Genomic DNA, 72089 nt, shown 5'->3' on the forward strand with positions numbered 1-72089 from the left:
TTAAAGCCAAACAAACCTATCAATCCAATCATGTTATATCAACCTACGGAACATTAGAACTTAGCCATTCACTTGTCTCAAACATGGCTTGTCGTAATGCCAAATTTACACAAACATTTGCACAACTTATCAAATCATCCGAAATCAATATCATTCATTAGGCCAAAATTATAATCACTTAAAACAACATAAGTACAACTCCAACCCTATATACATGCCACATAACTAAGTATAAGGAAATGAAAAGACCACCAAATTAGACGCTAGATAGTGTGAGCTCCAGGTTGATCCAACCGATGCATTCTATAAAATAACCTATACAGGGACAAAAAAGCAAACAAGATAAGCATTACAAATGCTTAGTAAGCTAATATGAAATGAACTCAACATGCCTTAATCTTAATCTAACTGAAACTATTAAACCAATTCGGTAACTAATATGGCATCCTTGTCTTCCTTGAACTTTTGTATACATTTCGACAAAAACAACCAATAAGTTAGTTTACTTATATGTTAAGAACTACTAATGTAATTCACATATATCTATGCAACAATTTGTTATAGCAAAACATATTGTATCCAATTTATACTCAATTTATTAACACATATACTTAAGTTCTTATTCATATCAAATTCAATCATGATCATTTGGCAACATAATAATTTAATCCATTCTTATCCTTGACATTCTCATAATCATGTAACATGTCCATATATATTCCCATGAACAATCTTTTTCAACAACCATATAACATTTCACAAATGAGTCCTTCACGATCAATTCATTAGGTCATAATGATTTAATTACAAGTTATAAACATACAATATAACATAAACAAATATTAATTCAAATAAAATCACACAAATTTACCTGACAATTAATATACTCAAGAATTGAACATAAATATCATACGCAACTCATATACAACATTTAATACATATTTGAACCTTTATACCAATTCACTTTCACAACTTGTTTATTGCCTGAAGAACAATAGTAAATTTACTTCAAACACACGGAATAAGATTGTTCACACAAGCTGTGAGAATGGGCCTACTCACACGAGCTGTGGGTTGGGATGGTAACTTTACATGATGTTGTTCACACGAGCTATGAAGAATCCGCAACAAATGCAAGACCTTAGCCATCGATAAAACATCCAAAACCAGCACTCAAAATTTTATAAACCCTATTGACATGTCATATGTATCTTAGTTATTCACTAAGTTCACACGGACATTATTCCTTGTATTCAATCCATTTTCAATCTTTGTAGTTGTATACTCGCATTTCGTATTTCCAATAAAAATTCACATACACTTACAGTGATTTATCATCATATGCACATCATTAAATCATATCACAACTTTGATATGTCATTTCTACTCATCTATTCACTACTATCGTTTAAATTTCTTATTTTACAAATTAATCGATAGATGTCGTACTAATAACAATTACACTTGTATATATTTAAAATTCTTAAGTATAAACACACAATTCAAACATAAGAATAGAATACATAAGTTCTATATGAACTTACCGAAAACAAACAACCAACGAGAAGTTGAAGACTAATATGTAATTTCTACTATTTCTCGATTATCATCCGATTGATCCACATCCCAATCTATAATAATTCATTTTAATTTATCAATTTTAAACATCTTTTAACAGCTTATTACAACAATATATCAATTCTATCTCATTTTACAAAAGTTCCTAAAGTTTCACATTTTATTCAATTTAGTCCTTAAAATCGAAATAGTTATATCTTTAAATTTTAAGCTTCATTTTCAATCTAATTTCAATTTCATTCCTGCACCACCAACTAATTTTAAAAATTATAGAAATTTCATGTCAATTTCAAAATATTTTTATTTTAGTCCCTAAGTTCAAAACTAACAAAATTTACTTTACAATTTAGTCCATAATCAAATCTAAGCTTATAACCAAGCTATTTAATAGCAAAAATATCAAAAATAATCAATGGAAACATTTTAAAACTTTAATAGTTTTCTGATTTAGTACCTGGGCTAGCTAAATTAAACTACAACAATCTCAAAAGTATAAAACTTACGAAAAACGAACTCAAATTGGCTTACCATGCAAGAGGGCCAAACATGGAAGCTTCAACAATGCTTCTCTTGTTTCTTTTTCTTATTTTCAGTTGAATTTTGTGAAAAAAAAAGGATGATGGCTTTTTTCCTTTCTTTTTATCACTTATATTATTTTATTATTTAATTTATATTAATTTAATTAAGGCAAACTTTAAAATTAATAAAATGCTTCATCCACAAACCATCCAATAATCTTTAAAATGGATAATTTTTCATTTAAAGCCTTGAATAATTACTATTTAAGCCCTTATAACTAATAAAAATCTATAGCGATTAACTTTTATCACTTTTACGATTTAGTCATTATACATTAATTAGTTATCAAAACACTAAAATTTTCAGACCAAAATTCAATTCACCTATATAATAACTTTATAAATATTCAATAATAATTATGACCTCAGTTTACAGAAATGATGTTTCGATACCTCATTTTCCAAAACCACTTGTACTTTAACTAACTGTTCAATTAGCAAAGTCTATCAGATCAAAATTCACTATATCACTACTCGTACATATTAAATAATAATATTTACGGGCTCGTTCATCGAAATTGTGGTCTTGAAATCATTATTTCTAATACCACGAAAAAATAGATTGTTACAGGATAGTTTGAATTGATTCGTAATTTTAACATTTTTAATTGTCAATGGTTGAATTGTGATAGTTGTTTGCTTGGTCTTAAAGCATGGGTTTTGTTTCCCTTTTTGCATGCTATTTTCTTTCAGGTAAGTTCGAAAACTACTTCGTTAGTCCATTGAAGTATCTAGACACTAGAAAAATTTTGATTCTATAATTTGATTCTAACAAGAAAATATTTAGATTCGCTTAAATATTTGAGATAAAATTGTGTGCAAAATTGAGTGCTTCATGCTGTTAATTTTGTGCTAAATTGGTTGAGACACCTTATTTGAATTTTTTTTTTTTGTAAATAAACTTTTGTCTTATCTTGTGTTCGACAAATTTTTGAAATTTTGAAAAAAAAAAAAGAAGAAAAAATTGGAAAATAATCTGTCCAATAAATACTCTGCTAACTAATTAGATTATGAATAAAGTCTTAAAATTATGACCGATTAAATAATTTGAGTCAAATTCTTTGGTTGTGATCTGTCTTCACGTCAAAAGGTCGAGTGACGTTCTAAGCTATTTACTTACTCTATTGATCTTAAAAATTATGAGTAGAGCTAGTAGTCATCTAAAGATGTGACGAATTGAGTAGCAGTAATGGGGTGCTTGTGTCACGGTGCTAGAAATTTAGTCTCACAATTCGTACGACCTTAGGCGATTCCTTGGTTTCAAATGTGCCTAAGTCAGCCTAACTTCCACAAAGTGAGGATCCTCATAGAATTCCTCCAAGACATCAATTTATATAGCAGAAGCAACACAAGCCAAAAAATACTCAAAAGAACAGAATAGCCATAGAAAAATAATGCACGAGAGGTGTTTGAGTAAATGCTTTCAATTTATTATTCTCTACTAAAGAATGGAATACAATGGACGATTTACAACTAAGGGGAGGCTCTCTATTTATAATTGAGCTCCCCCAAATCCAATAGTCTAGCTGCATTTAATCGACGGACTAGATGAAGCATATCCCTACAATTAAGAAATTCACAAGATTTACACAATCAAATCTAATCTAATATTATCAGATATTATTCTCCTCAATCTTCTAATACTAGTTTCCCTATTTACCAAGATAGACTTGTTGGCAAAAAGCCCTCGCTTTCACTAGCCCCAATTCTGACTTGCCTCAATCCAAACCCTTTTGATCTACACAAGCAGGCTTCGGCATGCCCATAGCCCCTTAGCTTTCTCGCTTCAGAAATTCGAAAGGGTCCTTGTATTCTTGTCAAGCCAATGGTAAGTCAAAATGTAAAACACTATCACAGTGTTTGAGATTCACCTCGTTCGTTGCATTTACTCGACTCGACTATCCAGTTGGCATCACCACTTTCCCAAAGTTTGATGCACAACCCACCTTTCCCATAAGCGATAACTCCTCCAATGACTCAATACAAATTAGCCTCATTGATCCTAGCTTCAAAGTTTGCATCACTACATTTTCCTCTAAGTTTGATGCACAAGTCACCTCTTCCTTGGGTGGAAGTCTTTCCAATGACTCAGCAAGCTCCGTCGCTTTCCCTGAGTTGAGCCTCACTGGTCCTAGCTTCAATGTTTGCATCACTACTCTTTCCCATAAGTCTGATGCACAACTCACCTCTTCCTTGGGTGAAATCCCCTCCGACGACTCAAGAAGCTTCGTTGCTACCTTTCTCTTGACCATGGATATGGACAATTCCGCAACTAATGTAGACCACGACACAAGAAGCATTTCACTCGCTTCTTCTTATTCCTCTTTGCCCTCTTGGCTTCGACTCTTCCCTCGATCGAATCAAGTCTCATGGGTGCCTTATCTGACCCATCGTCCCTTTCAATAATAGACTTCTTCGAACAATTCTGTAACCTATACGATCCACCACACAAAAAAACACTCAACTGGCTTCTTTTTACTCTATTTGGCCATGTTGGCTTTGACACCCCCTGTGGTCGAACCAAGTCTCTCGGCCTTACCTTCTGGCTTTTCATTTTTAGAAAGCATGGATCTCTTTAAACATTTTTTTAACATATGCGAACAGACACAAAGGAAGCATTTTATCTTGTCCCTCTTTTCCTTCGGGTTGTTAGGTTTCCTCTTCCCAACTCATGGTTTCTCATGACCACCATTGTTATTGCTATTGTCATTATCTTCTTCGGACTTGAAAGACTCAAGCTTATCTTTCCCTAGACCCAACTTGACTACGGACTCTGCTATTGTCATCATGGCTTTCGACAGCTCTTGGACACCTCCACTTTCCAATTCTTGTCTGACCCACAGCATTAACCCATTCTTGAAGGCAAGAAACGCCTCGTTCTCATTCACATCTGAAATTTGGAGTATGAGTTCCCTGAACTTTCAAATATACTCCCCAACTGTGCCTCGTTACGTAAGTCATCGCAACTTTTGTTAAGCTTACTCATCGGTATTTCGGATAAAATTATCATTTCAACTCATGTCGGAACTTTTCCCAGGTCTCAATCTCACATGTCTTTTTTTTGTGGACCTACTCCACCACAATAAAAGCAAAAAATTAGTAAAAAAAATGGTAGCAGTATTTACCTTAATAGCATCATCCATGATGCCTTTGGTATGAAAGTATTGCTCCATTCTCCACAAGAAATTGTCCACATTACATGGGGACCATGTCCCCGCAAACTCTTTTGGTTGGAACATCTACATTACGATTGAATGTTGTACTCAACACTCCTCTATCCACGACTACTCGACACAAAGCAAGCTCTCCCTCGAGTTCCTCTATTCTTGTGTTCAAAGCCCTCATCATGGCCATTGTTTCCTCTTTTAAAACCATCACAATGCCCTCAAAAGCATCATTCCTCTCTGTCAGCTTATTTCTAATGGAATTCAGCGCCCTTTCACATTTTCCGCATTGGTCTCGTGAGACTCTAACATAAACTCTCTGAGTTTATCCTCCATTGAATCAAATCCATCGGTGCATCAACAACTACCTTTAGCGTCTCACTCATGTCCCTCATAGGCTCTTCGAGATTGATCACTCGTTCCTCTATAGCCAACAGCATATCCTTCAATAGGATTGGTTTTTTGGCCCATCCGTGGGTCTTCCTTGACTTATTCTGATTGAAAAATTTTTTCGCCATCTTGAACTGTGCCTTCGCAACCTAAGCTCTAATACCAACTATCACGGGGTTAGAACTTTAGTCTCGCAATCCATGCAGTCTTAGGCAATTCTTTCATTTCAAATGCGCCTAAGTCAGCCTAACTCCCATAAAGTGAGGATCCTCACAGAATTCCTCTAATGTACCAATTTATATAATGAAAGCAACACAAGCCAAAAGAATGCTCAAAAGAATAGAATAGCCACAGAAAAATAATGCACAAGATGTGTTTGAGTAAATACTCTCAATTTATTATTCTCTACTAAATAATGGAAGACAATGGACGATTTACAACTAAAGGGGAGGCTCTCTATTTATAGTTGAGCTCCCCCAAATCTAATGGTGTAGCTACATTTACATCGATAGATGAGATAAAGCCTATCCCTACAATTAAGGGATTTACAAGATTTACACGATCAAATCAAATCTAATATTATCAGATATTATTCTCCTCAATCTTCTAGAATTAGTTTCCCTATTTACCAATGTAGCTTAATTTTTCATATTTGCTTCATTAGGCCACCCATGCTTCAAATAAACAGGCTTCTCCATCAATTTTTTAAATCGGGTCAGTTCTTTGCACTTTGGCCCATGACACTTGGGTTGTCATACTTCTTAATGTAAAAAGATTTAGTGACACTCTAGACAAACTATTTAATTTTTCAAAAAAAAAAAACCGAACACTAGAAATGAGACAATTTTTTGTTTATGGTTGCGAATTTTTGTTAAGTTTGGTGTCTTGGTAATTTAAAATGAATTGATATTATGGAGTCTAATTATGATAATACTTGATGATTTTAGCTTAATTGAATTGTGAATCAACGTGTTAGCTTGAGGGAGACAGTTGTAGGATGGAAATTTTACTAATGTCTATTTGCCTTATTGGATTGAAGATTATAGTGATTGAATTGACTTGAACGATTATGGTATGCTTGAATTGACAAATGCATGAAATGCTTGAGGGTAAGCATTGGCTAAGTGGGGGATTTTATAATGCGCTTAATCAACATATTTTTAATATTTATTTTAATTAATTTTATACATAAATTTTATCTAATTTGACACTTAATCCATCATTTTTTATATAGCTATAATCATTTTCTAAGTGGGGGGATGAGTTTCTATTTTTTAGAATTCAATTTAATGGTTTTATATTCTAATAATTATTAAGGTAAATTGGAAATAACTTGCAGTATTTTTCTGTTCATTTTGGCTGCTTTTTTTTTTTTTTTTTTTGTGCGTAGATGAATGCAGCATATTATGAAATTTGCAATACTAAACCGGATGCTTAGCTTAGATAGTCAATGCATCCACTCTTAACGAGGTTTATATCAAGTAAATTTAAGGTTCGGATTTCAGCATCAGCAAACTTTTCGGCTACGGATTCCTTTGTAACAATATATATATATATATATATATATATATATATATATATTGGGAATATCATTTTTCCCCCTATTTTTTGGGGTAATTTGGATGAAACAATTTCATAAATGGCAACATTTTGAAATACATATGCATATTGTTAGATGCTTTCTTTTTCTATCTTTTTCCCTTTGTTTCTTTTTTCTTTTTCTCTGTTCCATATAGTAATAAAAAATGAAGGATTGTTCTGAATATTGGAATGAATAGAAGTAGGGAAAAGGACACCTTTTTTTAACAAGGAAAAATGTTTGTGACACAAGGCAATAGTCATCCCTCATTTGTTTATATTGTTCGTCTCTAGATCGAAATCGAGGCCTCTTCAAGGTAAGACTTGTGTAATTTAGGAGTTGTTGATATTAATCTGATTTCATCATTTATCCAGGAAAATAAAAAAAGATTCCAGGTTTGTAGATCATGGGTGTCATATGCTTTGTTATAGTGTTGAATCTTTCCGCGGTAGATTAGTGGATAATTTACTCGAAGTTACATAAAATCCTATCATGAAATTCAGGCAAATTTTCCTTTTCTGAATCCCGAAGTAAGCGGTAGGCAATCTGATCTTTCACTCGGAACACCCCCTAGATCGATAGGATTTGGTAGCCGTAGTGGAAAGGGTTTACTTTCCGGTAAAAGTGGTTCATCATCAGGATGCTTGTTGCATGGCTTATGCTTCAAGAAAACAGGTATTAGTGTAATATGTGATGGCGAGAGAAGCTTGCTCCTCATGCCAGACAGCAAGACAAATCCCGAATGTCCTAACATGGCTCGTTTGCCTTCCCCTATTTTTTGGAAAAGATGTTCGTCTCTGCCCGCTAAACCTGACTCAAATTTGTTTCCATCCGTGGACGTGCCTTCTTCTGAAAAATTGTCCGAGGAACAGAATAAATCAGATGTATGTATCATTTGGTTCCAACTATTTTATGAACTTTGAACAATGGGGAAATCCCGTAATTTCCTTTTTAGCAAAACATAATTATGTGTTTTCACTTTATAAGGCCATTGGGTACTTGTAATTTATATGCAGAAAGGAGGAAAAGATGCTGTGGTGTCACGGTCCCTGTCGGTGCCCGGACGAAGTGTTGTTATAGTACGATCGGCTTCTTTCGATACCCATAAAAAGAATGTCCCTGCAGATAATGGTGATGGTACATATCACACACTTGTCTTACTTGCTATGTTACTCCAACTCTTCATTTTTTCTTGAAATGCCCTTTTCCAATATATATCTGGACATGTATATGGGAATACAACTCTCCAAGGACCCTCTAAGTATGTGGAAAATTTTAGAAAAGGAGCATGTACCAATATCTGATATTCATAGTCGATCCTCGGTAACATGGCTGCCATAGGTCATCTTTTAGCAAATGGAGATGGTAATTAAATTATTGGAAACTTTGAGCTACTAGTCTAGCACATTTGATCATGCAAACTGTTCCGGACTTACAACACAGGATTTTCGATGTTTGACTTGATTTATTGTTGGTTCCGAGGTTGATTTCCGTGTTCCTATGGCGATGCAGATAAAAGTAAAGTGGTTCCTCTAGAAAGCAATGATGAGGAGATTCCAGAAGAGGAAGCTTTGTGCCGAATCTGTATGGATGTATGTGAAGAAGGAAATACACTCAAAATGGAATGCAGCTGCAAAGGCGCCCTTCAACTCGTGCACGAGTCATGCGCTGTTAAGTGGTTTAGTACTAAAGGAAACAAAAACTGCGAGGTATGCATGCAGGAAGTGCGGAATTTACCTGTAACTTTACTGCGGTTGCCTCCTAATTCTCTAAGGGGTAATAGACGTGCTCGAAGGGGCAGTAGACAGAATGTTAATTCACAGAACTCACCATCCGAATCCGCGAGGTAACATATCAGCTATTAATCAGGTTATTTAGCACCAAATTCTTGTTTCTCAAGTAATGAATCTTTGTTTTATTTCTCAAGTATTGTTCTCTTTCGTTTTAGTATTCTTTGCTTAGTGGTACTGATACTAAGCCTAGTGCTGAGCGAGTAAAATATACAACACTAATAACTATTTCGCATTCCTAATTGTTTCTCAAGAATTAGCCTTTTTTCTAATTAGAGAACTTACCTGAAATATGCAGTGCCTGGCAGGATTTCGTGTTGCTCGTGTTAATTAGCTCAGTATGCTATTTCTTCTTCCTCGAGCAGCTACTGGTATGTTACCCAAGCCTATCAAAGTTCCATTAACCGCTCGATCTAGTTCGTGATGGTCTAAATAAAACAGTAGTTTGACTTGTCCCGAAATAAAATGAAGAAACAATAGCATTTTATGTTCCACCATCATCCTCATCGGGTTGACAATGTCGATATTATGCCTTGCCATTTTCGCAGATTCTTAACTTGAAGGCTCAAGCAATTGTGATTGCAGCACCATTTGCGCTTACCCTAGCCCTTTTAGCATCTATCTTGGCTGTCATCTTAGGTATGTCCGAGTCTCATAAATTACGCTTCTGTCTTGAGTTGTGATTGTTTTTAAGGTCTGCTCGTTTCGGATTGCAGCAATCAAGCAGTATATATGGACATATGCAGCTTTTGAGTTTACACTCGTTGCAATAATTTTCTATGTATTATATTCCCTGGTGAGCAATAATTGAAGCCATCTTAGTTTCTTTTTGCAATCAGTTCTCATTAATGGCATCAATAGAAATTCACTGAAGGCTTTGTACTGAAGTATATACCAGTGAATGCATCTAGACGTTTTTTTTTTTTGTTTGTGTATGTGTTTGCAGCTCCATCTGAAGCCTATTGTTGCAATACTGCTTTCCGGAACGTTTAGTTTTGGGATAGCTATGGCAGTCAATGCATTGTATATCTACTATTTCGATATGCGAGTTCGGATTACAGAAAATCCTAACCCAGTATGATTGGATCTGGTAAGATGAGGTATTCCTGCATTTTATGCTTATTTAATGAAGCCTTGGTGTATATATATATTTGAAGCTGAAACCCCTATCTTATCTTCATAGGATGATGCTATTTGCCAAGGAAGAAAGGCAATTAGAGGCTAAATACTGGACAATCCTTTCCATTTTTTTTATACAACATTATGCTGAAGTTTTGGAAGAGGAAGAAGTTGCATCGGAATCGAATTAAAGGTTGTAGATATTAGGATTCAAATTCTAATCTGAATTAAACCTTGAGCTCGTGTTCAGTTCAAAAGCAATCCATATTATTATTTTTTTCTCATTTTGATAACATTACAAAGTTCTGATGTACACTTTGGCGAGTCTTTTATCAAGTATATAGATCAACAACTTTCATGAAGAAAAGTTCAACATATCACAAATACACATGATGCCAAACTTAAATGGAAAATAACACACACCAACACACATGATCGTCATAGCAAAAGGGTACTAGTAAAAGAGAGCGATATGTATGATTATAGTACAAACCACTCATAATACTGTTTCATGATTATACTACAATATACAGCTACACTAATCCTATGATATATACTGATCACTGGGTTCTAAAATCCTAAATCTAACAAAGATTATGTCCCTAAGGGAAAAAAAACATAACATTAAAAAAGGGGAAGAAAATTCTTAGGAAGTTGAAAATAAAAAATAAAGCCAAAAACTTCATTTATGCTTTGTCACAGGTAGGAACTTATTATCCTTTCTTAGCCATATGGTGGAGCGTGTTTTTCTAACATGATCTGCAAAGAGACGATGCCTGCCAGTAGATATAAATGTAACTGTGTTAGGAGCAACAACGAAAAGCACTCATCAGCTCAACCATTTCAAACCATTCACCGCAGACACAATTCCGATATTCATGGACAAGAAAATAACACAAAGGGTTACTGGTAGAAGAGTGGTATAGTGCCAACCTCTCATAATCCAGCTTTTGAGTAACTATTCCATTCAGTAGTAGCTCAGAACTGTAAACTGCTGCCCCTGAAAGCATATAAAAACGGCAAAAAGTTCTGATGAAAACCAAATTCCGTAAAACATGAAGAGTTTAACATAAGAACAAATTTATAACCTTTTTCAAGAAAAGGAACACAAATTGCATAATCTTCTTCACATGATAGAATCAACAAATCATCCAGGACTTTGTCATCCTTCATAGCAGACCTACCAATTCTCTCTAAGGCCTGGAAACCGTGTCGTTCAAAATCAGGATAGAAAGGGGTCAGTATTTTAGTAGGACCAGAAGCATCAAAAAGTATTAAGTAAAAGCACCACGGGTTTGGAATTAATCAATCGTTTTCACATGCCACCCTGAAGGAACGGTCCATGAAACAGCTGCATACCTGACCATGGAGCACTGCAACCAAATGCACAATTGTTTCTTTATTTGGCTTTGTATTTGGGGTGATTAAAACTCTTCGGCCCTGCATAACTTTCACTATAGTAAAGATCTTGATAGAATATGCGACCAATGTAACAGGTAAACCTAAAAAACTTTTACCTGTAATAAAGGTCGCCTGCATGCACGTGCTAAAGAAGCTGGCATGCAAAACCCAAACTCTTTCTCCTTTTTGATGTCCCTCAATATATAAGCTTCTTCATCAATGTGAATGTTAACCTGTCCAACGCTTTCAAGCCATAAATGTGTGACAACTGGTTTGCCCGAAGCAATTGCTTCCAACATATTCCTAGTACGCACAAATTTATCTGTTACAAAGTGTGTTGCAGCTAAAATAGATGATGCCTCAGAGATGCCTAGGCGGGCCAAGATCTGGTGACAAAATCAAGGCATAAGATTTAGTTAGGCGAGCTCATATATCATTAAAGAGATATCGATATCAGAAATAACTAGTACCTTTTTCTGCTGTTTAATTATATCTTCATCGAGGTGGTTGCTGAACAAGACTCTAATATCAGCCAAATCCCTTCTCTTCCTCATATCTTTTGAAGGAGAAATAGGTTCCGGGTCGATTGGGTTTAAACTTCGGAGTTCTTTGATAAGCAAAGATTTTGACAAGTTCTTCTTGCAGGATTGTTTAAAATATTCCTCACCCATACAAACAGGTGATGCTGCATTTATAGGTGTTGGACAGTTAACTGGCGTAGTGCATAGAGAACCGAGAGATCTTGATTTCTCTTCTGGTGACTTATTGGTAGCAACATTCACAGCTAAGTTTTCTGCAATTGGTGAAGAAACTGCAACATGGTTTCCTCCAGAGTGCTGGATTTCCTTTGCTGCTTCAGGTCCAGTTATGCTTGTAGATATCATCCTCCTATTCATCTTGGTAGAATTGCAATTAACCGCATTGTCCTTTGAACCTTGTTTATCTGAACTTTGACGAGACAATTTTCCTTCTGAATTCTGGTCTGGAAAATGCAGAACAGGACAAGTATTCCTGGATGATCGTGTTATCCTCACAGTGGTAGAACGAATGCAAGTGCTCCTATTGTTTCTTCTGGACTTTTTTACCACGGGAATTGATGGTTCATTATCTAGCTGAACAGACTTTCCAGACGGTGCTTCCAAGTTATCAGATTCACCAACATGAACAGACATTTTGCGGGAAGATCTATGTTTGGGATAGCTCGATCCATGATTGCCATTATTCCCAGCAATCAACCCCAAATGCAATTGGTCATCATTACATGATTCAACATTTCCATGCTCCCCAGATTGGTTAGAATGCAATTTAGAAAATTGCTCTTCGGCATTTGACGCTAAAGATAACTCAACATCTGTAACATCTATACTCCTGGTTCTATTCTCTTGAAGTAAACCAACCTCTTTTTCAAGTTTTTTACCTTTTCTACAATCACTGGCTGAAGCCTCAGCTATTTGTGCATTCATGACCAAGGATTGCCTCGTCCGATGAGCAATGGGTGTAACAGTACAAACCTCCTCAAGATGCCGTTTCTTAATTGAGCTGCTCATAGTTGACCTTCCAGTGCCATGAAGTTGACTCCTCGTCAAAGCTCCACCTGCCTTTCTTTTCTTGATACTCTTTGAGGGCATCTTGGTCATATTAATGCCACCATTGTTTTGGTTCTTATCATTATTTGATTTCGCTTTCTTTGTTTTCGGTAGAAGTAGATCAGTATCACACTCCTTCCGGACATTTTTTGAACTTATATTCGGCAAAACCGAAGACTCTCGAGTTCTCTTGGATTGCCTAGTAACTGGAGCAGCACCATAACAATAAACACCCTTTCTCAATATGCATTCTCTAGAAGAAATTCTCTTCCTGCATTTTCCTCTACACAAAACTTTTGAGGAACCCTTTGATATGCCTGGGAAACCTTGATTACCATTCACGTCAGTAGCCATGTCCCCATAAAATAATGCTTCCATAGCTTCAGCAGCCATCTGAGTGTCGAAACCTACATTTAGTTCAGCAGCAGCAGCTTCCAATTGTCCTCTAGAGGAATCTGAGTTACACTGTTCATCAAACTCATTCAAAAGATTCTTCCTAAAATCCAGTTGACCTTCTCCCACTGGCTTGCCATTATCTTTTGACTTGCACAACAATGATTTTGAATCAGAATCAACTATCTCTTTATCGTGGGCATTTGGTTGGTCTACATTGCAAGATTCATTGAGTTTACCTCCTTTAGGCTTATGGGCATGGTTAGAATTTTTCCGTGCGTGGCTTCCATCACCATAGAATTCTTCCTTCCTTCTACAATAAATATCACCCCCTCCTTCATCCTCCAAAGCATCATCCCAATCAAAAATCTGTGTTTCAACAGCCGTCCTTTCAACTGTTTTCTTGGCCAAACTTTGTGGCCCTATTATCGCACATGAAATAAGTGATTTTCTCCCAGTACTCTTTCCTAGGTCAACTTGATCATCAAGCTCTGTCATCTTATCATTTACAAACCTTTCCACAAAATTAAGTGCATTAGATTGTGATAACTCCCCAGGTTCTTCAGAGTCAATATAGCTTAAACCTGCTAACTGACCATCACTTGCAGGAAACTGAAGCACGTCATCTCTTGCATCCACATTTTCACTTCTGCAAGAAGACCTTTCGGCAAAAAGTTTTCTCACAGTTGAACAACCAACCCTGCAATTGGTTCCATGCCTTAAACCAATTGAGTTCTCTTCACGATTAACCAGATGTTGTGCCTGATTCATCTTCTCCACAACATTAGGATTTGAACCATCACTTTTAATTGTGCACTGGTCTGAAAACTGACAATCAGTCTGGATGAAACAAGACTTGCCATTCATTCCCCGTAATGCTGCTTTACGAGCTGCAAGACCAGAGGCACGCAAGGCTGCTGCACGAACTGAAGTAAACCTTACAGATCCTACAGAAAATAACTAATGTTAACAGAGAGATGGAAAGACCAATTGGCCAAAAATAATCTTCCACCATCTTTTAATGTTTGAAGATGGGATGCCCATGCTTCCAAATTCCAATTACTTAAAAAATTAAATATTTTAAGAGAATGCTTTCAAAAGATGAACCGCCAGGGTTACAAATGTTCAACCCTCCATGCCCCCCAACCATGGGATGCGGAATATTCTAATGAGGGATGCACTAGGGGTCATGTATGAGAGGACTTATAAATGTAATTTATGTTGATGTAAGATTTTTCCTTTCCTGTTTACCCAAAAAAAGGAGAAACTGCCATAAGTCAAAAAGTAGTAGCTCATCATCAAAGTTATTCTAGATAAAAAAGGAATAATGTCAAAATGCTGATGAGATATACTACCTATCGCATTAATTTCCTCAATGTACTATATAAATTTTCCCTGCAACAAATGTGTTAGGTTCATGAAGATAGCTTAGTCTCAGATAGATTTTACGACAATAAATGCAGCATAAGCATAAGGAGAAACACAAAGGTTATTCAAAAGCTAATCAGACTGCTTCATCTAATTGTCAGCAATAAGTATCACCACAGTAGCCTGGACAACGACCTAATTGGTTCAAACAAAGCCAATGTTCTATCGAGAAATGCTTAGAAAACCTTGACAATGTTCATGCATTTTTAATCATGCAGATGCTATAGAAGACATACTGGATTTTGATTCCGGCACAGCTCTGACATCCGGTGTTGTTGTAGAACCATGGATCCCTGAAGTACACACAATATCTTAACTTCAATTCAGACATCAGTGACAACTTCCTAGCTAGCAAAACATATATGTATTTCTAGCCAAGACTTCAATATTTTCTAAAAGGTTAAGAAAAAAAATACCTGAATTCATTTGTTCATTGGTAGAAGCATTATGTTGCTCCAAAGATTCCTTCTTCTGGAACAAGAATTGGCCGCAGTCTCCTGTTACTATCTCATCATTTGAGACCTCATCACCTTGGTCTAATATCTCAGTCCCTTCCATTCCTTCACTGTCACTATCCGCAGCAATTGCATCATTGAATTCATCCAACAATTGAGTCTCCATATTCTCAAAGCAATCTAAATCATCCAAAACCTGTGTTTCACCATCGAAGTTCAACACTTGAGTTTCCCCCCCAAGATTGAGAGCCTGGGTCTCCAATCCATCCTCGACCTGAACATTATAATCGTCAAAAGGAACTGTACTTTGTAGATAGTCTAATTCATCACTATCCTCGTTATCAGCTTTATCACCTATTTTTTTTTCAAACACATGTTTAAATATAAATAATCAGTATTTCACATAATTTAAATAATTTAAAAGAACAAATAGCTAACACTATATTAGAAAGAGTCGAGAAAAGATATAAACATCAAAGATGGAAGGAAACATACCCAAAAATGAATATTGGGAATCAAATTCGAAGGGCTGAGTATCGGAATATGAAAAATCCGAGCTTGGGTTCATTTCAGAGGGTTTAATATCGCCATTGTCGCTTCCAAGAGGGCCCATTTTTTATTTCACTTCCAAACTCATCAGCGATTACAAATCTAGGTTAAATACCTAAAAAGCGAAGACTTTTTACAGATAAATAAAGAAAAAGGAGACAGTGTAAAAAAGAAAATTGGGGGCTAACTGCTAAGGCTAACAAGTAAGTATTGGTAGAGTGGAAATAAGAACAAACAAAGGAGAGGGAGGAAGCAGAGAGAGAGAGAGAGAGGATTAGGGTTTCAAAAGATGAGGGAATGAGAGAGAAAGAAAGAGGGGCAGAATTTTTGGAGGGAAAATTGAGGAAAGAACTGGAGGGAAAATACACTGAGATTGAGACTGTTGGAAAAAGTAATATTTTTACGTTTAGGGTTGATTGTTGGAGAGTGAAGGACAAATTAATGTTGCTTGTCTTGTCTTATCTTGTCATTAATACACTATTATAAAACCTCTTAGTGAAAGGTTATTAGTTAAAGCATTTGGTCTAGTGGTATGATTGTCTTTTTGTTAAGAACTTTTAAAATAATGAATAATACATTAATTGTCCAATTAGCGAAAAGTAAAAAAACACAAAAGGACCCAAGAAAAACAAGAAAGGGACATTTTGAGAATCAATACATATTTAATAAAAGAGAGACGTGTCAATTTTTAAAATTATTTATGAAATATTTTTTACAAATAAGAGATTGATAATGGTGGGGCAACTTAAACCTTTAATATCCAAAGAATGTAATAATTTGCAAAAGGTGTGCAATTTGTTCAATGCCCTTCTATATAAATTAAGTACAAATATATATACACTTAATGAAATGCATCCTGCCTTTCAAAAATATTACTCATACATATAACATAAAAAATCGAATCATTTGGCAAGTTATTTTGATATAATAAATATTATGTTTTGAATAAAATCATTTTAAATATAACTTGACAAGAATTCCATTTCAAATTATATCTAAAAGAAAATTTGTTAACTCATACTTAGAAACTATTTTTGAAGTCAAGTTAGTCAAACATACTTTCAAACATTTTTCAAACACGTTAAAACTGCTCTAGGTCAAAAAGTATTGATACTAAGTATCGATAGATTTAAATGAGTATCAATAACTTCACAAATTTATCGATACATTTTTCGGTATCAATACGAAAATGGCATTCTACTTTTCAAAATGTTTACCAAGTATCAATCCGGTATTGATACCTCTTGTTAGGTATCGATAATGGTATACTTTTATCGATATATTTCTCAATATCAATATTAAATTGACATTCTAACTTCCAAAGGATTTCTCAAGTATTGATACGGTATCGATACCTCATATTAGGTATCGATAGAATTTTCTACGTATCGATATTGATGGTTCCAACGGTCACTAAATTAGGCATTAAATGCTATTGGTATCGATACTTGTTTTTGTAGGTGACATTAATGCACTAGTATTTTCATCTCCAACGGCTCTATTCAATATCCCAACAACCACAACAGTTGGAAATCAATTGAAGGGTATAAATATCAACTTCTAAAAGTTCTACAACAATGAGAGAGATTGTTGAAGCTTTAAACATCAATCAAACAACCTTTGTGCTTAATTTTTTTCATATTTTCCTTACATACACTCGCGAGGTTCATTGTTTTTCTATTAGTTTAAGTGTTTTTCTTTGTAATTGTACTTAATTGGTAAACACTTTGATTTTGTAAGGGTTATTTCTTAGTTTGCTTGTTTGCTTCTTTTTTAGAGGGTTTGAGTCTTAAAATTTTTGTAGAAATCTTAAGGGAGTTGTAAGGTTACATCTTTTCCTTAAAGGTTGATCAAATTAGTAAATTTGGGAAAATCCTTAATTGTAGAAAGCTAAGATAGTGAAGTAGTCAATTGGGGTCGAATCACTCTAAATCATTATATTAAATTTTTCTATCATTTCTCTCAAGCTTCCACAAAATTTTTAAAAGTTAATACACCCACTCTTGGCACTTTTGAATTGATTTATTGAACTAATATTTATCAATGTCAAACAAAAGATATCGATATCGAAACGATAAATGTGTGAAAAAAAATTGAAGGGTGATAGAAGGGACTCGCAGATGGTCCCCAATTACATGTTCATTAAAAGAAAAGTGGTGGTGCGTAAAAGAAGAGAACCATTATGGGTTCCCAAGTATTTTCCTAATGGATGTATCACCCATTTTCTATGTGTATATATTATATTTGAAGAAAAGGTAAATTATAGAATTAGTCACTTTTGTTTGCTTCAGATTATATTTTAATCACTTATGTTTGAAATGTTACATTTTAGTTACTTAAGTTATCATTTTATTACGAAGTAGCCACTCTGTCGTTAAGCTTCATTACCTCCCTAACGGCAATCTTACATGGCAATCCAAATGGGTTTTAAATGCTGATTTTGAGTAAGTGTTTACATAATTTTCTTCTGTCCGAAGAAATGATTCATCAAAATAATGAGTAACCATTAATATCAACACATTTGAGATCGCCAAAGGTTCAGGAGTTCCTCTATTCAATCCTTTTCCTTCTTCTTGTTGCTGGATATCTCATTCGTACACACCTTCTCTTTGTTTCCCGAGCCTATAGTGAGTTACAGATAGAGTTCGAAAAGGTCAAATCTTTGATGATTCCATCATACATGATTGAGTTGCGAAAACTTCTGGATAGGTATCCTACATCTGAACTGAATTCTTTCTGGTTAAAAATCTCTTTCTAGTTGCTCTAGAACAATTGGGAGATTCTCTAGAAGATATACGGGGTTCTACTTTTGGCGGCAACATGCTATAGGGTAGTGGTCCCGCTTATGGGGTCAAATCAATGCGTTCTAAGAAGAAATATTTGAATATCAATCTCATCGATATCATCAATCTCATAAGTATCATACCAAATCCCATCAATCAAATCATTTTTTCGAGAAATACGAGACATCTAAGTCATTAAAGTAAAGAGATCTATTAATTGATAAGAAAAATAAAAAATGTGAGCGATGATTGGATTGATGAGAAAATAGAATCCTGGGTCATGAACAGTGATTCGATTGATGATAAAGAAAGAGAATTCTTAGTTCAGTCTCCACATTAACGACAGAAAAAATGATTGATCAAATTCTATTGAGTCTGACTCATTGTGATCATTTATCAAAGAATAACTCTGGTTATCAAATGATTGAACAACAGGGACCAATTTATTTACGATACGTAGTCAACATTTATAAAAAGTATCTAATGGGTTATAAGTTCAATAAATCCTATTTAGCAGAAAGGCGAATATTCATTGCTTTTTCAGACAATCATTTATTCACAAACTTCATGTAGGGCTAATAGTTTTCATTTCCCGTCTCATGGAAAACCTTTTTCGCTCCGCTTAACCCTATCTCCCTCTATGGGTATTTTAGTGATAGGTTCTATAGGAACCGGACGATCCTATTTGTTTAAATACCTAGCGACAAACTCCTATGTTTCTTTCATTACAGTATTTCTGAACAAGTTCCTAGATAACAAGCTTAAAGGTTTTCTTATTGATGATATCAATATTGATGCTAGTGACGATATTGATGCTAGTAACGCTATTGATGATAGTGGCGCTATTGATAATGACCTTGATACGGAGCTGGAGCTTTTAACTATGATGAATGCGTTAACTATGAATATGATGTCGAAAATAGACTGACTTTATATCACCCTTCAATTCGAACTAGCAAAAGCAATTAGCAACAGTTAATGACAAATGGAAAATGGAAAAGAAAACTAAAAAAAAAAATGAGACGAACAATTTTTCCTTTCCAGTTCAAGGTGTAATTAATTTAAAATTTTCAATTAATTAAATTTATTTAATTAAAAACTTATTCTCATCTCAGCTAGATATCCAAGTTGGCATTTAAAACTCATTTGGACTATCACGTAGGATTGTCGTTAGGGAGGCAACGAAACTTAATAGCAAAGTGATCACTTTGTAACAAAATGATAATGTAAGTGACTAAAACGTAACATTTCAAACATAAATGACTGAAATATAATCTGAGACAAACGAAAGTGACTATCTTTATAGTTTACCCTTAAAAAATCTTGAAGGAAGTAGAAGCACATTAATGACAAATGCCCCTACTTGTATGTTTATGTGTATAACACTCGTTTTTGCATGTTAATAACAATAATAATAAATAGAAATTGAAGTGATGAAATTTTTGGAGGTCTCTCCCATGCATATATTATATTATATAAAAAATGGAATAGAAATAACCTCTCGAGGGTGTCCCTCCCCACCTACGCATGTATATTATTTATATAAAAAACGTTTTGAAAGTTTGAGAAAGAGAACTTACAAGGTTGTCACGAGTGGTTATACCCCTTGAATGTATATATTTACACGATGTGTATGTTGTTAACAAAAAAAAGTTGTTGAAGGTAAGGGGTTAACCCCCACCTAAGCATGTACTCTCACTAGGGATGCACCTCCCTAGGAATGTATATGTTATTACACCCCACCTATGTTTATATTATATTTGTAATTTTATACCTCCACCAAGTGGTAAATTAGTTGTAACACCCCTTAACCCCATACCATCGCCATAACAGGGTTACGAGGCATTACAGAACATATTGGATAATTTACGAGGCCTAGAATACGTATTAGAAGTGAATCGGGACTTGTTCGAGTGCTCTGGAAATTTAAAAAAAAAACTCAATATAACCCCTTTTATAATTATCTAACCTTCCCTGCAATTTCAAACCACAACCAATTTGCAACCAATATAACAACCTATATATCTCCGCAATCAAACATGCCTAATTATGCCTACAACATTGATTTAACAATTTATCTACTTGATCATTCATAAATAATTTTTAATTGAACTAGTAATTTCATTTATTTCCATTTTAGTTTCATGCCACATTTACCAAATATGCCATATTATTTCATTTCATACTTATAATCCATATTAGACATCATTTTACAACCAAAGTCACAAGACTTAAGTACATAATTTATATAATACCTAAGTACATGCCACTTTTACCCAAAGAAAGGTTACATCACCAAATTGTCTCTGAAGTCGGGATTGATCTGGATGTTGAACCGGGACCTTTGATTTCTACTGACCTGCGCACGAAAACAACCGTATGCTGAGTATTTCATACTCAGTGGTATTACCATAATTCAACATATATAACTTTTATGAATTATAAATATTAATCATATAACATTAAACATGTAAAATTTATAACTTATAAGAACTAATTTACATTCAGTTTCATATTTCATATAATAATTCATCAACAATGTTATATATTAATAACATGAATTTGCTCAATTCATGAACCTTAGGTTCATGCTTTCAAATTTCACAATTCGACTAACAATTTATTTCTTATACTTTCAGTTGTACGATCAATCAAATTTATTCAATTCTCACATTTCGATTATTCACCCTATTAACAAACCTGAACCTTGGCGGATACACGGATTCCAACCAAACACATCAGTACGGCACATTGTGCCTAAAACAGTACTCAGTACCCGATCAACATATCAGAAGCAGTATACGACACATAAAGTGCCTGAAACGACACACGTTGTAACACCCTTACCCGTATCCGTCGCCGGAATAGGATACGAGGTATTACCAGATTTTACTGATTTTTTTTAAAACTCAATATAACCCCTTTATAAATATCTAATCCTCCCTGCAAATTTTAAACCGAGACCAAGCCAACACAACCAATCCATTTCAACATATTTTCAAGATAGATTTATTGTATTCATAAGATAATCTCATCACATGCCAAAACCAAAATTTGTTAGCCATACCAATGGCTAACCATACATTCATTCCACATTAACATCTACTTTACTAGCTTATACATGCCATTGATTTCCAAAATAAGTTCTTTATGTACCGAGATCTTGACGTTGATAGTGTGATGTGTCTCTGACCAAATCCGACCTCCGAGCTCTTAACTCTACAAACAGGGGAAAAAGAAACAGGGTAAGCACTTTGTGCTTAGTAAGCTCATGTAACAGGAATTATACTTACCTAATTTTTTTTTATACAATGCAATAAACATTCATACATCATTCAATACATTATTCCCCTATCATGCACAAACTCAACATTCAAATTAGTCCAATAATTTCCACGTATCAATAATTTATATCATGATTGATGAGCTCATCAATTCCATGATTTCCATTTCCTTGTTATTTTTCCATATTCATCTCGTTGAACTACTTGGAATTTCGATGGATTTTCAGAGGTACACCAAAGTGTACAAATTCCGGGTCCGTCAATTCATATTCATGTGCGCACATTTCCATTTCAGAGAGCACACTCCATGAACCTCATCCTTACAATGGGATTACCGGTCGAGCTAAATCTCTGTAATATAAACTCACGAGTATTGCCGGATTACCGGTCCAAAGCTAAATCCTCGCAACGACAATTACTCTAATGAGCTTGGATCGAATTACAGTCCAAAGCTAAATTGAGACCTAATTCGGATTACCCGTCCGGGCTAAATCCATTTTCCACATATTCTTCGGGAGGGCTATATCAGAATAGGATCACCCGTCCGGGCTAGATCCTTTTTACCGTCAATTCCTTTTCAGAGATCCATCGAATTTTCCTTTCATTCAACGGAGATTTATTTCCTCTTTTCATCAAGAATATCAATACTTCATCAATTATCATACAATAAACATCCAAATCATATTCACATCAATAACAAACATTTCAAGCATTTATGAATATAATTCAAGTTACACGAACTTACCTCGACACTTGTTCGTAACCAAAAATCTACTAATCCTGAACTTTTTCTTTTCCTCGATCTTGCTTCGTATTTGAATTTTCCGGATCTAAATAAATAAATTTAATCATTAATCTAATACTTTTCATGTTCATATGTAACATTCTCTAGAATTCCATTATTATTTATAGTGCATTCAAAGTTGTCTCACTGAGTCACAGTAACTAAATTATTTATATCTTGAGCTACGGAACTCCAAATTAAGATCCGCTAATTTTCCCTGAAACTAGACTCACATATCTTCTTATCATAAAATTTTCAGAATTTTTAGTTTAGCCAATAAGTACAGTTTATTCTTTAAAGTTTCCCCTGTTTCACTGTTCAACAGTTCCGACCTCTTCTTCACTAAAAATTAATTATCTCATAGTACAGAATTCGGATGATGTTTCCATTTGTTTCTTCTGAAAATAGACTCACTAAGGATTCTAAGCATATAAATTATAACTCATAATCATTTTTGTACAATTTTTAATGATTTTCAAAAGTCAGAACAGGGGAACCCGAATTCATCCTGACCTTGTCTCACAAAATCTATTATATCTCATGATTTACAATTCCATTGCTTACACCGTTTCTTTTATAAGAAACTAGACTCAATAAGCTTTAATTTCATATTTTATTCACCCTCTAATTCGATCTCTACAATTTTTGGTGATTTTTCAAAGTTAGAGTACTGCTGCTGTCCAAAACTGTTTTAGTGTATGATGTTAATTACCATTTTCCCCTAAACTTTCAATAAATGATAATTTCATCTCTGCTCAATTAACCTCTCAATTGAGCTGATTTTTCTCAATTAACACTATATTTCATTACTTTAAAGTACTTTATAACCTTTGGAAATCATAATTTTAGCACTAGACTTTAATTCCAAACTTTTTCACAATTAGGTCCTACAAATCAATTTCTATTGAAATTACCTAATAAAATCATCTCACAACAAATTAAAGCTTCAATTTCATCCTATTTCATCATAAACTTCCAGCACATATTCATAGAAACTTTCAAGTTCATTCACAAAATCAAAAACTAATGAATTTAGTAATAGGACCTAGTTGTAAAAGTCTTAGAAACACAAAAATTACAAGAAAAAGGCAAGAATTAACTCACTTGGGGCAAAAATTATGAAAAACCCTTAGGACGTTTTTGGCTGATGGGAATGCAAAAAAATAAAGAGGAATCTAGATAATTCCACTTTAGTCCTAACTTTTAAAGCAAATTTTGCAATATTCCAATTTTACCCTTAATTCTTCAATTCTCCTGATTTTTCTCAGCGTATGCTGCCCAAAATATCTCCTTTTGGGGTTATTTTCAATTTATGTCCCTCTTCATTTAACAATTGAGCTATTTAATCCTTCTAGTAACTTTTACACATTTTTCAATTTAGTCCTTTTCACTTAATTGACTACCCAAACATTAAAATTTTCTAACGAAATTTTAATACCATATTTCTAACACTTCATAAATATTTATAAAAATATTTTTGACTCGGTTTCTGAGATCGAAGTCTCGATACCTTATTTTACCCAATTTCTTCTATAATTTCTTTTCTAACTAACCACTAAATCGGTAAAATTTTTCTATCGATATTTTCATACGATTTTCCTATCATATCAATATTCATGCAAAAAAAAATATAAAAATAAATTTATCTTTAAATCGGATTTGTGGTTACGAAACCACTATTCCGATAGCTTTGAATCTGGGCCATTACACACGTGGTGCCTAATACGACACATATAGTGCCTGATTGGCAAAGCCGATAAATTACCGTACTCTTCCAATCCTATGGCATGCCAACTGTATCCGACTAAGCCCGATTAGTTAATAAGGTATTCAAATCACTTTCTCAATTTCAATTTCAGTTTCAATGTACAAATCAATTCGATACAATTTTCCACTTTCCAACAATATACTATCAAATATTCATATATAATCATACTTCATCTCAAATTCATTCATTTCAATATTGATACCTACCTTAAAATTTTACTTACCATATACATAAATTTAAATATAACATTTAATAAATAGTAGTTTGAATTATAGTAATACAAACCGTGAATTTCTCGTTTTAGTCCTCGATAGCCCTCTCCTTTCCTTTGTGTGTCGATGCCTCGGGTTCTTTGTTAGCTACGAAAATAATAATAAATTTTTTCATTATTAATACAACACTAATTTACAATAATTAATTGAATTCCTTTTCAATTTATACCCTAACTCCAATTTAATCCTAATTAACTCATTTACTTTTCTAACTCAATTCACACTTCATTTCTACTTAATATCTTGCCATGTTCAACTTAACTATTCAATGTTCATATTAAAATCTTAATTTTAAACTTCTTTCAATTTAATCCCTACTATGTAAAACTTATAACCTAGTTTGCAATTTTAATCCTTTAATCAATTCTAACTTGAAATTCATTCAATTAAACCCTAATTCATTATTTTGTTCAACATGAACTAACTTCAAAAACCTAAGAACTTTCAAAACTTCAACTTAATTTCAACAAAACTTTGTTCTAAAGCTTCTAAAATATCAAAATTAAGAGAAAAGGACTTAATTGACTTACCTTTTAAACTTTAAAACCTTAAACCCTAGTTTTTCGTTTTCTTTTTCTTTTCTTCTTTCCTTTCTCCCTGTTTCGAAAGCTTCTGTTCCTTTTCCCCTTTTGTTTCTTTTGTTATTTTACTTTATTTTATATATATATATATACATATATTAGTTAATAATATTAATAATAATATAATATAATAATATTTAATTCATAAATATCTTTTACTTAAATTTTAAGTAAATAAATAATTATAATACTATATTGTTACACTTGTACCATCTTATCACCATACACTTGTCTTAATTTATTTTATTTTATAATATAATAATATTAATAATAATATTTAAATAAAAGCCATAATAATAATTAATAATTATAATTATAATAATAAATTAATAACAAAATCTCAAGATTTAACACTCATTAACCGCCTTGTTCTAAGCAATTAGTCTAATTGCTTATTTAGCTATAAGTTTTTCTTTAATCTATAATTTAATTTTTACTCTTTATTCAATTTAATCCTTTTTCGCAATTACTCTTAATTAAGCTAAATTCACCTAATTAAAACTTAATTAAGCTCACTACTAGACTCATAAATATTTCTAATAATTATTTACGAACTTGGTTTACTAAGACGGAAGCCCGATATTGTACTTTTTCGATGCCCATGAATTTTGGGTCATTATATTAGTGTTTTTGTACATGTGAATCTTTATATTGCAATTTATATTGATTTTTAATTTGACTAGTTTTATGAGTTACATGATTCTCCTTTTGCGTAATTTCGAGTCAATTAGCCTACCGTTACGATTCAACATAATACTCTCCACGTAATTTCGATAATAAATACCATGGGTTGTGCGATCAAGATAATACTCTCCACGTAATTCCAAGTTGTAAGAACCAACAGTTATATTCTCTACGTAATTTTGTGCAATCAAGATAATACTCTCCACATAATTCCTAGTCGTTAATGCCAACGGTTGTGTGATATACATAATACATTCCATGTAGTTTCGAGTCATCAGTTCCAATGTTTAAGCTGTCAAAAAATTATTCTCCACGTAATCCAGGTTGTAAAAACTAACGATTGTGCGATTGACCTAATACTCTCCACATTTTCCGAGTTGTAAGAATCAATGATTGTGCGGTTGATAAATAATATTGCGTAATTTTGAACCAACCGTGCCAACAATTACATCCACTAGCACCTCCCACAGTACCACCCACACCATGATTCCTAATGGTAACCTCCCACGATACCACCCATGGCATGATTCCTAACGATAACCTTCCACGAGTACCCTCCCACGGTAACCATCCACAAGTACCTCTTGCGATACCCTCCCATAATAACAATCCAGGAGTACCACCCGCGATACCTTCCCATGGTAACCATCCACGAGTACTACCCACTGAACCATCCACGATATAACTCATAAGGTGACCTCCCACAATACATCTTCTAATAGTAACCACCCATGATACATGTCCTAATGGTACTCCTCCATGGTATGGCTTCTAAAGGCACCCTTCCACTAGGGGTTCATTTTCACTCCATTAAAGGTTCATTTTCATTCCTAATTTTGAACTAATATTATACCTTCAACATTAGCATAATTTTAAATACTTACAAATAGTTGCAATGCCTTTTATACGAGCACAATTTCAAAATTTTTAAATTATCACAATTTTTGTAACAAGAAACACAAATACAAACAAATTTTCTTAACCTCATTCACAATACAAAAATCTTATTATTGCTTTTCATTTTAGACAATGTCACTGTACAACTTTCCCTTCGACTAGGAAAGATGGGGCATTTGTTATACATGTGCATTTTGACCACAATGTAGGTCCCACCATACGTACTTATATACTCTTATTGAGATTATTATTTTTTTGTTCCGCTTTGAAACCACCAAACGTTTTTCTCTCTATTTCTCCCCTCATTTCCACCTTTGATGGCTCTCTACCCTACGAGAGTACACCATTCCAAAATACCACCACCTTCTTTTGCTTGTCTCTTCCTGTTCCCTCCTTGTTGAACAATTGATCAACAAGTTTTTATATTTAAAAAGTTGGAAATTGTTTTTTATACATTTAAAAATTAATTTATTTTATTGCTAATAGTAATGTATTTTACCAAATTTATAATGATTTCCTTGTTAGTTGTTAGCGTGATTATATAGATATGTCGATGGCAAACTTTCGTGAAAAATACTATAAGATAAACAATTTGATTAAAATCTTCAAATTGAAAAAGGACTAGTGGCATATTTTCTTTCATTAAATAATTTTTATGTTTTTTTGAACATTTTGTAAATTAATTTATTGTTAATCATTAAAATAAAATTGTTAAATTTTTTTGCAGTCATCAAAATCAATATCGAATGATAAAATTTAGCTGAGAAAATTCTATAAAACTTGAGCAAATTTAACCGTATTACAATGAAAACGTCAATCAACATGAAGCATAAGAAATTATAATTACAAATTTCAATTACCCTTTAACTGTGCAGATTCAATTTAAATTTAAAAATTTGGGTTTTCTAAGTCAAATAATTACATATTTGAACCATTTTAGATTCTTATCACTTCAAGTATTATGATTAATTTAAGTTCACATCAGTTTTAGTTTGGGTTCGGATTCAGGTTGCAGCCTCCATACTTTTTATGGTCAAATGGATTAGTCTTGAAAACAACTTATATTTTACATCGAAAATATGAATCAAAAACACGAAGAAAAGCATTTCAGTTGCAGCTAAGTAATTCAGACTTTCACCCAGAGTTGGTTCCATGAAGACAAACATTAGAATTCTAGTCTTTACTAGTTGGTACTTCTTAAATTAAGAAAAATAATGTACCGGCAATGCTGCAGGATCAAGTTCCCAGCAACCTCTTAGGCTGCCATTTCTCTCTTCGGTTAGCTCGAAAAATGGAATTTGATGCGAAAACCTTAGCTGATCCACCCAAGAGATTTCGGCTGCAACATTAGATCCTCCTTTTGCTTGAACCCTAAAAACAGAATTGAAGCCATCCACACGTTCTAACATTAAAACCTCTATGCACCCATTGATTTCCTTCATAACCAGCACTATGTCATAGTACCAGTTCTCCAAGTCCGAACATTTAATTTGAGGAGTCCAGTTCCGATATAATGCCCAGATCTCACCTTGTCTAGGTGAGATGGCAAATTCATCCTTAGTACCGGTAGACTCTGCCTTTAACTTATGAGAAAAGGAGTCAGTGGAGGTGTAGACTTGGGAACCCTTTCTACTAAATCTTCCGCAACAAGTAGGCATGCTTGTATCGTACCACTCGGTTCTTCTTTCTGATTGGCAAGGAAGAAGCCACGTCACATGTATTTTGAAAACCGGGTGGGACTCGATGTTCTTAATCTCACCATAGTACTTTGGTAAGCCATCATCATCACCATACAGTGCCCAGACCTGACCAACAAGAAACTTTTCCTTGGTTTTGTCGGCATCAAAATTGTAGAATTCAGATTCTGGGATTTCAAAGATTTTTGAGGCCGAAGCTGAAAGAGCAGGTTCATCAGATCCCACAGTAGGCTTCGGTATTTCACAAGCAGCCGAATAAGAGCTACTAAGATGTCTGCTATCACCGTTCGCCTTCAAGACCTTAGGAACAGCAATTTCTTCAGGCAAAGCAGCTGTGTCGAGTTCAAAGGAACCTTTGGGCACCCCTTTTCTCTCTTTACCAGTCAGTACAAAGGATGGTACCATGTGGGAAAACCGGAATAGTTCATTGCGCGGAACTACAAATGTATCAACTCCATTCTTACTCATTCGAGAGAATACACTAACAAAGCCTTTTACCTTATTTAAGTAAGCAACCTGTATACCTGCACCTTCAACACCCCCAGATAAGATCTCAACAAATTCATATTTATATTTCTTGTCAGTGCCAGAACCAGACTTCCAATTGATATTCCAGTTCTTGAAAAGGGCCCAAGTTTCTCCCTTTCTTGGAAATATCTTGTAGGTATCTCTACAAGTTCCTTTTTCCCAATATAGCAAATGGGAAAACATAAGACAATCTTCAGTGTTTTCAGAGGCCCCATGTTTGAACTTACCACAAGAAACCGGTAAACCTTCTCCGACCCATTCTATTTCATTTGCATCATCTGGATCTGGTTCTAGCCAGGTTATTTTCAGCTTGAACCCAGAAGAGAAGATTTTTCTGATCCGAGCATAGAATCTAGGCATGGCATCCAACGTATCATACAAAGCCCAAATCTGACCTACTGAAAAACTGCTTTCTTTCTTATCATTGTCAAAGTCATAAAACTCTGGATTCGCGCATGCAAAAACCAGGGGCTCCTTTGTTTCTTTTTGGCTCAAATCTGACACAGAATCATCAACAATGGGGTTTAAATTTTCCTTAAGGCCATCAGCATAAGCTTTCCCAGGTTTCCTAAGATCATCCCCGTCACTCAATTCCTTTAAAAAGCTTGACTTAAAACCCTTACCTTCTCTATGATCCCTTGCATTCTGATATTTCACTTCACCAGCTCGATTTTTCTGTTTCGACTCGTCTTCATTAGGCATTTCTTTAGTTTCTTCATTGGCACAGGGTGATCCACTTGTTTTAGTCTTTTTTGGAAGGCTACCAAGGTCCTCCTCATCACTTAAATTCACCTTATATGAAATGTGCTTCTTACGCCTACCAGATCTCCGCACATTCTGCTCTGCTTGAGAATTAGACTGCTTTCCAACCAGAACATCACCATTTCCATCAATCACCATATCCTCATCAGACTCATTGCTGCTTCCACTGGATTCAACAGTTTGCTTCTTTCCTCTTTTACTATTCCCCTTTCCCTTTCTAGCCTCAGTAGTATGAGGTGCATTTGGAGTAAAGCCTGTAAAAACATTCTCAACAGTGAAACTCCTTTGAGACCTTTGATCAACTCCGCAAGCACCCTGATTCTGTGCAACTCCTTGTTGGGGAAACTTTGGCCGACTCATTTTACTTGCCGGTGGAACTGCACCTGAATCATAGGCAACGAAGTTCTTCTTGCAAGTTTGGCAGCGAATAGATCTGTTAAGTATTTCTGTATAATACTGGTACTTAACTGTACAGTAAGGACACTTGGTCCAGAAAGTGGGCCGGCCATTGGAGGAACCAGTTTGAGTTGGTTGTTGTCGTTGCTGTTGAGAATTCAAGCCAGGAAAGTTGGCATGGAAGTTATTCTGAGCAGCTGCATGTGGAAACCAACTTGAGTTCTGTGGGGGGCGACATGCTGCAGCTGGAGATGGTCTATTAACAGTAACTTTGCGTTTCATGTCATGAGAAGATCTTTTACCTTGATCCAAAAGTGTCCTTTGTGCATCCCCGATCAACTTAAAAGCAGCTTCTGCACCAGGAAACTTGTTCTTATCCGGGTGAAGTTGAAGGGCAAATTTTCTATACTGCTTCTTGATTGTAGCTTCATCAGCTGTCTGATCAACCTTAAGTATGGCATACCAATCCATCTCATTGCCATACAATCGTTTCTCGGCAGCACAATGCACATCACACACCACTATCATCTGAGATATGCTCTCCAGATCCTGAAATAGTTGCTGGGCCTTGGCTGCAACTCTAAGAGCACCAGAAAAATCTTTATTTTGCATCTTCTTCTCCGCAATGTCTTTGGCCCTGATGGCCTCTTCCTTGTTGCAGTCCATCATCAATGAAATCCAAGAGGGAGCAAGTTGAATCGGTTTCAGACACACACGCAAAAAAACTATCTAATGATTGGTTTAATCAACTAATTTAATTAAATTATAACAGACATCATCCACTCTTCCTCTGCAATCTCATAACTACCAGACAAGAAACCCAGCTCCCACTTCCTCATGGATCCTGTAGTAGTTTATCAAATCAAACCTTTCAAAAATACACTAAAATAGGTTCAACTAAGCCAAAAAAGAAAGGCAAGAATTGGAAGAAATTAAAATCTGATACTCCTATATTGATATCACATTTTTTACATAATAAGTGGATCTTCATGCATCAAGACACAAATGTAAAGGCCCTACACAAGAAGGATTAACTTCAAAGATCAAAAGGATGAGGAAAACAAGTGCAGCATATTTTCACATGAAATTAGCAAAATAATCACTTGAAACAAACAAATAGGGATTCAACTTTTTCAATCCAAGGGTTCCAAGAAATATGAAATTGTGAAAAGCTACAAGGTTATTACAAAATATGGAAAAGAAAAATGTAAGTCTTCAAAATTCAGAAATGGCCAAACCAACCAAATCAAATTTCAAGCCAATAATGTACCAGCTGCAGAAACCCCGGAAAGCTTCATCGCAACTAAAAACAAAAGCCCAAAATGACAACAGTATACGCCTAAGAATAATTCAGTAAACAACGAAGAATTACAAATCTATGCGTAACAAAACGAGCTGATAAGTTCCAATTTTTTTCACATATTTTTCATGTGGTCATCACATTTTCCATTAACATTGCTATCATATTATTAGTCCATATACTAAACAACAGCAAGACCAAATAAATTCCATCTTTCTCAAGTTGAATCTCAAATTCTACCCCCCCCAACCAAAAAAAAAAGAACCGATTCCGTAAGACCCATAAGCAAACATAAATAGACTCCAAAGAAGAAAAACTCCGAAAAATGATACTTGGATTAGTCAAAATTTTACTTAGAGAAAGAAAAAGAAAAAGAAAGCTAAAATTGAACTATTGACAAAGGGGAGAAGCGGAGACAGTGAACTGACCTGTATTTTGAATTCCAAAATGGAAGGGTCAAAATCCACAAGAAAAGAAGGGAGGGTTCTTTGGGGGGTTTGAGAAAAGAGCCAAGACCAGGGGAAAGTTGGGAATAAAAATAACACTGTACCTGCGAGTGCCGCTGATTTTTTGTGTTGAATGGTGGATATAACTGTGATTTTGGTGAAATTTAGGGCCAATTTCAGAGGATTTTGTTCTACAAAATGCCCTTGCATTTTCATGTATTTATGGGGAGGTGAAACGCAGTGGTTCGAACCCTAGGTTTTTCTTTTCGGACGTCTCTCGCAATTTTCAGAATATTTGAGGATTAATTAAATAAATTAAAAAAAGATATTCATATCATTTTTCAAACTAATTATTCGACCAACCAATTCCATTTAGGCAACATCGATTCTGAATGTTCACATTTCAATACTTTCAATGTATACCATATTTAGATATTGTAATGAATTTGTATGTACTTTACATTCATGAACAACAGCATCTAAAATTGAATGTTGAGGATTTGAATGGAATTTTACATCAATTACGTATCTCCATATGACGCAGAATCCAACATTTGTGGACATCCAATTTTATCAAATGAACAGAGAGGTTGTAAGTTGGAGATTTTGAGGGTTACCATCTTGCGGTTGTCGGCGCAATTTGAAACTCCGTCAGAATAGGCTCCACTTCTTTCACCCCAAACATCAGACCAATATCTGAAGGTTTCCCTCTGTGTTGTGCAAACTATATAATATTTTAGTACTTGGGACAAGAAGTCAGCCGAAAATGATGAGGCAGATGCAAAAGTGGCACATGCTTCTGCCATTATTGCAGTGATATCCCATCATAGACTCCATTGGAAAAAAACCAACAAGGTAGAATAGCGCATACATACAGTGAAAGATGAAGTTACCTAGAATCATCCCTTGGTTTGTTCCTTTCCTTCTAAAGTAATTCAGCTGGAAAAGTTAAAACTTTTGGAGTTGAATTTTATGGTTTGAATGGGGATACTAATTGGTTCTTCTTTTTCTAGCCTTTTAGGATACAATGCATGCTTTGCCACCGAAGTGGAGAAAAAGAAAATCAACTTTATTGAGATTATCTATATTAATTGGAGCCTTTTGTCATGGTTGATTGATGCACTTTAGCTTCGACTGGTTTTTTGTGTTTTAAATTTTCTTTTTTTGAACTGGGTTGATGTTGCTGTTCAAAGAAACAAGGAATATTTCTATTATTCAGATTGGAGTTGCACATTTATTGGTGAATGGATTCATCAATGGCTTTCAGTTCATGGGTGGGTTGGTGGGTGGCCGGAACCCATGGTTAATAATTAATATTGGACAAATTATATTGTAGTCTTTTAAATTGATATGCAAATTATGTCATGCGGCATTCAATGATTGGTTCATTCGTCAAAAAATATTATGTCAGATATCAGTTAGAGTTTTTAATGAGAATAATTAAAATAAACAAAACTATGTAACGTGAAGGCTTAAAATGAGAATTTTTTAGAATTAAATGGCTATCATTTTTAAAAATTAAATTATTTTTAAGGAAACAATATAGTGGGTTATTTGAGGAACAGAATATGATAGTTGTGATTTTTTTAAGGGCAAAACAATCTCTCAAGTCTTGTTAAGAACTCTTTCCAAATTTTGAGAGAGGAAGGAAACGCAATAGTCTTCTCCTCCCAGGAAAAGCTCTTCTATGTTATTCCCAAATTTTTAGATAAAAACAATGGCATGTTCCAGTTTTTTCTTAAGAAAACCATTCTCATGTTTTTCACATTCAATTCTTATATACATAAACTTTATTCTTTTTTATCTTAAAATAATTTTTAGAATTTTAAATATTTTTATGATTTTTCGTAAAAAATGAAAAATAAAATTATATCATATCATTATCTATTCATCTGTCAATTAATAATAGGATAAAATGCCTAGTTAGTCATCTAACTTTTAAGACACTTTATTTTAGTCCTCCAACCATTAAATTTCTCATGGTGGTTAATTATATATGCCACATCATATTTACACTTTTATTTTAGTCACCAACTTCTAGGTTGCTTTCATTTTAGTCACCTAAAAGTATCCTTTTTTTCACGTATTGGTTGAGGTAAAAGCATTTAAGATTAAAGTGAAAACAATAGAAACTAAAATAATGTTTTAAAATTTGTCAAATTGTACTTGTTTAGCCCTTACTAAAGTATTTTTTCAATATTAAAATTTAAATTTTAAAATATCAAAATCAATTAAATAAATTATTAAAATATATTATCCCAATAGATTTGTTACTATAATATTAAAATTAATTAATTTAATTTCCTTCTAAATTTTATTTTATGTTTCCAAATTAAAACAAACTCAAATAACTTATCTCTAATAATTTTCTATGAAACCCAAATTTCTTTTGATTATATGATATTGAGTCTTTCATACTAAGCTAAAAATAAAGAACAGTCCTTATAATTAATTTAATTAATTAATTTTATCTTCCATGACAAACAAAACCTAGAAATTTTTTCATTACTTCTTTACCCAAGCGAAGAATAAGCAATTAATTTAATTAATTGCAATGATTTTCTTTGTTTTAGCTTAGAATGAAAGGTTCGACATTAAATAATCAAAAGAAATTTAAGTTTTGTAAACAATTATTAAATATGAATTATCGAGTTAATCTCATTAAAAATAATAAGGAAACATAAAATAATATTTTAAAATTTAGAAGGAGATTAATTTAATTAATTTCAATATTAGAGTAGCAAACTAGTTGACAATCGGGAATAAATTTTTCCAACAATTTATTTAATTGGTTTTGATATTTTAAAATTTAAAATTTCAATATTGAAAAATTTTAGAATTTTTGGCAATGTGATAAATAAGTACAATTTGACAATTATTTTAATGCACTATTTTAGTTTCTACCATTTTTCACTTTTATCCTTAATTTTTACCCTAAACAATACTTAAAAATGATATTTTTTGGATGACCAAAATGAAAGCAAGTTAAAAGTTGAGTAACTAAAATGAAAATGTAAACATGATATGGTATGTACAGTAAATCACCGTTAGAGATTTAATGGTTGGATGACTAAAATGAAAGCGTCCAAAAAATTAAGTGATAAAATTGTAAAGAATTCATTTTAAGTGACCAGACTTAAAGTATCCTAAAAATTAGATGCCAGCTAGATAAATTACCTATAATTTTAACGGTGAATACGATAAAAAAAAAAAAAAACTAAAGCTGTAATAAAAAGCAAAAACCGTTACGCAGGGACTTACTTGGTTTTTTGATCAAGGGTAATATATGTTACATAATCACTTGTTGTGATGATCCTTTTCTTTTTATGAAATTAAGCTTAAAAATGAGAATGACTTGTTTTTAAGGGATTTTTATTATTTTTCTTTTCTAAGGGTGGGTTTGGATGTGTGATTGGGTGCGGTGCAGTACTTTTAGTTTACTTTTTGTCTCACGCTATATTATCTAATCTCACCACCACCGTTGTTTTTATACTAACTGCAGGTAAACGCATCGTCTATCTAAACTCACCCTAAGTCCCTTTAGACCTCATCTGACCTATAATTTCGAATTTATCGTTCACATAACATTAAAAAAAAAACAACTAGTTCATGTTAATGCTTATATATTTATATAGTTAAATTTAAATAAAAATATTTTAGAATTTATAATCTATATAGCTATAAATAAAAAGAGTGTCCATGAGTATTGGCATTATGACACCTGTCCAAGGAAGAGAGGAAAACTTTGGGGATTTGGAAAAATGGATAATGGGCTAATTCCAAATTCTGTCCCTCACATATTGTTGATTATGCAATTAGGTCATTATGTGAAGCATTCAACATGTTCAATTAAGCTCATACCTTTAATTGTACCAAAAATATTCCAAACCTTTAATTAATTAATTTTGTTAATTTAGACAAAAATAAGTTATTTTTGCTCATAATAATACAGTATTATGTTTGAATAAAATTATGGGTAAATTGCACCAACAATTACTCAACTTTGATGCAATTGACAAAATAGTTAATATGGTTTCAATTCAGTCACTCAACTTTCAGAAAATAACAAAACAGTCACAAACGTTATCAAAAAGTGACAAATTAGTCACCCATTAACATTTTCTGTTACAGACCTAACAGGACAAGTGACGTGACCAGTTAACTAGCTGATGTGGCCAATTAACTTGCCATGTTGGATGAGGCAAAGTTGAGTGACTTTTTTTTCTGTCCTTCCTTTTCCGCTTTTTGATAAATGACCCAATATTTTTTACTTTTTGCATAAATAGCCTAATATGTTTATACTTCTTCTCCATCCCAAGAATCTTGCCATCAACACCTTCGCCACAATCATCTTTGGCGTCACCATCGTTGACCTCCAAACCACCACCACCTTATCTTTTTTTTTCTTTTTCAACCCCCCAATAGAGGAGCCACCATGGTTGGGATCCAATTGTCTTTTTCTGCTGCCCAAAGTCATTAACTCTGAAAAAAAACCATATTGAAATGGGAACTATCAGTGCCCACAACCAAATCGGTGAAAAGAAAATCCTCCAAAGCAACATTATCAAGTCTGGGATATAATATGATATAAACAAAAAGGGAACATCCAAACAAAATCAAAAGCAAAACAAAATCAAAAAAGAAAGATAAAAGAGGAGAAACTCCATTGCTAACATTATCAAGTTACATAAAACAAAATTAGAAGCAAAACAAGGGGAACATCCAGACAAACCAAACAATCGGTTAAACCCATGATTTTCGGAAAGAAAAAAAAAAGAAAACGATTCCTCCAAAGGGGCAGCCAAATGCCGACAAGTGAAATTCTGGATCAAGTCAGTAATTAGCAATATCCAAAAGTCAAAATCGGACTGGGTATTGTAGCAAAGGAGGATGACAATGCATCAGAAGAACGGCGGAGATGGTCGGCGACGAAAGCTGGGGTGAGGTGAGGGAAGGCCAGTCCTTGGAAAGGGATTTGAATCGGGTCACGAGGTCGGCATCTCCATTTCTTCTCCTCCTCCTCTTCTTCTTCTTCTTCTCTTCTTCTTCTTTTACCGCCTAAACCCTAAACTAGTGATAAAAAAGACAGTTTAAATTGGTGCTAACCGTCCAGCTGGCCAATCAATGGCAAGAAGGACTATTAAATGTCATGTCACTTTTTCGTTACATCTATAACAAAAAATAATTAAAAGAACTATTTTGTTATTTTTTGAAAATTGAGTGACTGAATTGAAACCAAAGTGATTGTATTGTCAACTGCATCAAAGTTGAGAGACTGTCGGTATAATTTGCCCAAAAGTTATTAATCATTTATAATGATAATAATTAAAAACAATTTATTAAATTAATTTAAAACTATATTTATAATTTTAAAAGATGATAACTTGAAAATTTTTAAGGAAACTTTAATATATATTTTACTTTAGATATTAAATCTGTATAATTTTTTTTACCATTATTATCATTTAGAAAAGAAAAAAATTGTAATAAATTTGCCACGCGAAGCGGGGCAATTATAGTTACTGAAAAAAAGTAGAGTTCAAAATCCCGTTATGGCGTTACCAAAACTTAATTAAAAAAAAAAAAAAACCAGATCTGCTATTAAGGAAAACTACTTAGCATCACCGGCTCAAACGTTAGAACTCCTGATGGACTGCCACCATCCCTTTCAAACTGCTAACCCTAAAAGTAAAAACAAAGGTACAGAAAACACGGAATTAGATCAGCAGATCGTTACTTCATAATACTTCTCACCCACCATCGGAGAAGACAGTTGAGTAAACATCTATTTTCTAATTCTCAAAAAGTAAGGGTATTTACAACTATTAAGATAAAAGGATTAGAATAAAATATCTACAAATTTTGAAATAATGATCTAGTTTTGGCAAACCCTGTAAGGCCAACCCTTCCATCTTTGTTGATCTATGCAATAGTTCCATCCGTGCTCTGTGATGGAATATTTGTTTGTTCGGTGTCTATTTCCATATCCAAGACAACATTAGGCTGCACAGAAACTTTAGCATCATCTTCCAGTTCAGGTGAAGGATCTTTTGTTTCTTTAAGGTGTATGTCCATATCAGAGACATCAACAGTTTCAGTCTTGGGTGACTGAGAAGCCTCGGCGGGATCTTCAGATTGGAGCTCGTTTTGTGTAAGCTCTGGATTGGTAGATTCATTAGAGATGACTTGTGATGAGGATGGCCCTGTGGGATTCGATTCCATATTGCAGGTCTCAACCTGATGAACCTCAGACTTTTCAGATTGCAGTGAAGATGCATGTGTAAGCCCTGGATCATTCTCAGGCCTGATTGATTCATCAGAGATGGCTTGTGCCGAGGATGGTCCTTCTGCAAGATTAGATTCCTCATTGCAGGCCTCAACAAGGTCAACCTCAGGCCTCTGAGCAAGCTGCTCTTCATCATCAGTATTGCCAGATTGCGGTAAAGATTTCTGAGCTTCTGAGGAGTTTGGTTCAATAATAGAAGCCTCAAGCTGGTCAGCCTCTGTCTTTTCAGTTCCTAGGAGCTCTTGAGACTGATCATTTTGAACATGTTCTCCCATAGGGGGGTCCTTGGCGGCAACTTCTGATGAAGTTGCAAGTGTTTCCAAGGGGTCAACTTCCATGTCTCTGCCCTGAATACCATCATCACCTTCGCAACCTGCAACTCCTGCTTGAACATGCACTTCACTCTGATCTCCAGGAACAAGCTCCATGCTGGATGGCACAGCAGCAATATCTTCATCCACGGATGCTTCCAGCTCCAGAGGGTCAACATCCCTTTCAACATGACCATCCCCTACACTCTTAATTCCTGGAGACACCTTCGCCTCACCATGGTTCTCAGGTGCAAAATCTTCATTAGAAGCTTCAGCAGCAAAATCCTGAGAAGATGCTGGTTGTGCAGTGGGCTCTACTTCATTGCTAACATCAACAGACTTAGCATCTACCCTTTCAGCAGCTGATGACTGTTGCAACTCATCATCTGTTGGAGTAAGTTCCCTATTAGTAGAATCAGAAGCAAACAAGTGGACAGGACTTGGAGTAATATTTTCATTCCCGCTAAATGGTTTTGTTTCCTTTCCCAGTTCATTCTCAGTAATAGCAGGAAGCTCCACCATGACTGAACAAACAGGACTTGGAGAAATATTTGAAGTCACAAGAGGAGCATCATCAACATCAGGTTTTGTGGACATTGCGGCACTTTGAAGGTTTTCAACATCGAGGACAGAGGGTTCTGGATGTGATTTCAAAGGAGTGCCTGCTTCAAGTTCAGAATTATTCTCAACCATAGCAGGTGCCTCCACTGAACCCAACTTATCTGAAGAAGGTTCTAATTCGCATTCGGAAAATTTCTCAACCATAACAGGTCTGTCCACTGTACCTGACTTATCTGGACAGGCAGTAATAGGTAAAGACTCTTCTGGATGGTCGGTAACATCAAGCAATTTAGTTGCATTCAGTGCAGCTTCAGCACTTTCGACATTAAAAGAAGATTCTGACTCTATAGCAGAAGGTTCCATGTCGCATTCAGATGGAATTGCAATCTGATCAGGAAGAGATCTAGCAACTGAATGGTCTGAACTCAAGGGAACTACTGCAGTCACTCCAGAAGACTCACTAGCAACATGAGCCCTCGAAGAACTAACATCAAGCGAAGCTGAATACGAAGATTCCAAGGAAGGTTTTTCTTTGTCTTCAGAGCTGGCCACTTTAGGCTCCATCACAACAGAAGTAGGTGGGACGACTCTAGAACCATTACAAGCATCGCTGGCTTTTGTAGAGTGAATGGTGGATTCACAATCTATTTCAATAGCACTATGATTATCTTTACAATCAACCTCCATGCTGCTCTGAGTCATTGAAATTTCACGGGAAAGCTGTCTAGGAACTGAAAGGTTCTCAGGTCCTGTAGCAGCCTGGCACTGAACGACTGGACAAACACTTTCTGTCATAGAAGTCATAACCACAAGAGGAGATTTCTCTGCAGACTCTTTTGCATCAGCATCTGTCCCGGACCGTTCACTGTTCTTGTCCTGAAAACTATCAGAAACAGGAACTGCTATTTCGAAAGGCGTTTTAGCTGGCTCAGATGATTGTGTTTCTGAGGGTTTAACTTCTGGATCACAAACTTCAACATTGTCAATCTTGGTAGTTTGAACTCCCACAGACAATTGCTTCCCACCATCAACTTCTGAAGCAGAATCCCAGCTGGCGGATTCAACAGTAAAGTCTTTCAAAGAAGACAACTCGGTCTCACAGGGATCTACTACCATATGGCGAGTCTCAGCAACATCACCCTCCTTATCTCGAACCACCGGGGATTGTAGCAAGGCTCCACCATCTTGTGGAACAAGCTCTATATCAGCAGATTCAGTTGTACTAGAAAGAACTGGCTCAGGTATAGGGTTCTTAGCTTCATTTCCCCCAGATTGACCCTCCACATCTCGGTTTTCAACAGGAGCATCATCCAAAGTAGCAGCCTCATGGGTTAGAGTCATATCTTCAACCACAGAACTAGCTTGATGTTTGTTTGAGTTTTCCAAAGTTTCTGGACCTTTAACAACAATGGATTCAGTTGAGCACCTTATAACCATAGAAGGCACGTCTGACTTGTCAAAGGAAAGATCACTCAAACTAACAACAGATTGATCTGAAACAGATGTTTTGATAGGAATATCATTAAGACCATTTCTAGAACCAGTTTGAACACCAGTAGGAGCAGGAGCTCCTTGAGCTGCATCTTTCACATCGTCAGCACTATGAGGATGTGTGCTATTAACCTGCACATTACTATCTGTAACTAAATTTTCATTTGAAATCTGTATTGATTTTGCAACGTTGTCTGAGCCACTGTGGGTCTTGCATTCAGGCTTCAAAGAATTAGCTCTCTCAAGAACAGGGACCTTGATCACAAGAGATGCATTGTCCTCTAGTTCTTTTGTATCAGCTTCAGTTTCAGAATGCTTTTTACTTTTTTCTTTTGGAACATCACAAGCTGGAGCAGTTTTTACAGGAGCTGGTGTGCTGACAGCTGGTTTACCATCTAAACTTTGGTTCTTCACTACCTCCTCAAATGTCTTACTTGCAGTAGGAGTATTTTTGCCCTCACTCCCAGCAGGTTCACCAATTTTAGTTTTTGATGAGCAGGTTTCAGAGAAAATCTCCTTCATCACTCGGGCAACATCATTCACATCAGCAGTTGGAATTCGACTAAATGCTGGAATTGCACCAGTCACTTTTCTCTTCAAATCATGACCAACTGAAGCACCAGGAGAATGGATTTCAGATGCATGTACCTGAGTGACATTGACCAGTTCATGAGGGCCAGAATCTTGATTGTTATTCCCTGCAGTAGTTTTATTGACCAATAAATCCTTTGATATATTCAGGGGCTGAGAATTTACTTTCAAGTCCTGGCCAGATGAAGCATCAGGAGTTGCAGGTTTCCTTCCTCTGCGCCTAGGTGCTTCTGCCCTGTTTGTGGCCTTACGACTGGGCCTTCTACTTTGAACAGATTCAGCAGGACAAGCAGGGACAGAATGAGGTTCAGAAGCAGCAAGAGCACAAGTTGGATAAGGCTCAGAGCTGGGAGCAATCTTTTCACTAGAACTTGGGATGGTTTTATTGGCACCTGCTAAGGGAGTTGATGTATGCAAAGAATCTGTTGTAGCAACAGAAACTAAAGATACAGGTTTCCCAATTGAAAATGTTGAATGCACTCTATCTTCAGAATTTTGATTCTTTACCACTTCAACTGAGGTCTGACCAGGAGTCACAGCCACTGCACCACCTAGGTTACCACATACTTCGCTAGATGTAGCTTTCTGAGAGCTGCATTCAGATGAAACCCCTGAAATCATGGAAGCCTTCTCATGCACATCATCTTTTTGAATTTTTCCCAGAGCAGGGCCTGCAAAAGTCTCATATTGAGTTTACACTACAATACCCATCAAACTAATTATTAAAGAACACAAGGAGCAACGTCCTTACCAAGGATTAAGGCTGTACTATTGTGCACTTCCTGTGAGACTTCTGGTTTCTTGCTTTGGGGTAAATTATCATGTTCAGAAGAATGTTTATCCTGACCAGTTATGACAGCATTAGTTACCAGTCCATGCTCTTGGGTAACTTTTGTTGGATCACAAGCATCATTTACTTGATTTCCTCCCATCACAATGACTTTATTTGGTAATGCCACCGTAGACTTATCCTGAGCTTGAGGATTCAATTTTGAATCCTGGCCAGCAGAAGCATCTAGAGGAGCAGCTGATATTTGTGCCTGTTTCTTTCCCCTACGCCGAGGTGTTCCTACCCCACTCTGAGCCTTACGGCCCTGGCCTTTCACTTGCACAGGTACGGTAGGGCAAGGAAGAGTTGATTGAGCAATTGGGGCACCTGAGGAAGTATTAAGTGTCTGAGAGTTCAAACTAAACCCCACATCAGATGGATGATTGGTTCCCGTAGTACAATCCATACCAGCAGAAATAGGCACAGGATTGGTACCCACGGCCATGGGAGCACTTGATACACCAGGAACAGTTCCACTTGTAGCAACAGCTATACTATCTGGTGGAATGACTGATTTAATCAGAGATTGATCATTTGTTTCTGGAACAGGACCAACTAATGCCTCAACGGCAGGGCCCAATGCTGGCTCTTGTTTCTTTCCCCTTCGACTAGGTGCCTGTCCTCCACTTTGAGCCCTTCGACCTTGTCCTTTTGATTCTACTGGTGGAGAGAATCCAGGTGGGGTAGAGTCATCAGGAATGGCAGAAACAGAGGGTGCACTTGGTGGCAAGTTCAGAGAAACTCCAGTACTACTGTGAGAATCCGGAGCAGGAAATGCTGATGAGCTATCATCTGCTGCTTTCTGTAATCCAACATCCAATTTACCGGTTCCATAAGGTGCTGGAAACACTGGTGTATTGGGAGATTTCTCAGCAGTTGCTCTTCTTGGCCTTCCACGGCCCCTTTTAGATGGTGGTGTTACATCTTTGCTCTGCTGCTGTGGCTGATGTGCAAGCTCCACCTGAACTGGTTGTGGCAGTGGCGGAGTCAGAGCTGGAGCAGGGGCTGGGGCATGAGCCGGAGCATGAGGTTCGGTGCTATTAACAGTCCCCGCCAAAGCATTTTTTGCCAGGTTCCTCTCAACAGCTTCTTCCCTTAATCCTGAGGATCCAGGTGAGTCAACTTGACACATTTTTTCAAACTCCTCTTCTGTCCATTGCTCTTCATATGAACGCACCTAATATAGCAAAAGTTTTCAGATTAATATTAAATGCAAATTCATACTGGATTAGGAGGCAGCTGCAACAAGAAGAAGCTATATATATATGTGTGTGTGTATAAAGTAAGAAAGAGGTAAAAGACAACAAACCTCTCTAGCTCGTTTGCCCCTCCCATAGTGCTGAGTATCAAGAGCACCAAGAGATTCACCCTTCCGCTTTACCCCAACATTAGGCTGTGCCCCAGACTTTTGTATATCATACAGTTTCATTGCTTCATAAAAATCTTTTAAGTCATCATCTGTAACAAGGCGGGATGGTAAAGGGGGTAAAGGCTTGGAGCCATCCATCCCTGATCCAAATACCAACTTCTTCCACTTTGCCTGCATGTTTGTATATATAGAAAAATGGCATCAAAATAAAAGTAATACAACAGGTAGAACATGCTTATGCTGAACATGAACCACAACAGCCAGTCCAAGTGACTTGGATGCATACCGTCTCTTCTTCCTGCCTTTGTTTATCAACTGATTCAAATACATCAATCTCAGATTCACTGTACCGCAAAGATAATATCAATATCAAAATCATGCAGGTAACTAAAGGCTCATAAATATTATTAGAAAGTAATTTTCAAGTTGAATTACGGCACATCAATAAATTTGGTTCAGTACAAAAGATGAAAATATCTAAAAGAACAACACAGTGAATTCTAGACATAACCTAGAGCAGGGAGAGTAAAATTGATTAAAAAAATAATACCTGCGGGCCAACAAGTCATTTAAAGCATCATCATGTAACGCTGGGGCAGCTTCCTCTTTCTTGCACTCTCGCAGGAGGGACTCTAAGTACTCCCTACGGTCTTCAGCACTGTCAACAAAATCACAGAAATTTCCTTAAGAGCATGAGTCAACCCTCTTGAATCTGCTTGTGCTCTATGCAATAAAACTATAGCTCAACAAATAGCAGGAGTTACCTTGTATTATTGTCAAAGAAGCCGGCAGTGATACTCTGATTAGCAACTCCCAATTTGTGTTCAGCAGCAGCTCTGACTTGTTCTTCAACTGTTTGAACCTTATCAAAGAAAAATAATCGAACTCAATTAAAAAATCAGCACCACCCACTGAAATAGTAAAAGATAAATATCATAGTGTTCACAAAAGGGTACTTGACCCCAAACACTAATTAAGCGAAAAGGAGCATACTGTTTCAAATCTTAAAACAAGTACATCCTTCTTCTGGCCAATCCTATGAGCTCTTGCTTGCGCTTGCAGGTCAACCTGAAACAACCAAAAATTTTAAAATTCAAAATCAGTATCTGAAGAAACTCTAATAAAGTAAATGTAACTTCCTATACAACCTGAGGATTCCAGTCAGTATCGAATATTATCACAGTATCAGCAGCTTGAAGATTGACTCCAACACCACCAGCTCGAATACTGACAACATGATGAAATGTCAGAACTACAAGACAATACTAGGTAGTAAATCAACAGATATACATGCAACCTAACAAGCATTAATTGTTTAGGCAAGGTAGTCCCGTTTCATACAGTCCTCTTCTAGTAGATTTTCTTTTCAGCCTCCGAAAACTAAGAAAATCTTTGCTCAAAGTGAAAAGGTAATTTCCAACAGGAGGGTTGACAAGCATAACTTTTACACAAGAGAATGTTGAGTATTTAACTTCTAAGTTCAAAGATGCCTAATACATATTAGCCATCCAAAACTTAAATCCAAGTAGCCCTTTAACGTCTCAACCTTGCCCATATAATCCCCAGGACTTAACAAGAATAGAGGATATTACAGAGCATACTTGAAATTTCTCAACTAGGATTTTCCTCCTTACTCTCCTCCTCTACAAGGTCCTAATCCTTGGTCTCAATCCCCAAAGAAGATTATCGGTTAAAAAGCTGGTGCAGGTCAGAAACAATACAAGCATAGATGAGCTTTTTTTGTGTGTGTGTTTTGGGTGAATGGGTGTTTGGTATTCTTTATCCATATAGGACTTAGAGACAGAATTACCTGAGCAAAAATATGAAAAATGTGGAACCTTGTTGATTAAACTTTTCAATAAGTGCACCACGATCATTCCCTGATGTATGCCCATCCAACCGAAGGTAGCGATACTGTTTAAAGGTGAGATAGTCTTCCATAACATCTAGTAGCCTGGTCATAGTGGAAAAGAAGAGAACCTACAAATTTCAAATTGCAGGAGTGAATCCTCAATGAATTGATCATGTCAGTAAAACCAATATAATTGCAAACATAAACTGAAGGAAGGAGGTGGAGGTTCTCTCATGGAAAATCAAAGACAGTCATGCTAAAACTGCTTCTTATGCATTCCAAGATTGAAAAGAACAAAGACAGCTTAATCTAGAAACGCCAACTACCATCAATGGCACCATGAACTTGAACAAAAATAAGACAAACAAACAGATATTGAAATTGAAAAGCAAACAAAAGCATTACAAGATTTCCAGCATATACAAACGGTATTAATCAACAACATATTAATGCAAAAGAAAGAAAAAGAAGGCCCAACTCAGCATCAAGAATTCTCATGCAAACAGACTACTAAATTACAGAATCCAACTAAAGATGGCTTCTGGAAATTATTAGATCTTAGCATAACTGCATAAGAAGATTTGCCTACCCGATGATCAGTTGCCTTCAACTTGGGGAGTATTCGATCTAACATCTCAAGCTTGCCACAAAGCCTAATAATTGGTGGCAAATAATGCTGTGGTATTAAATTATCAACCTACAAAATTTTATCCAAAAGTTAGGTTTATACCAATAGAGAATTTTGTACCATCCATGATGCAACTACTGATATCCCTAGTTTTTACTTCAAGAGAATAACCAAGGGTACTATATTATCTTCAACTGTTCTTTTTTCCAACTTATCAAATTATCAAACACAAGAAATAAATAATTAACCACTGATTTGTTCCAGAAATTAATTACATAAAGGAGATAAAAAAAGGTCTTTAGGAAGCTTCAGAACAGAGACAATCTAATACTTTCTCATCTTTTATCTTCCAGAATTCATTATCAACAGCAAACTAAGCATTAGTAAATAGGGAAAGGACATGCCTCCTCAACATGAAGCTGGCTGAGATATGGATGATTGCATATATTACGAAGCTCCATAACAGAGTTGTGTACGGATCGAGCCTGCAAAAGGAGATTGGAATTAGCAACAGCGAATGTCTAAAAAGTTAGGTGATTAGAATTTGACTATGCATGCGAGTAAATGAGAATCAAACGTCCTAAAAGGAACCTTTGAATTTCCAATTGCACCAAGATTTTCTTCAACCCTCTTCATCAAAAGTTTTTGATAAGCAGATGCTTCGCATCTTACAAGCCTCTCAATCTTCTCAGGAAGTTGATTTTCAACCTACCAAAAAAACGATGCAAATCAATTAGCAGTAAGCACATAATTTTGATCGACATCCCTGTAAATACAAACCTTATGCTTCAGCCTTCGAAGTACAAAAGGACGAAGAACTTGGTGGAGACGGTTTATGATCAACAAATTTTCCTCCTCAGATAGTAGGGCCTAGTTAGAAACAACCAGCAATAAGCACATAATTTTGATGGTAGTAGAGCAAATAATATTCAGGAAGTTCATACTTACTTCATCAGCAGAATTATCCCCATTACTCTCAAATGGCTTGTTGAACCACTGAGAAAAATCCTCTGATGAGTTAAATATATTAGGCAATAAGAAATTGAGCAATGCCCACAACTCCTCAAGATTGTTCTACACAAAAAGATAAGTTAAAACTTAGTCATTACATTAGCATCAACACCAAAAACTGCAGCAGGAAGTACGGCTGGGTCACCTACAAGGAAGCAACAGCAAGCAGCCATTACAAATGTAGAATGTAAAATATATATTGAAAAAATTTCAAATAAAATAATCCGTAACCTGTAGTGGAGTTCCAGTCAACAGCAATCTATGGGAGCTCTGATAGTGCTTTAAGTCTGCATTCAACTTGCAAGAAGCATTTTTTATCCGGTGACCTTCATCAATTATAATATAGTGCCAGTAAATTTTGCTCAACTTTGGTCTATCATGCTTGTTCATTAGATACTCATACGTTGTCAAGAGAATGTTAAATTTCTGGTGTACAATCCTCTCCCTGCAGCAGAAATGGATAACCAGGCTTATATATTCTAAAGTAACAAAAAATATTGGATAAGAAAGGTTTTTCTTCATGTTGATGTCATTACTTGAATAATCTACGCCTCTCCTCCGGAGGTCCAGCATAAACAATACTGTGTATTTCAGGAGCCCAGAAATTGATTTCCGATTCCCATCCAGGCAGAACTGAAGATGGTACAACCACTAAAAATGGTCCTCTATCATTTTTGGTTTCCATTAGGTAACAAATAAGAGAAATAACCTACAAACACACACAAAAACAAAACAAATGCAGAAATTAGACAACAAATTATATAATACATGCAATAAAGAGAAGATTCAGAACCACTGATACCTGAACAGTTTTCCCAAGGCCCATTTCATCAGCAAGAATGCCATTCAGATGATTATTGTAGAGTGAAACCAGCCACCTAAGGCCATTCATCTGATACCTGAACATCAAAGGTATAACTTTAAGAAATTTCAATCAAGATAATAAACACAGCACTCCCTATGCCAGCCAGTCTGAAAATAGGTATTGTTGGAGAAGTGCATATTTTACTTACTCTCTTAATTTCCCACCCTTAAGAAATCTTGGTTGCTCACTGATGTTTTCTTTTATGCTGCAAAAAAAGTTTTATAAACCTTTCAGAAAATGCAAATAATTTGATACTAATTAATAAAAGACTTCTCAAATAAAATGGCCTCAAGACATCAAATGTTCCATTGATTAGAAAAATGAAGCAGAAAAAAAGGGCAAATGTTCTACCTATGAGCCATCAGGTAGTACTTTTCATTGCTTTCCATGTAATGCTGCAGACAGATTTACCATAAGAAAAAAAATCAACATATGAAAAGATGAGATGAGCAAAAACTTGTGGAAGGTAAGATAGGAAGCAACTGCACAAAATGCACAAGAAAAAAACTTGCCTTTGCCTCATCTTCACTCTCAATAGCAGTGTCATTTTCATCAAAACTTGTAGTTCGAATCTCATCCATATTATTCTCAAAGCGGCTTGCCATAGCCTTTGCATCCCTTAACTTGGATCCAAGCTTTTGAAGATACTTCTCAGTTTCTTTCAATAGTTGCTTAACACGATCTGATTTAGCATCCTGTAAAACATCATGAATGATGGTAAGAATGAGATGAAGCACTTTGGACCACCAAAAGCTAGTAAGTGTAAGCTAACCTGAACCATTCGCAAATAACCCTCTACATCATTGATTTTGAGTAGGTTAATCTTCTCACGCTGAATCCTGTCAATCTTCTCACGATGTATACGCTCCTTTCTCTTATGGAACTCCTTCACATATCTATTGATACCTTTCCAACGTTCTCTTCTAACTTTAAACACATCATCCAGCCTCTCCCTGAGGTTTCAACATACCAAGCAAGTAAGAAAGGAGGTGGTAGCTTTATCTAATGCAACCAGATGTAAGAGAGGCATTAAATTGTAAGAAAAAGCAAAAGTGGTAAATACTTGTGAACTTCTATCTCACTGAAAAACTCCTTCTGCCTCTCACGTATTCTCTTTTGTCGCTCTTCTTTCATTCTCTGCTCATATTTCTCGAGTTGTTTTATCCTTCTACCATGTCTATGTTTCTTGTATGATTTCAGGCGTTCCATATCATTTGTAATGGGTTTAAAAAAGTCGTTCAGAAAATCACTGCCAAATTTAAGAATAGAATGTCAAATAAAAAATCACATCAAGGATACAACCAAACTAACTTTGCTATGACTTTGGTAACAACAAACCAAGATAAGAAATACAAAAGATACTAACTTAATGGCAAATCTATAAGGGAATTACCTCCTTAGGCGACGTTGAAGCTCCAATAATTGGAGTTTCTTCAACTCTATTACACTTTTGGTTTTTGCAGATATATCTTCAGATGAGCTCACATTTCCCTACATGTGAATGCATTAGTTGCTAAAACAATTTACCCGTGCAATGCAAGACCCAAAGTGAAACCATGCATTTCTTTGAACCCCTTATTTATGATAGAAGTTAGGCAAAAGGTGAGGTAAATGGACAGAACCACGTAAGCTTATTGCACATGTTGAAAGTAGAAAATAAAGATAACTTGACAACACCATAAGGTATCAAGAAACGCATAAACAATCAGTTCCTAACACCACAAATTTCAGTGAGAAAAAGAAGTTCAAATGAAATATGCAAGGCCAATAAATAAATTAATTAACAATTCTCAAAAGATGCGTGAAGCCCTAACTTGGATGATTGACCTAAAAGTTAGTATGCAGTCCAATGAGCGCTTAATCAATAGATTCCATGCAAAAGAAAAATATCATTTCACTCAAATAGCCAATTTGGCAAGCTTAAGTACCAAAATACCCATTTCTAGTCAATAAGAAAGATTCATCCAAAAAGGATGAATTCTGCTAGCTATCTGCAATGCTAAATCTATAGTCAAAGCATTTCTTCGACCCCCTCCCCAGCATGGGAAACATGATAAACTATGCAAAAGACTTTGACAAATAAAGAAAGAACCATTTTGTTCTAAAAGGATAAGATTCAACACATATGGTGAACAGTAAAAAAGAAAATTTGACATCATCATTATGTATCAGGAAATGCATAAACAATGGATTCCTAAGAACACAAAGTACGGGGAGGAAAAACAACACTCAAACAAGTATGCAATGTTAATTAATAAAAGAGAAAAAAAAACTCTAAAGATGTCCAAATTCCTTGATTGTCTTAATTACCTACACCACAAGTTCTTATACCATACCTCGTGATTCTTAATCAATTGTTTCCAAGCAAAAAAGATGAATTCCCCCCAAGTTTGTAAGCTTAAGAACTAAACATCACCCATCACGCAACAAAACCTATTTCACCCAAGTTCATAAGCTTGAATACTAAAATCACCCATTTCTAGCCAATAAGATGGCATTACCCAAATGTTAAGGATGAATTCCTTTTGCCATCTAGGACATAGACTATGATTCAACATCATAATTCTAAACATAAAACCATTCCATGTGCTATCATAAGAAGAAATAGACATTTTTGTAGATACGAAATACATACAAAATTAAAATAGAAAGTTGATTTATTAGCAGAATAGAAAATATGTGGTGGTCTTCTTCTTAAGGTTTAACTTTTTATTCCAAGTCTCACTCAATTTAATGAGAAATTTTCCTTTCTACTAGCAGTGCACAAATATTAGAGCGAATAATAATATCCTTAACAATCTTGTGGGATGGCTTCACAGAAATCAGAAAGAACTTGTTATTACCATGTACCAAGGAGTTAGAAGAAAGCCTTAACAAACCTTTAATTTCGTGAAACAAGTAATAATTCTTTGCCTTGTTTCTTGCTGTTTTGCAACCCACTTCTGCTCAGCTAAGAACTTCCGTTTCTGCTGATCCATAATCCATTTCTCCAACATTGTATACTTTGGAGATGGCAATGAATCAGTTGACACGGATTTATCCTCATCTTGCTCTGTGGTAAAACAGACACCCGTTCTTAGCATTCCGTTAATTGGAATAACTTGGGACAAATCAGATTAATCTTGATTAAAATTCAGAGAATTTTTGAATCCTCAGCACCCCATATCACATCACAAAAGCTAACATCTTCAAAACTAAAAGGCTTAAAGATTATCATTTCCATTCTAATTATACTAATATATAAGAAGACAAGCGGCCATTAGCAAAAATGATACTGATTCAGTAAAATTACCAAGACTTTGAAACAGAGGACCAGTATCTTTTCTTTCTAGCACCAAATCATGCTGAATAGCAGCAGCTGGCAAAGATGCCCTGGAAACCTCATTATGAAAGCCAATTCCAGACCAGCCTATCATTTCAGGGTTCACCTGTTTATTAGCACCCATCATAGATGAGGCTAGATCAGCCTTTGCAACTTGCAAATGGCCATTCTCCATGCCATCCAAATTGTTATGAACAGTAAAACCATCCTTTGTGGTGGCAGACTCAGGCTGTCGTGACATTGTAGGTAAGTATGCCTGTGGTTCCACTGCCTCGTGGCTCTGAAGATCAGCCTCTGCCTTCCTTGTAGCTAGAATATGTTCCCTTTCCTCCACAATTGCCAAAAGATCAGAAGTTGGGCCATTAGTCTCCTCCACTTTTAATTTTTCTGCTTCTTTTGACAAGGAATCAGCCTCTGGAAATCTTCCAATAGATGTCAAAGCTGGAGGTACATTATTCATCCTTCCAAATGACATTGCAACTTCAGATATGCTACCTGGGTCACTAGAAGTCTGTGCTTTGCCTCTATGGTCATTCAACTCTTTGCGAACGCCATCTGTATTGCCAACTGATGTTACCAAGTGAGTGGATATACACTTCTGAAAATGAAATCTGTAAAACAAATAAATAATATAAACCTACCTTCTCTAGGAAATATGTTTCCAAGCGCAATTTCAAGATGCAGCTTCTTTGGCATCAAACCGTTTCTGCAAGTGGACAACCACAAGTTATGCAGAAAAATAAAAATAACAGACCACAATAACCATTCTTACCACCTGCACTATTGCAATACCTGAAAGCTAGAAAAACAAGGCACTGGGCTCTAAGCTGTTTCAACTGGTGTTCCTTGAAGGGCATGCTAGATAGTGCAGCAGATTGAGAGACAGGAGACTTTCCCGTGTCTCTTGGAGCCATGGCCCTAAGCATAATCATTTCTGAGGCACTATTTTGTCTGCCAGCCTGCCAAAAAAAGCATAACATTAAATTCCAGCCAAATCATTATATGAATCAGCAACATTTAAAGCAACATTTAGAAGCAGTCCAAGTCTAATCATTTCGTTCCTCTCATAAAGGCCATAATAGAGCCCCCAGAAATGGCACTGTTATTCTCTTTATTAAAGCCAGTGACTTAACAAAAACATGCATGTAAAGAAGAAAACAAAATGACTACCTGAGCTATCTTATTTACATCTCCTAACATATTTGAACTGCCTCCATCATGTTCCAAAACTTTTCCAGCAGAAAGTGTTGAAGACGACCCATCAGGACTTGCTACAGAACTTTTGGATAACCCATGCTTCTGATTCTCAGAACCACTAAATTGGCCTGAACCTGAATATGCTAATTCTCCTGCATGATAGTTAGATGGGGCAGACAATCCTCCTTGAACCTTCCCAAAAGAACCTGAAAGTTAAACAACACCAACAATGTGATAAAAATTCATGGATTGAGGAGATTGGAAATTCAGATGCATTTTAGGAAGTCTCCAAGCTCAGTCAATTCTTATTCACCATAACTCTATAGGTATTAGTTAGTCACCATCAAGAAAATGAGTCATTCTCAAATTTCATCAGGCAATGAGAAGGGCAGAAGTTCACAAATTTGAGGGGACCAGACCAAAAAAGTAGAAACATTATCCAAGATATCAGATAACATAGTCCACAACAGAACTATATTGGGTCCCAAATATAACTGAACTTCAATAAACCTTTATCAGATCCACACCCAAAAAAAAGAGCAAACCATACAGGATTTCATCAACAAACAGAATATCTAACTCAAACAATTTAATGGTAGGCCTTCTTCCACCTTTTTGCCTAGATAAAATTGAAAAGAAAAATAAATAAATAAATAAATAAGGAAAAACACACACAAACCAGCCTATTAAATCCATGTCTATTAAAATATCTAACAAGTGCACGCAAATTCTAACTTCTCAAAATCCAAAGTCGATTCTTACCTGGCATAAGAGATGCATGCATCAACTGCTGAGATGCAATTTCTGCTGTTATGTTGCCAGAAACATTTGGAGAAAACCTGTGAAGTTGAGATCTGTCAAAGGGTAACCCAGCCTTACCCCTGGAAGAAAAAATTTCATGTGCACCAGGTAGTCCACCTTGCTGCTGTCTTGGAACATTTTGAGCAGAAGAAACTTCCACCTCTTCAGGATACTTTGAACTAGGACCACGTGACATCATATTGCTAATGTTTGTCGAATCTACCAGGTTTTCTGTTACATTTTGACCATCCTGTCTTCCTCTATGCATTGATCTCATATTTCCAGGCAAGGATGGAAAATGCTCCATTTGACCACTACTTGGGACCATGTTGTAGTTAGCAGGGCCAGATGTTTCAGCCTTATTCATCTTCCCTTTCCTAGGATCAACGACAGCGTTAAGAGATTCATCAAAATTTGGTTCCAATGGAGATGATGAATCACCCCTCTTTCTTTTAGCTGCACCCTTCTTGCTATCATTTTGATTCATTTGTTTGTCTTGTGATTGTGAGTTAGCAGACCTGGTGTCCAAACTTGAGGGGCTTCCATGATCAAAAGACTGACTACCCCTATGAGTTGCAGCTCCTTGATAATACTCATGTCCAGCAATGCTTGGGCCAACAGGCGGCCTGCTGGATGAAAAAGGATCAAATTTAGGTATCTCGTTTTGGGCTGCTCCTGCTTTAGAATCTTTTGGAACTGAAACAGCCTGAGAGGATCCTGAAGAAAAAGAATCTCATTTATAAATGGTTAGTTCAATATGCCATGCAACAATGAGGATGCATCTGTAAAAATTTGCCATGAGATGCTAAATGAAGTTTGATTAACAGCAATTTACCAACATATTGCCCAGATGTAGAATCCACTATTTGTGACCCAGGAAGCCGTGATGATTTCAAAGCCTCAAGGTCAAGACCATGTCGTTTGATAACAGTCTCCATTGCCCTTGAATAGAGAAAATTATGTCAGGCAAACTAGCAGACATTTTCAGAGAAAGGGCGGACAACCTCAATGATAATTTGACTATAAGAACAATCTATAGATTTGAATACTAAGTTCAAAACTCCAATTGCAACCACGGAGATAAATCCAAGTACAAGGACAGAGGGGGAAAATGGAGAATAAAGATATACCAGTTGTAATTTGAAATTTAGGTTAGAGTACACTTCAGTTCAAGCTAGAAAATTTAACCATGAAATTCTGGAGTGAGATATATAAATTTAAACAGCAATTGTCACATACATGAACAACGTTAAATTTAAACACATTTACTATAATTTAAAAGCTAGAAAATAAATGATCTTCCATCCATTTAAAGGTAATCAAAACTAGATTACTAGACTTCAAGTGTCAATTGATGATCAAAGCAAACAATGCGCAATCAATCAAATTTATTTATTAAATCCACCATTATCTGAATTAACTCATTCGCCAAATTGCTATCTCCATCTAGATGAAATAACTTCGGCACATTCTCTCACTAGGTTACAAGATCCAAAGTATTTTATATGAAGATTTAATGAACCTCAAAGTCTCAAACCATTCGTCACCTTGATATTACTTGAAATGGCATTGAATGTTCCTTCCCACTAGATTTCATGTGTTGCAATATCTAAAACATTCGTAAATAATAAGAATCAGCTTCCATATAAATGGTATTAAAACTTAGAGCTAACTCTGTTACTACCGCACAATAAATACCACTTAATTGACCCAAAAAAGTACCCATACCACGTAAAGTTTTGTTGCCAGCTTTGAAGGCTCATCTGTAGAATCTTGTATGAGCTTATGCAGAAACTTTGCCGCCTCTAACTCCACATTATGTGAAGAAGACGCCATCTCCTCCTATGAGCTACAAAATCAATAGCCAATAATCAAGCAAAAATTTCAATCTCTGCTTTCTCACACCAAATTTGCACTTGGATAACAATAGTAATTTCCAACAGTCATCTGATTCCTTAGAAAAAAAAAATTTTCGGTCCCACATGTAATCATAAACAAGCTCAAGATCAATAAATTAAAACACCAAAGCACTGATAAAGGGACGGAGACTTAAGATGTCCTAGTTCAGTAACACATATTTCTCATGGAAGAATATCCAAAGCTGAAAATCAGAAAATTAAGCTCCCATACTATCTTATCCGACACAGTACTGTGAATTTCAACAAAAAAAATCTGTTTGTTTCTCGAGAAAATGTTCGTTCCTTTCTGCGGAAATTCTATTTCAGCGGCGAACAATAAGAAAACGAAACCCTAAATGAAGGAAAAATGGTTGGAAAAACCAAAAAATAAATAAAATTACCTGTTCCAATATCGAAGAGCTGAAAGGTCAGCTACATGTAAAGAATGAAACTTCTTTAATTTAAAAAAGAAAAAGGAAAAAGGAAAAATAGAGAGATTTTTTTGGTTTTGCAGGAATGAGAAAAACAAAGTGTAGACAGAAGGTTCTTCCCAGACACGTACCTTTTAACTCGCATGTGCCGAGTTTCTTCTACTGCAAATTACGCATTTACCCCTTCAGTGCTTTTGTATTGTATTTAATTCTTGGGCCAAATGCCTATGTGTTCGCGCTGGGCTAATTATCAAATTGTTTTACCTATATACACCAATTTATTTAGAAAATAAATTTTCATTGCTATTTTACATTTAAATATTAATTGATAATTTTATATTAAATTATAATATATTTACATGTCCTACAACTTTACTTTAATCTTATAATAATACTTAAATGTGAATATAATTTATAATTATTTTTTAATTGAGTTAGTATCTACTTTATGACTAATAAATCTAAACTGTGCCGATTGAGTTTTGATTCGATTAGTATGGGCATTGTTGTTAATACAAAAGAACATGGGTTCGAATGTGCTGAAGCGCATTATCATCCTATTTATAGATTAAGGAGGGGTTATGAATAGTCCTAGACATTGTATCAAAAAAATAAATATAATCAAAACTTATAATATTTTTTTAAATCTAAACGCTACTAATTTACCTTTAACTTTTTTTGGTAGGATAAATTACTTAACTTTAACATAATACTTAGTTGTGTTTATAATTTGTTTTAATTTTATATATGAAATATTAATTTGATTTAATTTTCACAAATCATTAATAATATTATCAATTAACATCATTTTATAGATATATTCTACACTCAAACAATTATATTAATCCAATATGAAAATAAATATATGTATTCATTTCTTTAAATGTGTACAATTGAATCAAAGTCAAAGTTCATGTATACATATGAACTAGAATTCAATTTTAGACATATAATTGCACATTGGGCAAAAATTAATGTATAAATTTGATATTTATACCATATTTTACGCTTAGAGTTATATTCAAGTAATATTTCTATTTAAAATTAACAAAACTTTATTTAAATTAAAAATTTTAAAATAATATTTATAAATTAAACTATGATTATTTTTAAATGTATAACTATCACAACTTTTACTAAATTATAATTTTAAATAAAATTATAATTTTTTGAAATAAAATCTGAGACTTTTATTATAAAATGGGTCCTAGCCCGTTGAAAATTACGAAAACCCAATAAAACAAAAATCAAAATTGGGTTCACAAATCCTATAAAAACAAAAGCCTAAACCTAGCCCAAAAAACCAAAAAGACCTAAGTCCACCAGGCCCCATTCTGAAAACCCCCAATGCCCAACATAATTATTTTGAAATGAATAATTACCGCATCTTCTAATTTATACACTTTTCAACTAATAATTTTAAATTAAACATTATGATTTTTTAAAATTTTAATTTAGCACCTTAATTATATCCTTTTTCTCATATTAGTATGTAAATTTTTAAATAACAAATGATATTTAAATTAGATTATTTTTCTCAACTTGGTACATCCATTAATTAAATTGTTAAATCTATTAAAAAATTTACTATCGCTAGGATGTTAACGTGGAATTTCAATTGCAACAACAGAATTGTTGAACAAAAGTTGCAAAATATATTTTATAAATGTATTTACTTATGCAGTATTTGATTTTGAATAAAAATATTGATAAAAATTTCAGTTGCAAGTACTCAAATTCAGAATCGAAATATCTAATAGCTAAGTTGAACCAAAAATATTACAAATTATTAATTTATGCAATTTTAGATTTTATATGTAAAATAAAAAATCTAAAACATTCTACAAAAAGTATTTAAGTAAAGAATATGTAAAAGCGAAATTTAATCAAGTGCTACACTGAACTAATTGAAAAACTTATAAAAATATATTTTATAATAATTCTTATCGACAATTTTATACTTTTTATAACAAAATGTTAGAAAAAACAGTTACTATTACTAAAATTTCATCCTAAAATTTCACGGCGAAACTTAGAGCATGTTTGGTTGGGTGTATTGGATTAGCCAATACACCCCTAATCTGTGGCCCCACCGATTACCGTGTTTGGTTGGCTGTATTGCCCTAATACGGGCCTATTACGTTCCGCACGGGTTCGACTTTTCTCTGCTTCAGCGCCGATTTGCTATTACGTTCCAAAATCAAAGATTGCCTAATCGGTCTCCCTTTTACCCTCCCAAGCAGAAATCGGTTCTCCACCCCACCCCACCCCACCCTCTCCCTCCCAACATCAACAGAAGCTGCCAACGAACCAAACCTCCAGCCAGTCCCGAGTTTCATCTTGGCATGTGGTGGCCCGAACCATTTGTAGCTGCCATGATTCCCTTCTCGTGAAGATCTCTCGTCCTTCGACGACAATGGTTGCCGCCAAGAAGACCGTAAAGACCATTTTACTTGTTTTCTCTTCTTCTTTTTTGAATATTTAACCTAAATTTTCTGAAAACATGCTAATTCATTTTTATGTTGTTGATGATGGTATTTTGATGCAGAAGAAGACCCATGAGAGCATTAACAACAGATTGGCTCTCGTTATGAAAAGTGGGAAATACACTTTGGGTTACAAAACTGTTCTCAAATCTCTCAGAAGCTCCAAAGGTATTCCATTGTTTTTTTAAAAGTGAGAAATACCGCTTGATTGGAAGTTCTCTCAGGTGTTCGGAGAACGGACGGCCGGAGAGAAAATTCAGGAAGGTGTGCTATTTGGATTTATTCGATTTGGTTTCTCTTAGTGTTGATTTTGTCTCAGTGCTAAAGAATTATCGAATTTTATTGTTTTTTTAATTCTTATAGCTAATAATCTTTTTTTCCCTTGCTATTTATTTTCCATTGTTTAAATTGGTAATATATATTGTTGGATTAGTGTATAATGTTAAGATCTAGGTCTAGCTTCATGCAATTGTATAGCTTCTCAAAGTGTGATGTGAAGCAATGAAGAATTTTTGTGTTCGGAATTATCTAATTATCGGTTGAGTTCAATAATTAAGTTGAGATTAGATGTTATTTCTTGAAAGTCCAAAAAGGAATTCAATGAAGCGTAGATTGATCTAATTACTAGGTTCTGGTCTTGGAGGGTGGTGCACCATGTAAAAATGTACTAAGCAAGTCCTTTGTGGTAAGAGGCGAGTTTGCGTGCGTGATGATGCTCTTTGACTTTAGGGTGTTATTTATGGACTAACATGGAAGTAAAACTAGTTTCATGCATTAATCGATGGTCTTACTTAGAGTCGGCCATGCAAGTGATGATTCGATGAGGTTTTGATCCAAGAAGAACCATAATTTCTTTGTGAACCATCTCGGGATGGGTGTTATTAGTTTTGCTCTTCATGATGCCTTCCTTGCATTGGCCTCAACTCTAAGCGTGATTAAATAGAAAATTTTGAAGAGTTTTTCCATGATGCACTTTGCTTGATGAGTCGCTTGTGTGAATAAAAGCGATTCTTGGTAGCGATATACTTGGTACTTATATGTCCTACATGTTTCGCTTCTCTTTTCACTTCATTTACATGCCATTGTTTCTTTTTGATTGATATCATATCTCGCAATTGAATTCAATAGAAATGGCGATCACCTTGCTACCGGTGATCGTGGGGTCGGGTGGTTTTGTTTGAAAGGATGATACTCAAGACGACGTTCTCGACCATTTTTCTTTTTAATATTTCGAACACGCTTGTTTCACTTGCTGTGATTCTCCGGTGTTTTGTTCTCACACTTTGTCATACCGTTTTATAATATGTAGCATGTTGGACATCGAAGAGATCTAAAGAAGATGGATTATCCAATCAATAGGCATCCTGAGTTTCGCTATAAAACGAGTTTGAGCCACGAACACGAGGTATTTATGCTTGGTTTGTGGTAGACATAAACATAATGATTATTGGGAGTACATGCTAAAAACTTTCGGACTTGAATATTGAAAACGTGTACTCCTTGGTTTAATCTGGTTTGACTATCTCAAGAGCTTGGAAATTGAGGAGAAAATTAACAAAATTAGGTGGTGCGGTCATCTAATGGTGCTCTTTTTCTTTTGTCGACAAATGATGAACAATAAAGTTATGGAAGGTAGGTAAAGGCATATTTTCTATTCGAATTTTACTGATTATGAAGTTATACACAAATTATTATTGTGACAACTCCACTATTTTTTCCCAAGGAATATCAATATCCCAAAAGCAAAGAACATAGCAAATCTACAAATTTAACCTTGTCATCTGTTGGGTATTTCTAATGTCATTTCAAACTTGTAAAGGTACAAGAGAAGAAAGTCAAAAAAGTATGTAACATGAACGTGGACTCAACCAAAGCCATGGGAAATGGTCCTATTGTTGCACTACACCAAAACAGTCTTTTAGCGGCATTTTTTGTGGCGTTTGATTAACAAACGCTGCTAAAAATCGATCATTAGCGGCGCTAAACCTAAAACGCCGCTAAAACCTGAAGAACTAGTGGCGTTTCTAAAAAAACGCCGTAAAAGAACATAATTAGTGGAGTTTATTGTAAGCGCCGCAAAATACCTTAACCAAAACGCAGCGTTGGTTCAATTGTATATTAGAATTCGTGGCGTTTTTTATAAAAAACGCATGAAAGAATAGTATTAGCGGCGTTTAACAAAAAGCGCCGCAAATATCTTAAGGAAAACGCACCGTTTTATCTTGAGGTAGATTAATATTAGTGGCGTTTTTAAAAAAGCGCCGTAAAAGAACATAATTAGTGGCGTTTATTTGGATGCGCCGCAAAATACCTTAACCAAAACGCAGCGTTTGGTTCAATTGTATATTAGACATTGTGGCGTTTTCTATAAAACGCCGCAAAAGAATAGTATTAGTGGCGTTTTCGGTAAAGCGCCACAAATATCTTAATGAAAACGCACCGTTTCGTCTTGAGGTAGATTAGTATTAGTGGCGTTTTTAGAAAAACGCCGTAAAAGAACATGATTAGTGGCGTTTATTTTATGCGCATAAAATACCTTAACCAAAACGCAGCGTTTGGTTTTGAGGTATATTAGAATTAGTGGCGTTTACGATAAAACGCCGCAAATATCTTAACGAAAACGCACCGTTTGGTCTTGAGGTAGATTAATATTAGTGGCGTTTTTAAAAAAATGCCGTAAAAGAACATAATTAGTGGCGTTTATTTGGAAGCGCCGAAAAATGCCTTAACCAAAACGCGGTGTTTGGTTTTGATGTATATTAGAATTAGTGGCGTTTATGGTAAAACGCTGCTAAAGAATAGTATTAGCGGCGTTTTGGTGAAAGCGCATAAAACTACTTCAAAGCAACGCGCGTTTTTGGCTTTTTGGGGATTTAGTGGCGTTTTATGAAGCGCCACTAATACTCGTGGATTTAAAATAATTTAAAATATTTGTTAAAATGGATAAATTAAAATACTATTGATTTTTAATTTATGTGGTAAATTATTTCAAATACAATCGTAAGAGATAAGATAGTATTGATTTTAAAATATTTAATTTAATTATCATTATAGTTTAGGGTTTAATAAATATGGTTAGGGTATGTATATGGTTAATTAATTTAGGATTTAAGACCGGTTTAGGAGGTACAATTTTAAGTTTTATAGATTATGGATTAGGGATTCTGGTTTAAGGGTTAATGTGATTTAAGGTTTATGGATTAGGGGTTAGGGGTTATGGGTTAGGGGTTAGGTTAGGGGTTAGATGTTAAGAGTTAGAGTTTAGGATTTATAAAATCGGTGTTAGGTTAGAGTTTTGGGTTTAGATTAATTAGTGTGTTTTAAGTATATATTAAATAAGTTTTAGGGGTTAGGGGTTAGAGGTCATGGGTTAAGGGTTTAGGGTTAAGGGTTAGGGGTTAAGGGTTAGGGGTTAGGGTTTAGGGATTGGGTTATGATTTAAGGTTTAGATTAATTAGTGTTTTTTATTTTATATATTAAATAAAGTTTAGGGGTTAGTGGTTAGGGTTATGGGTTTGGAGTCGGGTTAGGGATTAAGATTTGGATTAATTAGTACTTATTTAATTAACATATTAAATAAGTTCTTTATATAAATGTAAAGGAGATAATAATAAATTGTAAAGATTATTAATTTAAAATTGATATGCAATATATAATAATTTGAATATAATAATTTGGAATTGTAAAATTGTAAAAAATTGTCAAAATTACAAAAATAAAATGAAAATAAAAAAATAAAAATAAAAAACTAAAATTTTATTTTTACCTAATTTTATAAATATTACTTAAAAAGCGAGATTGATAATTTTATCTAATTTTTTAAATATTACCAAATTAACAAAACTATTCATTAAAGTCCGGCAACACGGTGTCGTTTCAATAGAAAATTTAATGTAGCGATGGCGTTTTATTAAAACGCCGCTATATAAATAGACATTAGCGGCGTTTTATAACAAACGCGCGAAATATTCTTATCTTGGAGATAAAAGCAGTGCGATTTTTGGTGAGATTCATACCATTTGATAAAAAATGCGCTTTTTATTATTTGCTTTAGTGGCGCTTTAAAAAATGCATAAATTAATTTAACTATGTTTTAAGATTTACGCAAACGCTGCTTTTATCTATATTATTAGTGGCGATTGGGCTAAAACGCCAGGAGTTCGAGTTAATGGACTGCATTTGGCCTAATATTTAGTGGCGTTTATGTATAAACGCCGCAATTTTAAGAAATTGTTTACGAAAATGGCTCCGTTTTCTTATTTATCTTTAGTGGCGCTTTTAGTACACGCCGCAAAATTATTTTAATTTTTATGGAGACGATGCCGTTTTGTCTAAAACGCCATGAGTTTTAGTTTACTAATCGGGGAACGACAGCGTTTGATCATATTACTAGTGGCGCTAGTATATAAACGCCGCAAAGTACAGAAATTGTTTAGGAAAACGGCTTCGTTTTCTTATTTACTTTTAGTGGCGCTTTTAGTAAACGCCGCAAAAATGTTTTAATTTTTATGGAGACGATGCCGTTTTCTCTAAAACGCAATGACTTAGAGTTAACTGATCGGGAAACGACAGCGTTTGATCATATTACTAGTGGCGCTAGTATATAAACGCCGCAAATGGGTTAATTATTTTGATGAAAACGACGTCGTTTTTTTCCCATCGTTTTGACTGAAGCTAAAACCCGATTCTCCCCATCCCCAACCTCATTCTCCCAAACCCCTAAAATTTCCCTAATCTCTTACTGCATCACAACCTCTCATTCTCCTAACCCGTCTGCTTCACTGCATCAACGCCTCCGTCCGTGTCTGGTGCCGCAACCGTTCGGTAAGTTCAACTACTTCCTTCATCTTCTTCATGCGCGAATGTTTCTGGATAATCTTTGCTATTTGAACAAATATGGGTCTTCCGAATATTGACATGGAATTTGGGGCTTTCAACAAATATTTACTAGCTAATTGCGTACAGTAAAATGGGTCTTTGGAATATTACTGGAATTTGGGGCTTTTGAGCATTTCGATTTTCTCATTTCAAATTGAATCATTTACTGCTGTTCTGTCGACAATTAGTTTCCATTGCTACCATGTTGAATCATTTACTGCTGTTCTGTCGAAAATTGCAAAATTGTTCAAAATTGTTCAAAACCATGTCGAAAATTCCATTGCTACCATGTTGAATCATTTGCTATGGCAGGGCTACTATACTAATATTAGGAAAAATCCAATAGTGGCAAGGAACTGAACAATTTTCGACATTGTTCAAAACTTGTAAGTTCAAATTTCTAAAGAGCAAAGTAATATTTTATGTGTGAAATCTGAGATTCAATCTTATTTTTTTATTTTTTTCTTTGATAATATATTTAAAATTTATATACATTTTTAATATATAATATATATAGTTTTAATTGCTACCATGTTGAATCATTTACTGCATGTTGTTCTCATCGAAAATTGCAAACTAGTGTTCAAAACCTATTGAATGATATCTATTAATATTTGCTATGGCAGGCTACTATACTACTATTAGAAAAATCATCAATTACAAGTGGCAAGGAACTGAACATCATACAAAGACTGTTCAAAACTTGTAAGTTCAAACTTCTAAAGAGCAAAGTAATATTTTTGGTTATCGAAATGGGAGATTCAAATCTTTTTTTGATTTTTTCTTTTATAATATACTAATATACATTTTTGATTCATTCTCTTTATTATATATAGTTTTCTTTTTCTTTATTTAGGAATAGAAACTATAAAGCGATGAGGATTATAATTTAGACTTTGCTTAAATCATCAAATGTATTTATTTGTTTGGATTTCTTTCATGAAAATCAATTCTTTTACTTGGTAACAAATCTTGCGACTTTGAAAGGAATATGGTCACGAAATTTCATTTCTCTAGCATGTTATGTTTCGTACCATTTTATGTTTCTTTATTTTCTGCTTTTTGTTTTTCGCATTACTTTTTTTGTTTTCGCATTACATTTTCTATTTTCTATTTTTGTTTTCTGTTTTCTGCATTCCTCAATTACAAGTTATGCTAGTGCTAGGGACAATAATCCTGTGGAGGAAATGTGGAATATTTTGGACTTCTTCTTGACATAATTGAGTTGGATTACTACGGCAAATGGAAAGTTGTCTTATTTCGAGGTGATTGGGCGATGTTAATCTGCACGTGGAATCAAGCAAGATCAATTTGGTTTCACAATGGTAAACTTGGCTCGATTGATTCACAGGACAACAATTGATTGATGAGCCAGTATGTATTTTCTTCTCAAGTCAAACAAGTTTTTACTCAAAAGACCCAAGCGATGGCGTTGATACGTTGTACTCGTAACATCCCTAGAGACTTGTTTGACATGGGCGGTGGAAGTAGAGATGACATTGACGACGAACACAAACTTTGCCATTTCGAGCGAACTTAAACGAAAACATCCCTAGTACTAGTACACAATTTCAATGGGTCCGCCAGATACGGATGAAGAGATTTACAATTATAATGTAGTAAGCTTTTACGATTATCTAATTACATCTACGAATGATGACATTTCAACTATTTTATATGTGATATTATTGTTGTGATTGTATACTAAGTTTTCAACTAATTTATTTGTATTGCAGATAAAATGCCTAGAAGAAAAGTGCGATCGCACCGCATTGTTCAAGGTACTCCAAACTCGGTGAAACAAACAAACCTTGAACAACAGATCGCTATTGGATCTTGAATGTTAGGTTACACACGAGGAACCTATAGAAGTTCAAAGTAATTTAACATTTAATTTACATGTGTGTTGACTTCTTGTTTGTTTTTTTAAATTTCGTATATTACAATACTTTTATTTTTCAGATGAATGGCCTGGACGCGGAGAGGTCGCGAATGTGCAGATCTTGAGCGATTTATACGACCTAGATCCGATCGGCGTGTCCAAGTATCCAGAATAGCTTGGTCACTGTTGGATCGAAGCTCGCCTTTTAGCAGGATACATGGGCATTCTAGCACGGAATGCAAATATGTTACCCATTAACTTGAGTCATGGCATAAAGTGCCCGAGAGTAACAAGAACCAAGCTCGGATAACATTAAGGTAACAAAACGTGTATGTCATTTATAATACTTGGGTTTAAGTTTCGTTTACATTTACTTTCTTAAGTTGTGTTTTTGTAGGCGAGATTTGCTCTAGAGGTTTCGATGCTTATGTAAAGAAGGCATTGGGAAAAAGATGGAGAGACCATAAGAGCACTTTAAAGAAAGACTATTTTAAGACAAAAACAACACTCGAGGAGAGATTACAAAATGTCCCACGGGAATCTTTGAGGTACCGATGGGAAGAGGTCGTTAGATTTTGGACTTGAAGAAATGAGAGGTATGTGTAACTTATAAAATTTTGTAATTACTTTGGTGTATAGTATTTCCTAATTAACGTACTAATAATTTCATAATGTAGGATCGTGAAGAAGTTGGAAAAAAAGTAGTAAAGAACAAAAATTCACTCACACAAATTGGGTCGAAAAGTTTTATGTGTAGCTCATGCAGAGGTATTTTCAATTTTTAATATTGGCGATATTTATTACTTACTTACATTAATATTTTTACTATTGTATTGTAGGAAGCGTCGTCCGGTCAAAAAGTTGGACGCCTTCAACTTTTTGACATTACACATAGGAAGAAAGATGGAAACCCTATGACTCCTCAAGTCTGCAGAAATTATGGTACGTTTGTTTAATTAATACAATTTAAATTGTTTTAATAATTTATAGTGTTTATTTTCTAATGATTTATTTCATTTATTGTAATGCAAAATTGTTAAGTTATGTTGCATTGGGTTTTTTTAATATATATTGCGTCCTAACTATAGGATTTATTTTTAGGAAAAATTAAAGGATAAAAAGCGAGTCTGAAGTGATTGCTTCCAGAGATAGTTCTGTTCATATTGACGACATTGATAACCGGATTATCCTTTGAAGTTTTGGGTCCTGAAAGGTATGGTCGGGTTCGATTTCAAGGATCTTTTGTTAACCCATCCCAATATTTTGGATCTAGCTCGCAACAATATATGCCTTCGGGGAGTCGAGCCGAAGCTGAAGTTCAGAGGTTAAGAGACCAGATGGCTCAGATGCAAGCGACAACAATTGAGCAAATTACACAACTTAAAGCGGAGGCAACATCGAGAGAAGCTGAGGTTCAAAAAAGATATGAAGAACTCCAGCTACAACTGAAAGCAGATGCAGCAGCGAGAGAAGCTGAGGTTCAACGAAAGTATGAAGAACTCCAGCAGCAGCTTAAAGCAGATGCGGCAGTAAGAGAAGCAGAGGCGGCAGCTAGAGAAGTACAGGCTGCAGCGAGGGAAGCAGAGGCTAAAGCGAGGGAAGCAGAGGCTGCAGCGAGGGAAGCAGAGCAGCGTCAAAAGTTCGATGAACTCCAGCAGCAGCTTCAGAGCATGATGAAGATGTTTCAATGATCATAACAATAGCAAATCTTATACTATCGTGTAAATATACTTCGATTTTGACTTTTAATTACCATTTTAACTTTTAACATTTTCTAAGAATAATCTGAAATTTATTACTTTTAACATTTTTAATATATTTATTGATATTTATTATTTGTTTAATATATAGATTTATTACTTTTGGCTGGTTTAGATATGATTTCTTCTGATTTGTTTTTACAGGAGGGCTGAAAATATAGAAAATTTTATTTTACAAATCTGCCAAATTTAGTGGCGTTTTAAAAAAAACGCCACTAAAGGTGTTGGCCTTTAGTGGCGTTTTTGGTCAAAGCGCCGCTAAAGATAAGGGTCTTTAGCGGCGTTTGTGGAAAAAGCGCCGCTAAAGATCATGGTCTTTAGCGGCGTTTTTGGGGAAAGCGCCGCTAAAGATTAGGTTCTTTAGTGGCATTTTGTGGAAGGTTACCGCTATAGATCGTGGTCTATTGCGGCGTTTTAGGGAAAGCGCCGCTAAAGATTAGGTTCTTTAGTGGCGTTTGTAGTCAAAGCGCCGCTATAGATCAGGGTCTATTCCGGCGTTTGAGAAAAAACGCTAAAGACTGATCTATAGCGGCGCTTCTAGCACAAACACCGCTAAAGGTCTTAGTCTTCAACAGCGTTTGTGCTTGAAGCGCCGCTATAGACCAACACCTTTAGCGGCGTTTATTTCTAAAAACGCCGCTAAAGTTAGCGGCGCATTCATTAGCGGCGTCTGTTGCGGCGCTTTTCAAAGCGCCGCTAAAAGTATCTGCGGCGCTAAAAAGCGCCGCTAAAGGCCTAAAAAAGCGCCGCTAAAAGCCTGTTATGGTGTAGTGTTGGTTCAAGTATATCAACAAGCTCCAAACAATACATTGCAAATGGAGGATGCACAAGCAATGACTTCTCATTCCCAACTGGGGGTTTCCCATCTTTGCATTTGCCTGTGGTAGTTGTTGTGAATCCAGAATGCTTATTTGTTAAGATACTTTGGAATCAGTTACTTTTTTTGTCATTTTTCCATGGTTTAGGCAGTGTTTGATATGCCAATACTTTTATTATATGGTTTACTGATCTAACATGTAATGCTATTACAATTGTAGTCTTAACATTTTAGCCGTCGGAAATTACTTTGAATTTTTGTTATAAGAATATTGATTATTAAGAATTTTATTAAATTATATATTTTAATTAAAATATTTTTAATAATAATTATGTTAAATTATATTTTATAGTATCATATATTATGATTTTAGTAAATTTATATAAGAATATTGATTATTAAGAATTTTATTAAATTATATATTTTAATTAAAATATTTTTAATAATAATTATGTTAAATTATATTTTATAGTATCATATATTATGATTTTAGTAAATTTATATAAGAATATTGATTATTAAGAATTTTATTAAATTATATATTTTAATTAAAATGTTTTAATAATAATTATGTTAAATTATATTTTATAGTATCATATATTATGATTTTAGTAAATTTATATAAGAATATTGATTATTAAGAATTTTATTAAATTATATATTTTAATTAAAATGTTTTTAATAATAATTATGTTAAAATATGATTAAATTATTTATTATTGATATTAATAATCTTATTAAAATTTAAATAACAATAACAATAATAATTTACCAAAACAAATTTCGGTAATTATTAAGAATTTTATTAAATTATATATTTTAATTAAAATATATTTAATAATAATTATGTTTAAATATGATTAAAATATTTATTATTGATAATAATAATCTTATTAAAATTTAAATAACAATAACAATAATCATTTACCAAAACAAATTAATGTTAAGGGTATTCTAGTCATTTTAGTTTTTTCCACTATGCTATTACACCTCTATTCCATTCAACCAAACACAAGATTACTATTACGCCTCTATTCCATTATATTCAACCAAACAGTTGATTTGCTATTACACCTCTAATCCAATACACCTCTAATCCAATACATCTCTAATCCAATACAGCGAACCAAACGCACCCTTATTACTTGCTACAACAAATTTGTTGGATAAAAGTGGTAAAATATATCCTATAATCATATTTATTCATTTAATATTTGATTTTTTTAATTAAAAATATTGATAAAATTTTCATTGACAAGTAACCTAGAATAGAGCTGCTCATGACCGACGGCCTGCCCGAAATTTGGGAGGGTTTGGGTAAAAATATAGGCCCGAAATATGGGCTTGGGCAGAAAAAGTAGCCCGTTAAGAAAACGGGTCGGGCCTCGGGCAAAATTTTTTTGGCCCGGGCCCGGCCCGGATATAATTATTATATATATTTTTTAAAAATTTAATATTACATTTACATAATTACATTTTACATTTCTCCCATTTCCCCTCCCCATTTCCCCAACCCCGTTAGACTCACTTCACTTCAGATACAATACAAATCCCTAACCCCTTCCCTCCTCCCTTTTTTTCCCCAAATCGAAAACCCACCTCCAGTCCTCCACCGATCCACCATCCCACCTCCGGTGTCCGGTCCTCCACCACTTCACCTCCACTCCAAGGCAGTAGGTGGCGTTGTTGTTCTCTTCACTTGACTCTTACGCAACTTCCACCCACACCCTTCAAATCAACAAGTTCAAGGTAACATGCTTGATTCTTCTTCAATCTTCACTTTAGTTTTCATTTCAATTGAAATTTTCGAGCTTTACATTTTCTAATCATGTACTTAAGAGAAGGTTGCTCTTTATTCTTGAGTTTAGTAACCCAGCGGTGACATGCTTGATTTTACGCTTTTCTATTCTTTTCTTGTTTATGCCATTATTAACTTACTACCATTGAATATTGATGCCTTGTTTTCACTTTAGTAGTAGACGTGGAGTTCAAATTTGTGATTCTGTACATGTTCTTTTTATTGAGATCTCAACACATTTCTCAGTTCCTTTGAGCTGTCAAAAAATTACAAAATATGTGGCTCAAACCAACACTTCCAAAAAAGAAAGAGACACTGTTTTAAATTCTCTTCTTGTATGAAAACAGACCAAACAAGTTTTAATGAACATAAGAGAAATAGGACTTTGATAATGAAATGATTTTGATAGGTCTAAGAACATGTTCAGTAGTGGTCCAAAAAAACAAACAGCCAACCCTCTTTGCTCATTCCATTATTACTTCACTTATATTCCATAAACCGATTTTCAATTTCTCCATTTTTCTTACTTAGCAGTTAGCTCTACAAATGACCTAATTTAGATCGATTTTCAATTTCTCAATTTAGAATTCATTAGATATAAGTTATACATCTGTTGTAGAAGTGGATGTTCATACACTCTCATCTCTTATTTTGGTTTTTTTCTTCTCCTCTTTCCTTGTCATTCATCAATTTGTTTCTAGTAAATGATTGTTAAATTTAAATATTAGTAGACTCATATTTTTGTCTTTTTAAGTCATCGATTTTGAAAATAAAATCAGACTCTTAATTATTAAATTTAAATATTAGTTGACTTAAATTTTGATCTTTGAAAGCTATGTTATTTTTGTCTTTTTGTTGGTTTAATTTTAGATTTATGTTATTTCAAAATTGAATAAATTTTAGGATTAGATTTGAGTTTAAATCAATTTGGGTTCTAAGTAATTTTGTATTCAAGGGATAAAGAGATAAAAATTAAATAGAGACTTAAAATGACTTTTTTTATAAAGTTAAAAGGGCTAAATAAGTGATTATCCTTAAAATAAATAAATGCATCTAACAAAGGGAAATCATTTCCAGTTAGCATGTCTCTGCTTTTGGTTGATCAATAACAGGAAGAAAGCGTGTGTTTTTATGTGCCATGCTTAGTCGAGTATTGTATTCACCTATCACTTATCTAGAAATCAAACTCCAGTTTATATCTTCTAGGGCGTAGATCTTGACAACTCTTTGCTCATCCCATTATTACTTCACTTCTTGCAGTAGTAACATTTCCCATTGTATTTTGTACATGTTATTCATAGTTTTAATCTCATCTTTTTGTTTTTGCTTTGTTTTATTGCGAAACAAGCTATTGAGGCGAAAAACAAAGAGCCCAGTAAAGTTGCTATCACTTAGAGGTTGTTATCATATCCTTTCCTTCGAAACAATCAAACTCAAATTTTTTCGTAAATGATATGTGTTTTTTTAGTATTACTTAAAGATGTGTGTTTTTCGTAAATGAGGTTTAGAAAACCAATCAAGTTTGCAACAAGTGTTTATGGCTGTTTGCTTCCTTTTATATTTATAAATATAGTCCCTAGCTACCATTTATGGTTATTATGGTAATCCACTGCGAAACATTACGAAATTAGCTGGAAAAAAATATATTTTCTAAATAATTGGATTTTAAATAGTTAAAATTTTATTACTGGATTTTGTATTTGGTAATTAATTTTATTTGATACTCAAAATAAGTAATTTTGACTACTTTTGTCTTACTTATTAAATTGAGTATGATTATGAAATATAATTTGATATTTGATATAATTTTAATAACATTAATTAGTAAAAAAAGGGCCGGGCCCGGGCCTCATATTTTCTCCATGGGCAGGGCCTGGGCAAAATCTCAGGCCCATATTTCGGGTCGGGCCGGGCCGGGCCTAGCAATCGGGCTGAAAATTTTTTTTGGGCACAGCCTGAACCCGGCCCGGCCCATGAGCACCTCTATCCTAGAATTTCAAACACTGAAACTTACTATTTGCTACAATAAAATTGTTGGAAAAAATGGTAAAATATATTCTATAATCATATTTATTCATTTAGTATTTGATTTTGAATAAAAAAAATGTTGATAAAAATTTCAGCTACGAGTTTTCAAATTTAGAGTTTTTAAAAGTGAACCTGAACCAAGTGTTACATTTGAAAAGAAACTCGGTTAGAATTTGTTTTATCATCATTTTTATGTAGTATTTGTGTTTTTAATAAAAATGTGTTCGGATTAATTTTTTTCATTACCGTGTTTGAACTCGAATTTTCTCAAAGCTAAATTTAACTATTTGCAACAATAAAATTGTTGTTCAAATACAAAACTGTAATGGAAGTGCTTGAGTGCAGCTGTAACACCTTCATTTGACCCAATCGCTGAATCCGGGTATGGAGTGTCACAACTGAACCGAATCGAACTAAGAAGCAAATTTTGAACTTGAAAATTTCACAACAGACTTTTTCAATTAATATATATACTCCTCTTACAATAAAAATCCTGAATTAGAACAAAATATACCATCTCAAACTCCAGACTCTAAGGAAAACTATTTAATTACAATATTTTGACCCCGAGGTGGAGCATCTGAAGATGCCCTATTCCTATGTGCATGACACTTTACAGGCAGTGATCTTTGATCTAATACGGTCTGGCTTGGTCCCTCCTCGAGATCCTTATCCCACGAATCTTGCAAAACACAGGCCAACACTTTCGTAAGTTCAATGAACTTAGTGAGTTCTATTCCTGCATTACACTAAAATCATCCCCGTCTTACAGGAGGTTTCAATTAGAAAAGACACAAATATAATA

At 34.7% G+C, this 72089-nt stretch overlaps 4 protein-coding genes and 1 long non-coding RNA gene across 8 annotated transcripts; 1 reads left to right on the forward strand and 4 right to left on the reverse strand.

Moving 5' to 3' along the window:
- The first annotated feature begins 7160 nt into the window (after window positions 1-7160).
- On the forward strand, window positions 7161-10500 carry LOC105777206 (uncharacterized). The gene is made up of 9 exons (XM_052622480.1): window positions 7161-7180; window positions 7765-8173; window positions 8306-8426; window positions 8802-9135; window positions 9378-9450; window positions 9628-9718; window positions 9796-9875; window positions 10026-10169; window positions 10263-10500. The coding sequence occupies exons 1-8, from the start codon at window positions 7161-7163 to the stop codon at window positions 10158-10160; spliced, it is 1263 nt and encodes a 420-aa protein (XP_052478440.1). The 3' UTR covers window positions 10161-10169; window positions 10263-10500.
- A 136-nt stretch (window positions 10501-10636) lies between these two features.
- On the reverse strand, window positions 10637-16394 carry LOC105777205 (uncharacterized). The gene is made up of 9 exons (XM_012600324.2): window positions 15957-16394; window positions 15423-15815; window positions 15243-15299; window positions 12070-14525; window positions 11716-11985; window positions 11558-11638; window positions 11287-11398; window positions 11132-11198; window positions 10637-10974 (listed from the first exon to the last, which is right to left on the reverse strand). Exons 1-9 carry the CDS (start codon window positions 16072-16074, stop codon window positions 10881-10883), a joined length of 3648 nt encoding a protein of 1215 aa, XP_012455778.1. The 5' UTR covers window positions 16075-16394; the 3' UTR covers window positions 10637-10880.
- Window positions 16395-20967: 4573 nt separating this feature from the next.
- On the reverse strand, window positions 20968-22908 carry LOC128033754 (uncharacterized). The gene is made up of 3 exons (XR_008189787.1): window positions 22823-22908; window positions 21950-22012; window positions 20968-21152 (listed from the first exon to the last, which is right to left on the reverse strand). It is a non-coding gene; the product is annotated as an uncharacterized LOC128033754 (long non-coding RNA).
- A 5197-nt stretch (window positions 22909-28105) lies between these two features.
- Window positions 28106-32828, reverse strand: LOC105776803 (uncharacterized). 2 transcript variants are annotated; one of them, XM_052622028.1, is made up of 2 exons: window positions 32810-32828; window positions 28106-31290 (listed from the first exon to the last, which is right to left on the reverse strand). In XM_052622028.1, the coding sequence occupies exon 2, from the start codon at window positions 31113-31115 to the stop codon at window positions 28266-28268; it is 2850 nt and encodes a 949-aa protein (XP_052477988.1). In that variant the 5' UTR covers window positions 31116-31290; window positions 32810-32828; the 3' UTR covers window positions 28106-28265. The 2 variants fall into 2 exon arrangements, with proteins under 2 accessions (XP_052477988.1, XP_012455169.1); XM_012599715.2 differs by lacking the exon at window positions 32810-32828 and adding an exon at window positions 32175-32381.
- Window positions 32829-37893: 5065 nt separating this feature from the next.
- Window positions 37894-55747, reverse strand: LOC105776179 (chromatin structure-remodeling complex protein SYD). 3 transcript variants are annotated; one of them, XM_052621638.1, is made up of 34 exons: window positions 55606-55747; window positions 55035-55155; window positions 54854-54915; window positions 54142-54248; window positions 53268-54023; window positions 52479-52711; window positions 52101-52267; window positions 51950-52014; window positions 51279-51875; window positions 50866-51038; window positions 49380-49477; window positions 49050-49235; window positions 48759-48939; window positions 48499-48681; window positions 48338-48381; window positions 48135-48191; window positions 47924-48020; window positions 47658-47830; window positions 47353-47566; window positions 47059-47184; window positions 46891-46980; window positions 46702-46818; window positions 46515-46595; window positions 46072-46179; window positions 45441-45610; window positions 44779-44857; window positions 44624-44698; window positions 44395-44492; window positions 44181-44288; window positions 43917-43974; window positions 43571-43801; window positions 42184-43438; window positions 41598-42103; window positions 37894-41489 (listed from the first exon to the last, which is right to left on the reverse strand). In XM_052621638.1, the coding sequence occupies exons 2-34, from the start codon at window positions 55140-55142 to the stop codon at window positions 38115-38117; spliced, it is 9978 nt and encodes a 3325-aa protein (XP_052477598.1). In that variant the 5' UTR covers window positions 55143-55155; window positions 55606-55747; the 3' UTR covers window positions 37894-38114. The 3 variants fall into 3 exon arrangements, with proteins under 3 accessions (XP_052477598.1, XP_012454160.1, XP_012454159.1); XM_012598706.2 differs by having other exon boundaries at window positions 37894-42103; window positions 51279-51863; XM_012598705.2 differs by having other exon boundaries at window positions 37894-42103.
- Window positions 55748-72089: the final 16342 nt, after the last annotated feature.

This window comes from Gossypium raimondii, chromosome 10 (assembly GCF_025698545.1).
Source record: "Gossypium raimondii isolate GPD5lz chromosome 10, ASM2569854v1, whole genome shotgun sequence".
NCBI lineage: Eukaryota > Viridiplantae > Streptophyta > Magnoliopsida > Malvales > Malvaceae > Gossypium > Gossypium raimondii.

Excerpts from the sequence above, each read along its gene's own strand:
- LOC105777206 (XM_052622480.1), top strand. The coding sequence starts at position 7,161 with ATGCATCCACTCTTAACGAG. Across the intron at positions 8,427-8,801 it reads CCCTGCAGATAATGGTGATG|ATAAAAGTAAAGTGGTTCCT; the intron begins GTACATATCACA and ends ATGGCGATGCAG. Across the intron at positions 9,719-9,795 it reads TATCTTGGCTGTCATCTTAG|CAATCAAGCAGTATATATGG; the intron begins GTATGTCCGAGT and ends TTCGGATTGCAG.
- LOC105777205 (XM_012600324.2), bottom strand. The coding sequence starts at position 16,074 with ATGGGCCCTCTTGGAAGCGACAATGGCGATATTAAACCCTCTGAAATG. Across the intron at positions 11,639-11,715 it reads GCAGGCGACCTTTATTACAG|GGCCGAAGAGTTTTAATCAC; the intron begins GTAAAAGTTTTT and ends AAAGTTATGCAG. Across the intron at positions 10,975-11,131 it reads CAAAAGCTGGATTATGAGAG|GCATCGTCTCTTTGCAGATC; the intron begins GTTGGCACTATA and ends ATCTACTGGCAG.
- LOC105776803 (XM_052622028.1), bottom strand. The coding sequence starts at position 31,115 with ATGATGGACTGCAACAAGGAAGAGGCCATCAGGGCCAAAGACATTGCG.
- LOC105776179 (XM_012598705.2), bottom strand. The coding sequence starts at position 55,142 with ATGGCGTCTTCTTCACATAATGTGGAGTTAGAGGCGGCAAAGTTTCTG. Across the intron at positions 49,478-50,865 it reads CTTGTTTCACGAAATTAAAG|GGAAATGTGAGCTCATCTGA; the intron begins GTTTGTTAAGGC and ends ATTCACATGTAG. Across the intron at positions 47,831-47,923 it reads GCCTTGGGAAAACTGTTCAG|GTTATTTCTCTTATTTGTTA; the intron begins GTATCAGTGGTT and ends GTGTGTTTGTAG.